At 29.6% G+C, this 72,089-nt stretch overlaps 3 protein-coding genes across 6 annotated transcripts; all 3 read right to left on the bottom strand.

Moving 5' to 3' along the window:
• Nucleotides 1–13,185: 13,185 nt before the first annotated feature.
• On the bottom strand, nucleotides 13,186–35,852 carry LOC135960103 (serine proteinase stubble). 3 transcript variants are annotated; one of them, XM_065511315.1, is made up of 6 exons: nucleotides 25,060–25,296; nucleotides 24,779–24,961; nucleotides 14,707–15,279; nucleotides 14,278–14,455; nucleotides 13,918–14,215; nucleotides 13,186–13,854 (listed from the first exon to the last, which is right to left on the bottom strand). In XM_065511315.1, exons 1-6 carry the CDS (start codon nucleotides 25,280–25,282, stop codon nucleotides 13,558–13,560), a joined length of 1,752 nt encoding a protein of 583 aa, XP_065367387.1. In that variant the 5' UTR covers nucleotides 25,283–25,296; the 3' UTR covers nucleotides 13,186–13,557. The 3 variants fall into 3 exon arrangements, with proteins under 3 accessions (XP_065367387.1, XP_065367386.1, XP_065367385.1); XM_065511314.1 differs by lacking the exons at nucleotides 14,707–15,279; nucleotides 25,060–25,296 and adding an exon at nucleotides 35,751–35,852; XM_065511313.1 differs by lacking the exon at nucleotides 14,707–15,279.
• Nucleotides 35,853–46,734: 10,882 nt separating this feature from the next.
• On the bottom strand, nucleotides 46,735–48,447 carry LOC135961519 (serine proteinase stubble). Its single transcript, XM_065513020.1, has 7 exons — nucleotides 48,363–48,447; nucleotides 48,015–48,295; nucleotides 47,579–47,952; nucleotides 47,355–47,500; nucleotides 47,145–47,252; nucleotides 47,012–47,047; nucleotides 46,735–46,932 (listed from the first exon to the last, which is right to left on the bottom strand). Exons 1-7 carry the CDS (start codon nucleotides 48,445–48,447, stop codon nucleotides 46,802–46,804), a joined length of 1,161 nt encoding a protein of 386 aa, XP_065369092.1. The 3' UTR covers nucleotides 46,735–46,801.
• Nucleotides 48,448–55,953: 7,506 nt separating this feature from the next.
• On the bottom strand, nucleotides 55,954–67,257 carry LOC135961828 (uncharacterized). 2 transcript variants are annotated; one of them, XM_065513448.1, is made up of 7 exons: nucleotides 65,700–67,257; nucleotides 63,445–63,675; nucleotides 62,179–62,290; nucleotides 61,861–62,114; nucleotides 61,647–61,785; nucleotides 56,699–56,853; nucleotides 55,954–56,632 (listed from the first exon to the last, which is right to left on the bottom strand). In XM_065513448.1, the coding sequence occupies exons 1-7, from the start codon at nucleotides 67,228–67,230 to the stop codon at nucleotides 56,517–56,519; spliced, it is 2,538 nt and encodes an 845-aa protein (XP_065369520.1). In that variant the 5' UTR covers nucleotides 67,231–67,257; the 3' UTR covers nucleotides 55,954–56,516. The 2 variants fall into 2 exon arrangements, with proteins under 2 accessions (XP_065369520.1, XP_065369519.1); XM_065513447.1 differs by lacking the exon at nucleotides 63,445–63,675.
• Nucleotides 67,258–72,089: the final 4,832 nt, after the last annotated feature.

Genomic DNA, 72,089 nt, shown 5'->3' with positions numbered 1-72,089 from the left:
TTTTTTTTAAGTCTTTTCCACTAATTAAATTTTTTGTTTGTTTTTATTTATTACGTTTATTTTTTCAACAGGTTTTTATTATATTATTTATACACTTTCTTTCGTTTATTTGAAATGGTTGAAAATCACAAAAAATAAGAAATCAACGTTAACAAGTCTAAAATACCGTTAATAATTCTTAGTAAAAATTTAACGTTTTAATTAATGTTTGTTTGCTTTTTTTTCTTCAACAAAATTTCGTAAAATTTCAATTTATTCGTATTTGTATTTAAATTTTGTTTTTATTCACTTTTCTTTTTTAAACAATACTATGTGTTTAAATTAATTATTTTCTAAAAGACCAACAAAAAAATTTCTTCGATCGCAAAAATTGTTTATAACTGTGTTGTGGTAGCATGTGTGCGTTTGTGTATAAAAATGGTTGCTTTTTTTGTGGGTTTATTGCGACCGCTTTTTGTAAAAGCCTTACCGACAAAGGCAAATGTTTAACAGCAACTGAAGATCCAAAAGTAACAAGCTCTTAACATTAAAACCATTTGGTCTCTGGTCTTGTCTTGTCTGGTATGGTCTGCACTGTTTGTTCACTGTTCAGTCAGTCAGTCATTCATTCATTCAGTCGTCGTTACTTGGTTTGTATTTTGTTGTTGTTGCTGATGGATATGAAATGTATCTGTGGCCAAGTCTGAGGATTAGCCAAAACACAATAAAATAAAAAGAAACGTTTGCGTCTTTTGCTTGCGCTATGTGTTGTGCGCGCATGTGTTTTCTACTGTTTAGTGTAGTGTATGAGCATTAAGCGTCTCAGCGACTGCGTCGCTTGCCTTGACTTTGACTTTAGTGTGTTATTCCGTCAAAAGCCATCTCATCATCAAAAGTTACCAATGCTCATACACAGACATACACTCACTGACAGTGGTTAAACATAATAAAAAATGTTGATACATTTTCAGGTGTTGTAAGAAGAAATACTCTCGTACTAGTAATTAAACATGCTGTATTTAAAATGCATATGAACATTTTTGCAATTGTACTTCAAGAGTGAGAAAGATCAATATACTTTCGGATGCTTTTCAACCTGGCAGTGTTTCAAAGAGAGCCAAACGCAGAGTCTTATTCAGGCTTCGAAAATAAAACTCTGAACTGATCGTTTATTTAATTGCGCCCGTTTTTTCTGAAGATTTCACTTGTTCATAAAGAATCATGCAAAACTAATCAGAATCAACTGTAAATTAGTTTTGGAACCATAATCATAGATCCATCCATGAATTGTCGTCTATCATGATCTTATTGACGTCTTTTGAAACCACAAAATTTAATTATGTTAACATTTATTTAAAACATTTCTTTGAGCTTTGGTTAACTATTACAGTATGCAACGCGAAGAAAGCTCTTGAAAGGTCAGATGTTCATGAAATTTTAAAACTATGCAAGTGGAACAAATTCCCAAATATACATCCAAGTCAAGGTCAGTCATTTGATGAATCAGTTTTCAAATAAAAACGATGGTTTCTAGAACAAAAATCGATTTTGTATGGCCTTTGCAAATCCAGAAAACAAACGTACTACAGAGACCTGGAACAACTATAAAATTCTCAAAAGTCTAAGGTAATCAATGGAACCCTACCTAAGTTTAGTAAAATTATATATCGCTTTTTTAACTAAATAATTAACCTTTTTTGCACAAGAATTAGCTTTGTTCACAAACAGGCTTTTTTCTAAAAAAAAACATTTTCTCACAAAAAATAATAAAAAAAAACTTTTTTGCACCAAAAATAGCTTTTATGCGAATAAGAGCTTTTTAACTAATAAGAAAACTATTGGGTGTATGACTTAAAAATTCGGGATTTACAATAGATGGCTTATCTTTTGAACGCGGTTATTGTTTTTAATAACTTATACTTTTATTCTCACTTATTTATTGAACATTATTTTTTTTGCTTCGAAAATGTCGAATTTTGTACCAACAAAGCGTAATATTTAAAAAAAAGTGCCGCTGAAGAACACCGATTGCTCTCCAAAGCTTATGGTGAATGTGTTCCATCGGTAAAAATTATTGTAAAACTCAACAAGAGCGTGCAAAATCATTGGGAGCTACTCAAACAGCAATTTCAAAACGTTTGAGAACAGCAGGATTCATTAAAAAATAGGGAAATTGGGTAGCATACGAATTGAAGCCAAGAGACCTTTAAAGACGATTTTGTATGTCCGAAATGATGCTTGAATGCTAAAAAAAAAAAAATATCGAATCATTACTTGCGATGAAAAAAGAATACATTACGATAAACCGAAGGGTAACCGATCGTATGGGAAGCCCGGCCAACCAGCCGAATCGATACCTAAGCAAAATATCCATGGCGCTTAGGTAATTCTCTGTATTTGGTGGGCGGTGGTGTCCTCTCTTTTATGAGCTACTGACATCTCAGGGAACCTGTACCGAATGCAACTGATTCGTTTGAAGCGAGCATTGGCCGAAAAACGTACAGACAAGAAACCGTAATATTCCATCATGACAACGCTCGACCACATGTTGCAATACCTATGTTAAAAAGTATTTAGAATGAAGTAATTGGGAATTTTTAACTAACCCGCTTAAGAGTCCATACTGTGCCCCGTCCGACTACTATTTTAACGCCCTCTCTTTAATATGCTTCACTTTGGAACAGAGTATCCGATATTTACTTGATTCGTTCTTGGACTCAAAATCCATGGCTCGGAATCCATATGTTGCCAGAAAGATGGGAGAATTTCATAGCAAAAAATTACCAATACTTTGAATAAGTTTATATTGTACAAATGTTTGAAAATAAAAACTAAACATTTTGAAAAATTCCGATTAAGTCTCCTTTTTTTAAATAAAATATTTTTCACAAGAAAACTTTAAACAAATAACCAAAAAGCTTTTGTCACAAAAAAGAGCTTTCTTAATAACAAGAATGGTTTATTATATAAAGAAGCTTTTTCACAAAATAGGTTTTTCGTGCAAACTGTTTAAAAAACAAAACTAAGAACCTTATTTTAGAACTTGAAACGAAAAACCTTTGAAAAATTGTGTATATTAAATATACAAATTTAATAAATGAACGATTTTTCTCAATATATTTCACCAAAAAGCTTTTAACACAAAAAAGAGCTTTTTTAAGAAGAAATATATTTCTTCATTAAAAATAAATTTAATTTTAACAATAGTAGTCGTTTTTCATATCAAAATTATTTTTTTTTTTTTATATAAAATCACTCTATTATAAATTATTTTTTTTTTTGTAAAAAACCATTCTTTATTAAAAAAACCGCTTTTCAAATAAAAAAATTGTTTTATTGCATAATTATATGTATTCCTTTTACAGCTTTTTTAAAATATATAAATCTTTTTCGTAAACTTTTTTGCCAAAAAAAAATATTTTTTTATAAAATCATGTTGTTATAAATAGAGTTTTTCACAAAAAAGTTATTTTTCTATAAATTTATTAGAACTTTTCACAAAAATTTTACACAATCGAATATAATACTCCTACTAATTTCAAATTATATTAGTAATTGAAGACATATTACAGATAGTCCCAATTAGTAAAATTTGCATAAATGTTTTATAAGTTTTTTTTTCTTCCCTTGAAGCCCACTGTACGTTTAGACCGTAAGCATTATTTATAGTTCTTTTACCAATAAAAAATAAAACATCACCAACATAAAGGAAACAAAAAAAAAAAACCAAGAAAAAAAATCGTATGTGTGTTTATAATTTTTAGTTTTCAATGTGAAGAACGAAAGAACAAGAAAAAAAAGCTTAAACTTTAATGTAAAATCAGACAAAGAAATAAATACAAAAAAAAAAAAGAAAGAAAGACCACAAACAGCCAAATGAAATTATTTATGTTTTTCTGATACCACTACTGGATGGAGCCAGAGCTGCTGATGGCGATGGAGATGATACTCATATGAAGATGATGATAATGAGGATGGAGTATTAAATAAAAAATTTAAAATAAAAAGAATCTACAAACTTAGTAGAAATATATGAAAAAAAAACGAAAAAAGTTTTAAATTATTTTACACACATTTCTTGATTTGAACGTTAAAGAAGATGTTTTACCAGTCAACTAACGCCTGCTAGTGGTCGCATTACATTTGAGGCGATCGCGAGTGAATGTGTTTTTTTAAATGTCTTCTTTATATTAGTGGAGAATGTTTGTGGTAGTTGGGCTTTTTCCCCAACTCTCTGTTTGCTTTTTTTATTATTAAAAATTTCTTGGGCTGAGTTTTGCTTCTTCCTCTTCTTTCACTTCTATGTCGTTTTCTTTACTTCACACTTGTTGCTGCTTCGTTAGTGGTGTGGCTGAGTGTATCTGTGTTTAGTTTATGGCCAACGACTTACGCGCACCACATAACGGTTCTCATTAAGGCCAACACACTCTCCATTTGATTGTGCACACTCACACACAAACAAAGAAACGCACTACAACAACAACAAGTATCAACAAAATTAAAGAAAAATATTATTAAGCCAGGTTAAAGTCAACGACGAAGAAGTCCACAACCAAGAAGCCAAACGGTAGTAGTCACTGAGTGAATGAGTGAGTCAGTCAGACAATAAGTGAGTGGATGGCTGGCTGATGATGTTGGTTAGTTGGATGGTTTGGCTGGTTAGTTGGTTGGTCTTATTCAAATAGTTTTCTTTAGAAAGCCCCGTTTATTTAGCTGATCGGTCAGCTGTTTAACCGCAGAATTTAAGTGTTGGCTGTAGCTTCTGCGCCTGCGCCAATGTTCTCTGCTAACGCCATCATCTACAGAGAGTTGGAGAAAATTCAAATGTTTGGAGCATGAATGTTGACTTGTTTTATTTTATATTTATATTTTTTTTTGGTTTTATTGTATGTGAGTTTCATACTTTCTTTGTGCATTGTTTCTGTTTTCTATCTCTTCGCTTAGAGTCATGTTTAATAATTTTGTTTACATATAAACAAACACTCATACTCACTTACATCAATATATATTAAAATATGTGTAGATGTGTATGTTTTGTGGAAAGCGTGTGCGTTAAGTTGTAGTGTAAATCTATTTATATGGGTGTTTCCATTACATTGGAATAATTTGTTATACCGTACATCACCAAAATGGGAAGGGTGTCTTGCGTTTGAACGTACGTTTTTAACATCCATAATATTATTCTTACACCCTTTTCACCATTTCCAATTGAATCTCAGAAATTTCTAATTATATTTCAGAAAATTCCAATTGAATCTCAGAAATTTCTAATTATATTTCAGAATTTTATATTTCAAAATTTTCTAATTGAATTTCAGAAATTTCCACTTGTATTTCAGATTTTCCAAATGTATTTCAGAAAAGTCTAATAGCAATACCAATTGAAATTTCTGAAAAACAATTGGAAAATTCTGAAATACAATTAGAAACTTTTTAAGTATAAATTAAAAATGGAAATACAATTGGAAAATTCTGAAATACAAATAGAAACTTCTCAAATATAATTAGAATATTCTGAAATATAATTGGAAATTTCTGAAATATAATTGTAAATTTATGAAATATAATTAGAAATTTCTGATATACAATTAGAAACTTCTGAAATACAATTGGAAATGGTGTAGTATGACACCCAAAATATGTATACCGACGAAATATTAGTCATAAATGTCTGATTTGTATAGGTATCCACACATTTCTTCACAAATAAGTTTTTGTGTTAAAAAAATAATACCAATAATTATCCCTTTTGAATTATCATTCACTCAGAATCATAAATTCATAATATCATAATATATTTAAAAAGTACTAGTAGTGGGCAAAAAAGTACCTGTAATTACGTTTTTGTTAGATTCTAACTCATTCAGGATCTTGTGTATTTAATGTTTCTAGGTTCATTATTATAGTAAATTCAAGAAGTACCATTTAATTAACGAAAAAATACCATCATTTCTCACTTTTGGTACCATAATACAATTAAGCCCCCTAAATTGATTCTTTCTTTACTTATAATCATATCTGTCAACTGTTATGTAATTTAATATATCAAAAAAGTACCATTAAAAGAATAATTACCAATTTTTCCCACCTGTTAAGTTTGAAATTTCAAAACACTCCATTTTAGCAAAAATTTGTGTGACAAAGATATGTCTCAAACGATTCAAATCTGTCGCTATGTGCTCAAGAAAAAATGAGTTTAAAAAGTACCAAACTGTTTACCCGAACTTGCACAATCTATATTTTAGCACTCGAGTTCCATGGTCGGGCTTGATCAACTATACTTTTTTACTTGTTTTTCTTTTAATTTTGTGCAATTTTATAAACATACACTTAGATTTATTAAGCATGCGAACAAAATGAATACAAAATATAAAAGAGGGAACTAAAGCGGGCTGAAAACAGAACTTTTCGGATTCTTATCTCCGATTTTAATGAAATTTACCAAAGTTATTATCATTGTCTTTTTGACTCGAAAATCTTTCTTTTTGACTCATAAAAATCCTCAAGAATATGAGTGCTAACTTACATGCTGTTAGTTTTATTAATAAGCAGCAAATACCATTAGATGAAACGCCCATTTGAGGTTTTTACAACCGAAACAATTGAAAAATTCACGATATGGTGTTTTCCGATCTGAGATTAAAAGTGCGAGAGATTGTGGGAGTCATAGGCAAATCACATGGATTGAATGATCACTTGGGTATGAAAAAGTTTGGGATGTTTTCATCATATTATTCCAACTGCCTGAATTGAAAGTAAATCACCAGTTTTCCATTCATTCATTTATGTTATATACGTTCATAAATTTATAATAATCTGTTCAAAGTTTTCATCGAAAATTCACTGAAATAAGTTAGGAGTAATCAAATCAAAACTAGAAATCCTCACAAAGGATATTTGTTCTATTGTTCCCAAGACAATGTTAAAAGTTTAGAATAAATAAGTTTAAAAAACTATTAGGAGATCGTGAAACTAAACTGTATAAAACTAACATTTGTTTGGCAGAAATTTTTAGTAAAATTGTTAATGAATCAGTATTTTCGAGAGTTATTTTTAACTATACTTTAAAATAAAAATTGTAAATATTTGAAATTGTAAAAAATTATTTTTTTTATTTTATATTTAATCAATTTAAATATTATGGCAAACAATTTTATTAAAAAATTAAATTTTTAGTTTCAAATTTTTTTTTTAAATTTATTAGTGAAAAAAATGTTATGACAAACATTTAAAAAAAAAATCGGGTTAAAAAATATTTTTGCCGATTGTAGGTCCGACTTACTATAGCGTTATATACGTCGTTGTAAAGGCCATAGAAATATCTATCAGTAGATATCCATATTGTCTATATTAATAAATTAGTAATCCAGATATAGATCTAAAATCGAGGTTGTCCTGCTTTTTCCTTATATCTCAGCCATTTGTAGGCCGATTTTCTCGATTTTAATTAGCAACCGAACCGGGTCTGTAGTATATACATATATTGATGTATGAATCATGTATTTATATTATTTGGGTGCTACGGAAAGTTGATTTCAACATACAAACGGACAGACGGATATGGATATATCAACTTCGCTCCTAGAAATTACAAACTTGCCACTCACGGTGAAGGTTATAAAAATATGCAGGGGTTCTCATGTAGCAATTCTGTTTGGTTGGAAATACTTATATATACGATCACTTCGTTTTAGCTAAATAACGGTACGCTTAATTTATAACTTCAATACATCATAAATATATTATTTTGAAACTAATTTTAAAATTGTTTTTTTTTTTGGAATTTTTAACTTTAAACAAAAAAATTATAAAAATCGGTTGGAAAATGGCTGAGTTACAGTAGTTTAAATTCATGTTGCTTTCCAAATGAAGCAAAATACTGTCAGCTATTTTTTTCTTCCAAAACTAAAGAACACGGACGCGTTTATATGAAAAAACCGAAAATTCGAAAAACATGTATTTTCCAAAATTAGCATAACTCATTAATTTTTTAAATGCTTGTTATTTACTTACGTGATTTGGAATGCTACTTTAGTACGAGTATGATTTTTCACTAAAATAAGAAAATTCTTTTTACACAATGACATATTTGTAAACATATTTGCATGATCTTGCTAACGTAATTTGGGATATTTGCAAAAAGTTATTACCTTGTGTACATTACATTTTTCTCAGTAATTTCAAATATACTTAATTCTAAATCTTCCATTATAAAAATGTAAAAACAAATCCGAGCCGATATTAATTAGTAACCAATAATGGTTCAGAGTTTTAAAAAAATATGCGAAAAGCACATGTATTTGTTATATTTTTGAAGTTTTTAATAATGTTTTAAATTTCGAATTTAATGTTTAACTAACCTGACTTAAATCATATTGTGTTTAATTGGTAAAAATTCTTAATATACATAAACATTTAAAAAAAGTGATCTTCATTACCATCATTAAATTGTTATTATTGTTAAAATATTCTTTGTTTTTTTTATTTTTAATCTTTTTGTTTTACACATTCACTTTGGTTTCTTTTAGTTAAAAAGGAATTCATTAAGAACACGTTTTATTTTCTTATATTCTTAGTTCATAGTTTCATAAACTGTAATTGAATTAAATTAAAGTAATTGAAACTAGAAACAAGCTGAGCTTGGGTAATGAAATTTTCTTAAAATAACCAAGACACTCATCCATCCATCCATTTATTTATTATCTATTTTTAGAAACCAGCAATCTTATCGCCTGGTTTTAATTTGTTCCTTTTTTCCTTTTTTCTTTTTTTAAAAATTACTTTTTTTTTGCACTTCACACTGACAAATAATAGTTTAAGCTAGAGAAGAGAGAGATGATACAAGTTTCATTCTCTAAGTTTACGAGGCAACATTTAATGTTCTTGATCTTGGCTGGTTGGTTGGTTGTTTTATGTTCTTGGCAGTTGTGTATTTCTTTTAAACTTCTTTTTTCCCGCTGATGATGAACTTGAGACCTTGACACTGAAGATGTTTCTTACCAACTAAAGAATAGAACATAAACAGAAGATGTAAAACAAAAAAAAAGAAAAATAAAGTACCACAACCAAAACAAAGTACATACAAGTAAGTAGTAGATAGATGTTGTATGTTTAGTGGAGGGAAAACAAGTTATAACATGTTCGTTTTGGCCAATTACAGCAAATCATCGCAAGAAGAACAACACTAACCATACACACCAAACCAACACTGAAAACCAACTCGAAAATCAAACCAAGATTGAGGCAACAAAGATTTACCACATTTACCACTCTTTATTTTTATTTGTAATTCTGTTGTTTGTTCTTTCCTTTAGTTTTCTTGTATTTTTCATTTTAAACGTCAGCGATGACTATAAATTTTGTTGAATTAAAAACAAGAAGTATGCAACACACAGTACAAGAACTATTTTTGTATTTACATTCCACAACTACACGCATAAAATCCACTCGCCTCCATTATCATATCTAGTCAAATCGTATCGTATCTATGTGACGTACCGGTAGTTATATCCAAAGTAAAATCTAGATAGAGTAAGTGATTGAGTGAGTGTGTGTTTGGGCAACGTATTTACATGTACGTGCGATAAGATTGTCATTGATGTACGTGAATTGCATTTTAAAGATACACGACACGACGGACAAAACGCATTGCAACAAATTAAATTCTACTCACAACTCTCTACGTATCTAAATATATATGTATGTATGAATATTTTTAGTTGTGTTTACTTTTACTCTGTCTGCAGTTTTCTCTATGAGCACTTCTGTTTGGTATTTTAAAGATTGAGTTGTTTTTAAAGCAGAGAGCTTTTCTTCTGAGTTTCTATTATTTTATGAATGAAAGATCTTTAGCATGTCATCTCTTAAAATGTTGATGTGATTTCTTTTTTAGTTTTTTTTTTTGTTTTTGTCTCGGGTTTTAATTTCTTAAGTCATCATAATATTTAATCCATATTAATGAATATGCTGAATATTTATAAAATGTGATAGTTAGTGTTGTGACGATTGCATGGTTTAAAACCGTTTATTCGTTTCATAAAAGCGTTTAGTGAAGCGGGAAAATTTTATTAATTTAGATAAATTAAAGAAAGTTTTAGTCTAAAAGATCATTGATCCAACATAGCCATTTTTATATATGGTCAAACAAGAATTTTTCATTCCTCATTTTAAAAAAAACGTTTGAAATAAGACCTGTTTGTGATATTTGTATTTTTTCAATACAAATGTTTCAAACTTTTTTCGTTTTGTTTATAGAAATTTGACCCTGAAGATAAAAATGTAAGTCATAACGAATTAGAATCATTCTTTTTCTAAGTCAACTACAGTGCACTCGCGATAATATGAACTAATTAAAACCAGGCCAGTTCACTTTTGCAAGATTGTTCATATTTGCGAATGGCATCTAATTCCCATCAACAGCTAGAGAAGTTCAAAAATTATTAAGCATTTGAATTAGAATTTAGTAGACAGGTAAAATAAGTTAAAAAATGAAAATAAGCTGTTCATATTTTAAAAAGCTTTAAAATATGAACAGCTTAGTTCACTAAGTTCATATTTTAGAGTACCCTATGGAAGTAAAAAGTGTTCATATTTTGGGGTGTTCATATTATCGCTAGTGCACTGTATGTCAATATTGTAACGGATAACATAAACATTTATTTTACCGTTATCTATTGTTGTTGTTGAATAATTGTGTTTATTGAAATCTATATATTGTTCGAATATTATATACCCACCATCAATATGTGGATATACAGTGAGCCTTAAAAGTGAGTAAACACCAAAAATTATTTGATTTTTTTTTTAAATAATGAAAATTCTAAAATCTATCCATCGATACGAATTTAAAAGTTTCGGTTTGTTGGAGATTGAGTTGAAAAATTTAATTCAGTTCTGAAAAAAAGATTTAAGTCGGAATATAATGATTTTTATGATTTTAAAAAAATCAAAAAATTCACTGGTGTATACTCACTTCTGAGGCTGTGTGTACATACATATTTGTCTGATATATGGTTTATATGGGGGCTAGGGTCAATCATCGACCGATCGATCCTCTCAAAAGTTTATAGAAAGATTTAGGTTCAAATAAATCTTGTTTAAGCCCAATTTCATTACGATATTAATTATTATAAGGCCGGGTAACTTATTATAATTTTAAACATAGTTAAAGCAAATCAATGTTTAAATATATTTTTTTATATGGAAAAAATATATTTAAACATTGATTAAGCCTGAACTATGTTGAACATTTATTAATGTTCAATTCTTTACAGTATAATTTAAGAGTACCTACAACTAATTTGTATCACGATTGCCGCATAATCAACATATCTATGACTGCTCAAACTGTATTGCGGGGGGACATTTGTATCGCCAAGTGAAATCATAGACCAATTACTCATTTTCAATACCAAACAAACCTTGGTTTCTCGTTAACTTTTGATTTTAAAGGTCAATTAAATTGTTTAAATATTTGCAGTAAGAAAAATATATTTTGTGTTTTTTCATAGAATTTGTATAAAACTTAAAAAAAAATTGTCTGAATTTTATAGAATAAATATGTTGTGCATTGAAATAAGTAATTTAGGACAGATCGAAATTATTGTTTTCTTAACATATGATTACTAAAATAACATCAAATATCGTTACTAAAATAATCAAAATTAAAAAAAAAATCCTTTTAACCGTTCAAAACGGAAGACAGACAATCTTGATTATTTTCTAAACATGATCATCTGTTGTATGTATTTGGTTGTTGAATATGCTAAAATGTCCAATGAATGTTTTATATGCAACTAAAAGTAGGCTATACTTTTTTAAAATATAATCAAATTTCCCTTAAATTGGTGTGAAAATTAGCTATATATTATAAAATTCCCTATACAGGTAAGCCTCCATTTACGCGGTTGGTTGTACCCAAAAAAAAATTGCGTGTAAATATCAATTTCGCGTAAAACGAGGTTCTAATTTAGAACGAAAAGCTTCTGTGGGGATAATAATTTTTTATTTCGCGGAAAACAATACATCAGTCACATAACATAAAATAAATTGGGATCTAAATTCATCACAGTGTTGCCATTTTAGAATATTATCAATTAGATCTTTTAGGCTGTATTTGAAAATTACAGATTACCATTTTTTTTAGAGCGCAGCTAATCTGTAGAGTGCGTCCGGAAAAGATATTTATTAGGTCTAAACAGAACCAAACTTAATATTCGGCATAATCTGAAACTTATCACAACATTTATAATGTATTTCTAAATCGGAAAAATTCTCATTTGTTCTGCATAATTTTCTGAATTCCATTTAAATCATCATTTAGAGTAAACACTTATTTTGAGGGAATAGTTTTTCTGGATGGGTTTTAAATATCAATTGGTTTGCTAAGATGTACTTTAAAGTCCTTAAGTTTGTAATATGATTTTCTACACTTGTTTCTTGAACAAAATTTCAAATTAATGTTTTGGCCTTCGATTTTTTTTTTAAATCTGTGATCACTGATATTTCCCAATATGACCAAAAATTTTTTAGCAATCTAAAATTGTTCTTAATTCGTTTATACTGAAAATATTAAAGACATTTTTTTTGCTGATATTACCGACCAAATTTTTTCTTACAAAATTCAAAATAGACTTATCAGTACTATTGACATGCTACGAAAATGTCCTGCGGACACTTTACAATATGAGAAATTCAGGGGGTGTCAGGCAGGTTTTTTATGTGAACGCAGATGAAAAAATGTCATCTGAAATTTCCAAAGTTTTTTCCAAACATTTTTTTTAGTTATTTTTCATAAAATAAAAATATCAAAGAGTTAATAGTGAAATAAAAAGTTTTATCGAAAAGGATCGTGTCGATAAATAAGGTAACACATTTTGCTTGATCATGATCTGGTCGATATTGAGATCGAATGGAGAAAAGGCTCAAGAAAATTTCAAACTTATTAAACATTTTTAATTAAGCTACATATGACCAGGATATATGTTTCCAAAGCGTTTACAAAGTTTAATAAAAACCTAACAATTGAGAGGAAATCTGTAGGAGTACAATAGAAGAACTAGCAAATTAACTGGAAATCGAGAAGCAGAATTGAGGTGATAAGTGTTTTTCACTCTGTTTCGAAAAACGTGATTGTAATTAGATTATAGATATTCAATAATGCCTGAGCAATCTTTTCCAGAATACTCTTAATTAAATAAAAACAAATTTTAACTTATTTTGTTTAAATTATTTTTTAAAAATATGTATATAAAATTATTAGAGTAGTGAAAAAAATAAATAATTTGTTAAGCTAAAATCTTACATTTAAAATCCTATAATAATACAATTCAGTACAAAAAAAAGATTAAATAAATTTACAATAAAATTATGAAAAGAAATAGAAACACACAATAAATACTTTTTAAATTAAGGACTCAAATCTCAGAAATTATATAGAAATGAAAATTTTTCTTTAGCTTTAGTCTAAATGGAATTTGTGACTTAAGTACTAACAACCCCGAGTTGTTGATGATATTAATCACTTCAGTTGGAAAAACGGCCAAGGCCAACTGTTGCAGCTGTTACAACGAATGGATACTACGTGCTTTCGTTGTAAATCACTTTATTAATCCAAGGAACGAATTTTTGAATATTTGTATAGACACCAGGCAAATGCTCACGACCACAACCAATGCCCCAGGAAACTAGACCGATCAGAGTTTTACGGCCATCTAGTGAAAGAGTAAGAGGCCCTCCAGAATCACCTTGACAAGAATCACGACCGCCTTCTTTGTAGCCGGCACATAGAAAAACATCATGTATTGTTTCTCGTCTGCCTGCAGCACGGAACCAACGTTGGCAGCGATCGTTGGATAAAACTTCTACATCGACTTCCTGAAAATTCAAACAAATAAATTGAGTATATTTTAGTTTTTTCATCCATTCATTCTAACTAACCTGTAACACAGAAGGCACGGTACTTTGTCCATGTCTCGTTCTACCCCAACCCGCTACAGTGGCCATTTTACCCACTAATTTAGTGGCGGCCGGTGGCAGACAGACAGGTATTATATGCTGCTTATACACCACATTACGATCTAAACGTATCAGCGCTACATCATTTTTAAAATCGGCCGGATTATAATGCGGATGTACTTCTTTACGTTCTATCGCAAACTCCTCATGATTTAAACGTTCCTCTTGGCCCCTGACATCCCATTCACCCAGACGTATTTTCATATTTGAATTGGGAGTGCTTCAAACCAAAATAAATTAAATTTGTATATTAAGTTTATAGTATTTAAATCATTTACTTACGTGGCTACACAGTGAGCCGCCGTAACCACCCATCTATTGGAAATAAGAGCACCACCACAGCTTAGCTTGCGCGATAGGAAACCACTTTTAATCAAGGCCACCTGCCAAGGATGGGAACCAAAACCTGTTGAATGACCGCCCACAATACGATTGGAACGTGTAAAGATTTCACCACAACCTAAAAAGAAATTTCAGAAAGTAATTAATCTTAAGTCTTTAATAAAACATGGAGAAACATTAATAAACAACAGTGAAAATGCAGTGCTAAGCCACAGAAGCTAAAGAGTGCTTGTTGAAAAAGTGTTTGCCAAAAAACCGCAAAAGAATAGAAGAGAATAAAATAAATACTAAGAAGAAACTAAAAGAAAAGTGAAACATAGGAAACCAACAGACAAACATAAAAAGAAACGTTATGTTCATGTTTAATACCCGGTACTGGACGATATGAGTTATCTGGATACTTGGTAGTGCCTCCCCCATAGTCATCGCCAATTTCACCATTATTCAAATCCAGAACATTGCCCACCGCATAGGCGGCATCATTGCCCGCCAAACTATGTGCACTGCTGTCTAAGCCCTGTGGTCTCTGTACCTGCGGTTCTGGTGGTACATCAAAGAAATTATCCAAATGATTGGTTATGCCCGTATGTGGCGCTGCTCCTGACAAATGATTTGTTTCATGATCCCAAGGACCCGGACCATTCGAAAATCCATTACCACTTCCCGGTCTAGTGGTGTGAGGTTTGTAATTTATTAGCGGTGGCTGGGAATGTGGACGATTGGTGGTGTAGTGTGCCGATGCAGATGACGATAATTGATATTGATGATTATTTGTGATGCTGGGATAATTGGATATTGCCGAGTGACTGGTTGAGGTGGCATGCGAACCCAAAGTGTTGCCATGCAGGGGACGATTTAGGGGTTGTATGTAATTTGCACTGCTGTGATGTTTATTATGATTAGCCATATCCGGATAAATGTCATATAAATGTATGATGTCACCTAAAGAAAGTAAAATTTTAAGGTGCATGTTTTTCTTTTACAATTTTGTATGCTGTTTTTGGAGGATTTACAAAAAATAATGTTTTCTTTTTAATTTTTAACTGTTTAAATATTTACATTGTTTACACAGAAAAAATTATATTTCAATTCAAACACTTATGACATATTGAAAATTTGAATAATTGAAATTTGTGCTCAAAAACAAAATTCGTTATTGGTTGAACTTTAAATACAAAAATTATTGAATAGATAATTTTCGTAATTGAAAACAGAAAAAATAACAAAAATGTGTTTTCAATTACGAAAATTATCTATTCAATAATTTTTGTATTTAAAGTTCAACCAATAACGAAAATTTTATATTCAAATATCAAAATTATCAAATTTAAAACTCTAGATTCAATAGAAAATATCAGAAAATTTTGTTTTTGAGCACATGAATACTTGATTCAATTATGAAATAATTTAAACCTGTTCAATATGTGACGAATATTTGAATTGAAACGGTTTAAGAAATAGTTTTGTTTTGTGTATAAAATAGAGTTAACAAGTTATTTTATATTAAATATCAATATGAAATTGCTCACAAAGTTTCGTGAAATACGTAAATTTTGTTCAATACTTCGCACTGCTAATTCTATTTAAATGGTTGGTAACATTTTTTCAGAACTTTAAAGTTGAATGAGACCAAAATTTCTGAATGGCAAAGCCTTATATGAGTTTATCATTTCGTTTGTAATTTCTACAATATAAAGTATATATATTCTGGATCCTTAACTATGTCCGTCTATCCATACGTTGGTTGAAATGGTCCATTCAAATTCAAAATCGAGTATTATAGTTATATAAGTAGTACTGTTTTTAATTAATTGATCGCACTCAAAAGTGATTAGATGATAGGTTGCTGGACTATTAGACTGAGGTCCGACTCCCGTCAAAAACTCTGGGAGTTGTCTGCAGATAATCCAACAGACTTCGTAGTTTGTATTTGTTTCAAAAATAAAAAAATTTCTGAGAATGTTAAAGGCAAATTGATAAAAATAATGCCTTTGGAAGCTCATTCACGAATAATGCTTCTAGATTAGTTTGAATTGACATGGTGAAATGATAGGTGGCCGAATTTTGCGGTTTTTAGTTTTAATAACTCATATGTCATTTTGAAGGGTACATATCTGTCATTTATTCTCACTTAGTTATTGAACATTATAGTAAATTCAAAAAAGTTTTTTTTGCATCGAAAAACGACATATACGGGAAGTTTTGCTTTATTTCATTCATTTGAAAAAAAGTGCCACTGAAGCACACCGAATGCTCACAAAAGCTTATGGTGAATGTGTTTCATCAGTTTTAATGTGCGAGAGATGTTTTTTTTCGGTTCAGAAGTGGTGATTTGGACACGGAAGACAAATATCGCCCAGGCCAGCCGAAAAAGTTTGAAGACCAAGCATTACTTCATGAAGATTAGATTCAAACTCAACAAGAGCTTGCAAAATAATTGGGATTCACCCAAAGGCAGAGAAATTCAGTATCATATGTATTGAAGCTGCTTCCACACTATAAAATGAAATCATTTTGCACTGAATCATTACTTGCGAATACAAATGGATCTATTACGATAACCCGAAGCGTAAGAGATCGTATGAGAAGCCCGGAATCGACACCAAAGCCAAATTTGGTGGGAGCCAAATGGTTCTATCTGTTATGAGCTGCTGAAATCAGGCCAGACCATCAAAAGGCACCTGTACCGAACGCTACTGATACGTTTGAAGCGAGCATTTGCTGAAAAACGCCCAGAATATGCGGCCAGACATGAAACCGTAATATTCCATCAAGACAACGCTCGGCCCCATTATGCAATACCTGTTAAAAACTATTTAGAATGAAGTGGTTGGGAAGTTTTGCCTCATCCGCCTTATAGTCTAGAGTTTTCCCCGTCCGACTACTATTTGTTTCGATCGATACATAAATGCTCTCTCTGGGAAAAGAGTATCCGATATTGGCTTGATTCGCTCTTAGCCTCAAAAGATGAGCAGTTCTTTTGGCTCGGAATCCATATGTTGCCAGAATGATGGGAATAGGTCATGGATAAAAATTGCCAATACTTTGAATAAATAAATAAATTTGTACAAAAGTTTCAAAATAAAGATTAATAATTTGAAAAAAATTCCGCATATTTAAGTGAATCTTAGATCGTTTTTGGTGGAACAAAGTATGAAAATTTTCAAGTGGTTCTTAAAAATTTTAATATTTCCATACTATTTTACAGACAAACAACTCAATTCACGCAATAAACCAGTAATTAATTCATACGATTATTAAAAAAAATCACTCTAATTCGTTAAGCTTTTAAAGTGATCATTCTCAATTGTTAATTTGGGCACATCAGTCACACACACACAGTTACTAAAGTATACGTACGATCGACTTTTTGGACCTTTTTTAAAAAATCTATATATTTAAAAATAGAAGGCCTAACTCATTCATTCATTCACTCACTGATTCACTGACTCATCAGTGAGTGAGTGAATGAATAAGTCAGGCCTTGTATTTTTATATATATAGATTTTTAAGAAAAGGCCCAAAAAGTAAATCGTACGTATAATTTAGTAACTATGTGTATGTATTAATCAAAGCATACAAATAATCGAAGCATTCTTTGTTAAGGGGCCCACATCACCAAAAAGTTGGCTTCAAAATTTAGAACCTTATAATTTTTTAAAGGATGGAGATTGAGTTACAACGCATATAACAATATTACTCCTCCATATCTGCTAAGAAGTTCATTTATACAACTCTAAATGAAAAAGTTAAGGTCAGTTTCATAGGTTCATAAAAGAAAAGTGTTTTTTTACCATATATTCCAAGATATTAATGCTGCGTAATTAACGACAAAACTTTAGTTATTGCAGACATTGCACAGATTCCGTCAACATTTTTATATAGCGAATAAGGGGAGGAAATATTTTAGAATAACGATCAAAAAATCACTAAACATTGTTGTTATGTAAGTTGTTGAAAAAAAAATTGTGCATTTAATCTTACAAAGTCATTGCACAGTTTTTGAATAGTAGTTTCATTTATGTAGTCGGATAAATGTTTCCGGATTTAATTAACTTAAACTTTTGAAAAAGATTATCTTTAAAAGTAATTGCATTCATTCTTAAGACAGCCAAACTGGCCAAAACTACTATTTGATTAAAATTAATATTTTTAGATCTTTTTAAAATAAAATATATAATTTTTTACTTTTTGTCACAATTAATTTTTAAGTGTCATATTAATTACTAATTTCAAGAGTATATAATACTAGGTAGCGCCAAATATATCAGTCTAACTTGTAATTTGCCAATAGTGCTAAAATGCAGTCGAATTTAGGAAATTATTCACAAACTGCTACTATTGTCCTGTTGACATTTAAGCAAGTATATCGATGGCTTAATATAAAAAAGGCGTAACTAATTATTTTTTTTACAATAATATCAATGAAAAAAGGGTTGTATTAAATAACTTCATTAAAATTTAAAACAATTTGATGCCTCTTCTTATTAAAAATTGCATTAAAACTTTTTTTGTGCCTAAAATTTTATGGTTTTTATTAAGTTTATTATTATCGATATGCAAAATATCAGGTACAAATATGATCACGTGGAAAAATCTTTTCAGAGTTGTGAAAATTCCCATTTTGTTTACAAAAAATTATGTAAAATGTTACTAAATTTCAGTAGTACATATAAAATAATCTCATAACCGATTACATATTTTAATTAATATTAAACTTTTTTTTAATTACTTTTGACAATATCAAATTGGTTTAAATGTCACAAAAAATTGGTCATATTATTATTACTACAGCTTTCTTACTTCGTTTTTAAATAAACTTTATTCAAAAATAATTTTCATTTTATAACAATCATATAATTTGCATTATATAATCTACTATACTAAATATCGGCCAGGTAGTGAGTGACCAACAGTTGGTTTGTGGAATTATTTCATTTACACACAATTAAAATGAAATAAAACAAAAGAAAAAACAACTACACACTACATGCCTGCCACATTTATGTATTTGATAACAAGAAATAATAAAAGTTACAAATAAATGATGAGATAACCTTAATTCACACATAAGACAGACAGTTGAAACAAGAAAAATAAATGATACTCAAATTATTATACAATAATCACGGACACGATCTGATGCCGATGACGATCATGTTGATGATGTCAATGACGAAAGCAAAGTAACTGAAATGAAAGCAGTTTTATGGAGCAAAAGGAATGGAATGTCAGACCTTTAATTAGCACTTAAAAAAAATACAGTCAATGGACAGACATTACAACTGAAAATAAAAGATGTTATAATAATTCAACTGGCTGGCTGTTAATTACATTTGTGGCAGTGATAATATTGTTGCTACTGTGTATTTCACTTGGTATAGCTTTTTGGTGCAAGTAAAAGCGTCACCCTCCACTAAGTTTAGTTCCTATTTAAATGTGTATTATTTATTTATTTACTTTTTAAGTTTGTATCCACAAGTGAGAAAATCCCCCGTAAAATAAACAATAAAAAGAAAATAAAGAAAAATGCGAATTCATTTTCAGCTAGGAGGGAGCTGAAACAATGATTATTAAACAAAAACAATGAGTAAAAGAAAACGCATACAAAAATCACACAATACTGAAAAAGAAAGAAAGAAGAAAAAAATAAACATCATGTCTTAAATCATCAAACCCACCAACCAAGCGACCGACCTCAGTGGAAAAAAGAAGAAAAAAAAAAGAGTTTCACTTTTTATTTTTGAACATTACGAGTAGTAAACGCGTTTATCAAGCGAGCTAAAAAATCATGGAAAATTTAAAAAAACAGCATGTCTGTCTGTTTGGTGTTTTTGGTTTTTTAAGTTTTGAAAAAAAAAAAAAATTCCAACTGAAACTGATCATCAACATTAAAGAGATCTACAAAAAATTCCATGTTAACAGATTCGGAACAAATAGTTAGTTTAAAATATACTCAAGTCCTAAATAAAATCACCCAGAATTTCATAACAGTAAAAATGGATCTATTACGATAACCCGAAGCGTAAGAGATCGCACGTGAAACCCGGCCAAGCTTCCGAATCATTAGCAAAGCCAAATATCCATGGCGCTATGATAATGCTCAATATTTGGTGGAAGCAAAAGAGTCCTATCTATTATGAACTGTTGAAATCTGGCCAGATAACTGGTAACCTGTACCGAACGCAACATATTCGCTTGAAGCGACCATCTACCGAAAAAATTCCAGAATATGCGGCCAGACATGAAACCGTAATATTCCATCATGACAACGCTAGGCCACGTGGTTGGGAAATTTTGCCTCACCCGCCTTATATTCCAGACCTAGCCCCTTCGGACAACTATTTATTAGAATTGATGCAGAAAGCTCTCTCTGAGATACGCTTCACTTCACAGAGTATCCGAAATTGGTTTTATTCGTTCTTGGCTTTAAAACATAAGCAGGTCCATATATTTCGAGAAAGATGGGAAAAGGTCACAGTTAATAATGGCTAATACATTGAATAAATTTGTATTGTACAAATGTTTCAAAATAAAAGCCAAAAATTTTAAAAAAATCCCGAATTTTTATGTTATAAACCATAAAATTTATTTAAACTAAAATAAAGATTTATCCAGACAGCAACATTTGTGAAAGAAAGTGAAATGATTTATATTTTCTGTGTATGTTTTAATTTATGTTTGTTAAGTATTATGCGCTTTTTTAGTTTTCTTTAAATATGAAATCAAAATTTTAATATATTCAGTCATCCAGACATGCAAAAAGGTTATTAGAGCACAACGCATCATGTCAAAAAGGTTGGTTTTTGAATAGTTTTTTGGATTTTAAATAAATATGTTTAGGTTTTAATTGAATTGTGTATAAATGAAATATATGTTTCGCTTTTCACTTGTCTTGTTTAAATTTCAAAATTATTTTTTATTAATTTGATGAAAAATATATTAATTTTTGATAAGAATATTGTTTAGGTGTCATTACAGCAGTAGCCGAAAGCAATTGGAAACATTACAACATACATTTACTAATATTAATTGTTGTGTTTGTGCTTTAGAGTTGCTATATGAATGAATGAAACTCTTTCGATAATTTAGAATTCTATCTGCTGCTGAAAAAATTGTTTTGGAATGCTGCTTATGTATAATATCACCCAGCGAAAAAATATAGTTATATATGTTTACTCTAACCATTTCAAAAGTTTTTTAATAATATTATGTTCACTGTAACTATTTACCATAATATGATCAAATTGCCATTAACATGATTGTATCACAATGATTGTAGTAAATAAATATATGATTATTGCAATCATGTTCATGATGAATGATTATATCATAATACGTTCTTCTCAGATTATGATAACCAAAGCCGAGAACAACATAATATGGTAAATGCTTCATCATAAAAATGTGTGTCGCAAATCTGATGATTGATGTAATCATGTGAATCGTAACTTTAACATATTATGCTTACTGCTATCATATAAATAACCACAGTGACCATAATATTTGTAAATTTGTAATGTTGAAATAGTTACAGTAAACATGAACAACTTTATTAATGAATAGGCTTGAAATGCCACTAATATTGTTGAAGATTGATTTTACAATTGTGGACAATGAATCTTACAAAATTTCGAAGATGTGCCTAATTTTTTAAAGTAGTACTGACCCTTGTCATTTTAAATATGGACTATCAGTTTCTTTATTTTCATGTTAAACTTATCAAATATTGCATCGTTAAGGATTGACCCGTAATTACTCAGTAAATCATTTCTGATACATGGTTGTATATACTTTATATAAGTTCATAAACGTAAAACTATTTTCTTTTTAACAATTTCTTTAAGTTATTATAGAGATTCAAAGCGATTTCTGACAATTGCCGTTAAAATCTGAAGTTTATTTAAATAAACATTAGATACCAAGACTTAAGATTAAAAACAATTGACACAAAGTTACAGAACGATAATATACATCTGTTTTTTGTAATTCAACCTTAAAAACTTTATAACTCATACGCCTTAGTTTTGTATTTGTATCACATTTCCATTTAGCTTAGTGAACAAACGTGCTAAGTCCACTTTTTATGTAAATTACGATTTTAATGCAAAACGTTTGAATATGTTGTTAGCTTAAAAAAACTATTCCAGCAAAAATTTTGTAAATTGTGGTAATAGCAACTAGTTACATTATTATAGTTACATTATTATTTTGTAATGACTGCTCGTTATCCAGCACATTTAGTGGAGATTGGGAATGAACTTTGGTATTTAGCACAGCTTTATAGTGTGTTTGACTTATCAACGTTAGTGGTTCAACACCAGACGAAGCCATTAATTATAACCTTCACCATGAGTTTGCCATTCCGTTTGTAATTTCTACACTTTTCAGTTGCGTCCCCACAAAGAATATATTCTGGATTGTTATAGATAGCGGAGTCGATATAGCATGTCATATGTTGCAATCAACATTCCGTAGGCCCCAAATAACTTACATACATTACATACATCGAAATGTCAGCTGTAGACCCGTTTATGTTGCTATATAAATTCCTTAAATTTTTTTATCTATATCTGGATTACTAACTCATTAATATAGGCAATATGGATATCTAATAATAGATATTTGAAAGACCTTTGCAACAACGTATATAACACCATAGTATGTTGGAGCTATAATAGGTCAAAATCGGGAAAAATATTTTTTTAATTCGAATTTTTTTTTCACTAATAAATTAAAATAAATTTGAAAAAAATTATTTTTTTTCTAAAAATATTTAATTTTTTTTAAGTATAACTTGGTGAAGGGTAACAAGATTCGGTACAACCGTTAATTTAACCCTTTAATGCATGATTTTTACTTTTATTTTTCTATAAAGTATGAAATATTTAGTTGATTTTTATTTATTATATTTCCTTTAGCTTTATTTTTATTTAGAATTTCTTTAAATTAAACTTATCGTACTCCATTTGATCTTGCTGAAGGAGAATCTGAATTAGTATTAAGCTTATATTCGTCTAAAATTATGTGGAACTGGAATGTAGACAATTGGCAACAATATGCATTTAAGGGTTAACGATATAATAACTCGTACAGTGAATAAGCAGTTAGACTTTCAAACACAAAAAAACAATCTAGCCTGCCGGTTCGATTCCTACACAAGGCAATTTTTTTCTGTTTCTTAGCTAAATTTGGGGTGAATGTAAGAGAGACGCCTGATTTTTGTCAAATCGCGAACAAAAATAACTAGAGTTTCTTTCAAATAATAAGCAGTTATCACTCAGCTCCAATATTATTTGGTGGCTTAGTAGGTAAGTAGAGTTTTTGCTGGGTTAATTCTTGTTTGCAAAGTTTTTACAAACAAATTTCTATGTTTTTTTAAAATTATGAATAAATTTATAAATATTTCTCTACCTTAATGGTTTTAAAATAATCAACTTTGAATTCATAATTTTGAATAATGGAAAGTTGGTCTATAACCCTTTGGCTATATTATATCCATATTGATACAATACACTTTTTTTGCATTTGCCAATTTCCAAGCAAAATCACCTTTTAGATTTCACAGATTATATATCTTAAAGGTCTTGGGAAGAGTTTTCAATAATTTTCTTGCAGAATTTTTTTAGGTAGTTAAAAATTTGTACATATTTGCATTTACGAAAAACGTGGAAAACATTTTTTTTCAAACTTTTCAAATGTGTGGAAAAGAGTTTATTTTATCAAAAAAAATCAATTTTAGCATTTCTCTTCAGATCGGAAAATTTATATTTTGGAACAACCCATCAGCGCAAAAGTTGTTAAGCCACAATTTGTTTGGTTGCTGTTCTGGTGTTACATACAGTCATTAATGTAGCAAAAATGGTGTAAGTTGAATATACCACTAAATAAATAGTTTAGGGTTAAGTTCAAAATTTAATACTAATTGGAATTTCTAAGACCAATTCATAGCAAAAATTTAAAAAATTTAAATGTTTTAATTAATAATAACTGTTTAAGTCTCCGATAAAAATTTAAATTTCACAGAACTACTTCTGAATTAAGCACAGATTATTATGTCTTCACATTTGGGAAACTCTGTTCCTAACCATAATAAACTTTAGTTATTTATAAACAGTCGTTTATTTGTAATTTAATTTATTTGTAGCTCTTCTTCTAAACATTTGTTATAGTTTCTTTGGTTTAGCTAATGCTTATAGAATTTAGCTAATTTTACGAAATGCTCTACAAAACTGATTGTTTTTTCAATTTATTTTTTATAATGTTGTTGCAAATTTTTGCAGTAGTACTAAAAACAAAAATTGCATAACAATTGTTGAAGCCAAGCGTTTCAATGTAATCAAAAAAAAATTACAAAAAAAAACAAAATTGACGCATAGATAATTTGCAAAATTATTTCTTGGTAAATCGGTTACTAAGTTAACAGTGCACAGCTACTTACTGGTGTTATTAACTTGGGCAGCATTTGAATTGCTTTCCTCATCATTGGAGTCCTTGTCAACACAACAAGACCAAATCATGCCACCCGAACATAAATCCACAGGTTTGCCACCGCCCAATACACAGGATATCGAAAGGCCACATTCAAATTTTTGGCCACGATAGCGGCAGGTTTGAGGGATCACTGAAAATAAAGAGAAAATTTTACAATTAATATTACTTTTTACAAATTAAAGGAGCCAATGTCAAAGATTATAGTTTATAGATAAAACAAAAAAATACTTCTTGCTAGCATTTCCATAACGGAATTTTCGCCATAATAACCCGTGCCACTTCTACGTGACAAGGCATCTAATATTATTAGATCGTGTTCCTGTTGGGCTGTGGGATATGATAAAATCTGTGAGGAATGACTGGAATGCACTAAAAGGCACAAGATTTCAAATGTCCATCGCAGCCAAGTATCTTTTTTGTACCACTGTTGTTTTTTTCTTATAGTAGTCATTTTAATTTATTTATTTTTTTGTTAATTGTATTTTTTGCACTATTTAATTTCTAATTAATTAACTTTTTTCTTAAATACTTGGCATTATTTATAAATAATTGAAATATTTCTTAAATTTTGTAGGTTATTATTTAATATTTTTTAAAAATTCATATTATTTTTTATTTAATTTTTATGTTTTATTACATACATATGTATGTATGTATGTATGTAGGTATATACAATTTTCTTTATAATTAAATTTTTAGTTTTTCTTGTACTGTCATAACTTTTTTATATATTTTTCTTTTAAATAATGCTGGTTTGACACTAATTTTCACGGTTGCTTGAAAGCGAAAGGAAAATTATTTTATAATTTCTTGTAAAAACCAAAAAAAAAAGAAAGCTTTAGGTTTTCCAAAAACAAAAAAAAAAATAATTTTAATTTTGAGTTGCGATTTTTCTTAAAAGCCAATGTTGAGCAGAAGTTAAGTTTTTCACGAACCGCACGTTTTAAAATCCAAATCAGAACTAAACGCATGTAAAGCCAACCATGCTTCAGCTTGCAAGTCTTTTGATTGTTTGAGGAGTTGAGGTTGAGAAAAAACAAAATGATAAAATAAAAGAAATACCATGGAATAACAGTAATGATGACGATAATAATGAGAAAGAAACTAAAGTGAAGTACTAGAGCATACTTCCATGGCAGCAGCAGCACTAGCACCAGCTGGTATTGTATCATTCATTCATACATGCTTTTCACTTTTCAAACCAAAAAAATTAAATTAAAAACAAAAATACTCTCAACCTTTCATTTTATTGTACTAAACTAAATTTGGTTTAAAAATAATTTACTTTGTTGTAGTTTTTGTTTTTCTTCTCTTATTTTATTATTTTCTTTTGATTAAAAAACTAAAACTTAAATTTAATTAACTTAATCGTTTGTTGTGTTTTATTTTGTTTGTGCTTTTGTCTTCTCAACCCATCCATCCATCCATCCCATCCATTTACACATTAACCATCAGCAGAGACAAGTGTAAACACAGCAGTTGCGCATGCGCAAAAGTATAAATTATTTTCAAACTTGCACTGTGGCTTAATTATTAAGGAATTTTTACTTATTCGTTAAGATTATTGGGTAATGTATTGAGTAAATATAACTTGGGATTTCTGGAAAAAAGTATCTCTTTCAAAAAATAATACAAAGTACCTTTTAGTACTTTACAGATTGTTAGTTTTGTAATATTTGTTTCAATACAACATCCATTACAATGAATCTGGCAAAGGTTCGAATGAATTATCTTATTCATTCCTTAAATAATTCATTACATATTAACTCACAGTCTTTTTTCTTTAGTACTTTAAACGTATTGAATTCATTCTTTTATGAATTCATTCGTTATAATAATTACTTAATCATTCAAATTTTCTTTAATTCAAATTCATTACAAAATAGCTTAATAAAGTTTATTGAATGACTTATTTATTCTTCAATTCAAATGTATAACAAAAAGCCTTTACACGATTTTATTTTAATTCACAAAATACTCACTCAAAATATGTTTTTAATTCCGTATGAAATTTCCAGATTATTAATTTTCGATCCAATAAACTAAATAGACATATTTATGCTCCATACTTATCTATATATATAAAAATGAAATGGTCCATGTATGTAATGTCATCACGTGAGAACGGCTGGAGCGATTTTTATTCGATTCGAAATTTTCAGGAGATGGTTTGTAAAGAAAAAAATTCCGGGTAAAACTCGGAAATTCTTTTTTTTTTGAGTCCAGTCAACTGTAATAAAAAAGCCCCTAAAGTATGCAGTACACATTTAGATATTTTATTTGCAAATAAATAAGAACAGGCTGGTGTGCGTGGGTTGGATAAACTTGATGAACTAACATTAGTATATGCTACCGGGCGAAGCCCTGGCGATCAACTAGTAGTTTTAATGATTTTTGACAGACGGAAGAACACATTCGTTTTTATTTATCAGGAGATGCTTGTTACAAAAATTTAAGAAATATTTTTTCAAAAAAAAAAATTTTTCACCAATTCAAAACTGTTTTATTCCATTAGAAAATTTGTTTTAAACTTACATTGGACAAGAGCTTTTTTTCACAAAAATAGTTTATCAATAAGTTTTTTCATAAACAAACATATGCAAAGCATTTTTCAAAAAAAGTTTTTATTAAAAACCAAAAATTTTTCCTTTATCAACAAAAAATATTTTTTCAATTATGAAATGCCTTTTCAATAAAAAGAGTTAAAGAGTAATTTTGATAAACATTTTTTTTATTAAAAATTATTCACAAAGGGCTTCGCCAAAAGAATTTTTGTCATCAAACAAACTTTTTATATAAAGCTTTTTTTAATCAAAAAGAGCTGTTCCCAATTTCTACTTTCATCTAAAAAGCTTATTTTGGCAAAAAAATATGTTTTTTTTAAAAAAAGCTTTTTTTCCTGGTTGTGAGATTAAAGGAATTTTTACACAATCAGAAAAAATATATAGTTGAACATGTTTACTGTAACCATTTCAACATTTTTACAAACTTTTTAACAATATTATAGTCACAGTTTTTATTTATATGATTGTGGTAACTATAATATGATATTTATCTCTGCGTGCATGAAATATGCTTACAAAGCTTTTAGGCAACTTATTTTCAGAGCTTCTTACGCCAATAGGAGAAAGGTTTTCAAGTCTATAAAAATCAAGTAAGAGAGCTATATTCGGCTGTGCCAACTCTTAAAAATACAAATTTTAAATATTTTTTAAAATTTCTTTTTAACATTTTTTTTAATCATTTTTATACACTTCACCTTCGTGAGAAGGGTATATACATATAAGTTTGTCATTCCGTTTGTAATTTCCAAAATATTATTTTACGACCCTATAAAGTATATATATTCTGGATTCTTATACAGTGGTGGCCACCAATTTAAGACAAATACTTGAATATTTTTCATCAACTGAATTTTAAGTGCGATAGAGCCAAAATAAAAGGACCTCTAAGGGTATGAAATTTATTATTAATGTTTCTAGTTTCTGAAAAATGTTTGGAAAAATCGGTAAAACATATATGGACAAAGATATGTGGAAATACGTTGACCCACCTCAGCGAACATCCGCTGTTAATAACATGATATGACCGAAACTAATGGAAATAAAAATACGAAATTTGGTCCGAATATTTTCCGAAATGTTTATTTTAAAAAAAAATGTTGGTCAAGTTGTAGAAAAATCTTATGAGTTTGTGGTGAATATGTATGAATTGATACAGTCGAATAAAACATACTTGTGTGTTAAAACAGTCCTCATGCATACATATTTGTGGAAATATTTGAAAAAATAATTGACAATTACATGGAATTTAGCAAACAATTTTTGTCTTAAATTCCTGGCCACCACTGTATATAGTGGAGTCGTTTAAGCCATGTCCTTCTGTCTGTCTGTTGAAATCAACTTTCCGAAGATCCCAAATAACTTACATACATACACGATTCATACATCAATATCTCCGGAATTCTTCCGGCTTGGTTGATATTTAAAATCGAGAAAATCGGTCCTGAGATAAAGGGAAAAAACCACTGGATTACTAAGTCATTAATATAGCCAATATGGATATCTAATGATAGATATTTCAAAGACCTTTGCAACTACGTATAGAAGACTATAGTAAGTTGGACCTACAATGAGTCCAAATCAGAAAAAATATTTTTTAAATTGAATTTTTTTTAAAAAATAAAATTGAAAAAACAAAAAAAAAAATTAAAATTTAAAAAAAAGTTTTTAAAATTTAAAAAATTTAAAAAAAAAACAATTCGAAAAAATATTTTTTCCAAAAAATGAAAAAACAACTATGGAAAAAAAATTAATTTTGTTTATCTAAAAATATTTAAAATTTTTATTTTGAAGTATAATTTGATGATGGATATATAAGATTCGGCACAGCCGAATATAGCTCTCTTCCTTGTTATTTATAAAATTGATTTTGCTGAACCGATATTGCAGATTTAGGTTAATCTCATTAATTTAGGTTTTGTATTTTGGACGCCAGCATGTTTTACACAGCTAAACAGAAATTGAGGTTAATAAAATGATTTAAATCCGTACAATTTTGGGTTTTATTTAAAACCACATTAAATCTTAAAACCAAAATTTGTATAAAAAATAAATGATTTCTTTGATTAATAACCCATAGTGCACTTTAAACAATTAATCAAACTCTTTGTTTAATTTTTGCTCTTTAAATGTTTAGGTAACTGGATTTACTATTGTTATATTGTTTTCTTTAAAGTTTTTTGTATTTTTTTTTTTTGAAAATTTGCTTTTGTACATTTTCATTTATAAATTCTCTCTAATCCATAGTGCAAACTCTAGTCACTCTTCTTCTCTCATTTGATTGAAATGTTTGTATAACTTTGTTTTTTTTTATTGACTTTTTTGTAGTTTCCATGTTTGTTTTTCTAATTTTTATTGGTCTTCTATATTATTTTTGTTGCTGTTGATTTTTCTTTGGTAATAATGAAAATGTAGCTGGCTTTTTTGAATTTGTCAATGTGTCTGTGAGTGTGTTGTGTGGCTGTTGGAAAAGCTGTTTTCCTGGATTTATGCGGACACCCAGCAATTAATATGTTGAGTTGAGCTGTGTTGATATTTACTTTATTAAGCTCTAAATTTTCATGCCATTGAACTTGTTGTCTACGAAAGAAACACTAAAAAAAGTAGAGATAAAAATACACGATCTGGTTTTAGTTTTTCTCAAAACATGCCTTTGGGGGGAAATTACATTTTAGAGTTTTTTTTTTTGGTTTTTGTTTTGTACATATGATATTGAAATCAATTATTTACCACTAAAATAGACAGGTTGTCCAATCTTAGGGGCTTAAATTATTGGTTTTTAGTTAATAAAAATCATTTTGGGTTTTTTTGTTAACCGCAATTGTAAATTTCAAGCTGGAGGTTAAAAATATCATTTATATTTGTAAAAACACATTTCCTATTTTTGAATAATTGCTGGCAAAGGTTAGAAAAAACAAAAGACTTACGACACATACTTCAGGTAACACAAAGAAATTATAAACTCAAGTTTTAAAATACCTTCATTAATAATGAATTTAATCAGTAAAAATTTAAATTATTATAAAAATAATAAAAGATATTGTCATATTCTCTGCAGTTTAAACATCAAATTAAATTCGTTGCTATTTGCTGGTACCCAAAAATTATTTTCTTTTGTTTCTGTTTTATTAATTTAAAGATTTTAATCAACAATTCAACATTACTTAATGGTTTATTATTTTTTTCTTTTGGAGAAATGTTAAACATTTGCTTAAATGTTGGTTTATAGAAGAACATTATAAATGTCTGCTAAATAAGCAAAAAACCAAAAATGAACATAAAAGTTTTTGTTTTTGGTATAAAATGGTTAATCAGTAATAACAGAATCACTTTAATATGAATAATGTTTTGTATATAAAATACTTTCACTTGAAATTGTGGTTTTTCTTCCGTCTTCCCAAAAGAAATGAATTAACAATCTTAATTGTTTAACACAACCACTATGATGATGTCGCTGGCGACGTTTGAGTTGGGTTGAATGGGATAGAGGCGGTTGGAGGCTTTAATAAAGTGAAGGTGTCATAAGCTGTGCCACTAAATGTAGTAATGCAATGCTTTTTTATTATTTTATTGTATTTTACATTCAGCTTAATGGCAAGATGTAATAAAAACAATTTCTGTGTTGTCTGTTTATTGTCAAATGAAATTGACTTTTGTTAAAAATGTTTTAATTGATTAAGGAAATGTAAGTGGTATTTTATTAAATGGCTTTGAAATTTAATGAATGACATTTTTTAAAAGTTAATTATTATTAGAAATGATTATAACATTTACTCCTAACACTGAATATTGAAAAAGGGGGAATTCAAATTCAAACGTAAATATAACACAGCAAAATTTTTTTGAATTTTGGTAATGGCAACTAATTACCACATACATTATTTTGTAATGAGCACATGATTTTATTTAGTAGAGTAGATACTTATTTGTATATAGGTTGGTAATGAACTTTTGCATTTAGCACTGTTTTCTGATGTGTTTGACTGAAAACGAGATGTTAGTGGTTCAACACCAGTCAAAACCATTAATTTTTTTATATTTTTACGTTAAAACCATTACTAACTTATTATAACTCTACATGGAGCAGTGAATAAGCAACTTTCAAAAACAAAAACCCAATCGTGCATTCCGGTTCAATTCCCACACAAAACTATTTTTTCTGTTTTTTAGCTAACTATTCTTGGGATGAATGTAAATACATTTCTAAGCGAAACACATGATATTGTCAAATCGCAAACAAAAATAACTAGTGTTTCAGTTAAATAATAAGTAGTTATCACTTAGCTCCAATATTACTTGCTCAGTTACTAGGTAAGTAGAGTTTTTACTGCAATATAACTAAGTAAGTTTTTATCTTCTAGAATACTCTAGCAAAACTTAAAAACATCATTATATAATTTGGCACCCTATAGCTCATCCTAAATATAGGATAGGAACAGGTCTTTTAAAACGTTAATTTCGTAATATGTTTACGAAAGCTGATAACATGTTATTACAATCGGAGATGAGATATATATTTGGGATTTCATGTCATGTGAACCAACTTTTGAAATATTGCACCATGGTTTGTCCTGTTGGATAGTAATTAGCTTACTTTTGAGCAAAAAAAAAAAGGTCCATTTTGAAAAAAAAAAAAAATGAAGAAAGAAAGTTTTTGATTTTGCCAAAAACATTTATTTTGGTGGCCAAAACTAAAGCAACTTACATTAGCGATGTTATTTCAAATATAGTGCCCTACAATAAACTTAGACGGGAAATTTTTCTGTTTTAATATTAGCACTTTATGTAAATTAAACTTAAATACAAAAAAAATTTATAATTCATTTTTTTTAAAGAAATTTTTTCAAAATAACGAAGTAAGTATAAAATATGACTGGTCAAAGCTAAAGCAACTTTTGTACTTCTGTCACAAAACTTAAAAACAAAATTAGTAATCGATAGCGTAACCTTTATTTTTAATAACTGCAGCACATCTATGGGGCATTGAATCAATAAGTCTCTCAATTTGGTCTTTTGAAATGTTGTCCCATGCGTCCTGGATACGATTAAAAATGGTGTGTTTGTTCGTCTTAGAATCCCTTTTTATCTTGCGATCTACGATGCTCCAAAGATTTTCAATAGGGTTAAGGTCAGGCGATTGAGCTGGCCACCCTAGGACTCTTACCTTTGATTCACACAACCATTCCTTGACAAGTTTCGAAGCATGTTTCGGGTCATTGTCATGTTGGAAAACCCAAACCAGTGGCATGTTTTCTTCTGCATAAGGCAGCATTACATTTTCCAGCACATTTTTAGAAATAAATCGATCCATTTTCTCAGTTATTTGGTGAATTGGTCCAACTCCAGCGTATGAAAAACAGCCCCACACCATTATGGAGCCTCCACCATGTTTTACTGTACCTTTGCAATATTGAGGCTTAAGGCGTTAATATTTTGGTCTTCTTACAGTGAAATTCTTCATGTCGGAGCCTTTTATATTGAATTTGGATTCATCCGAGAACAATATATTTTTCCACTGGGCTGCACTCCAACCAATATGAAGCTTTGCAAAAGCTAACCTGGCTTTGCGATTTTTTGGAGAAATAAACGGCTTCTTTGATGGTTTCCGAGCACATAAACCTGCTTCTACAGCTCGTCTTCTTACAGTTCTTGTGCTTACATCCAATGATAACTCTCTCACCAATTCAGTTGAAGTGACAAAGGGTTTCTTTTTTATTTCACGAATTAGTATTTTATCAGCACGTTGTGAAGTTTTCCGCGGTCTATCTCCAGAATGTACTGTCACTACTGATCCAGTTGAACGAAATCGACTTATTATTCGTGAAATCACTGATTTGCATATTGAAAACTTTTCGGAAATTTGTTTTTGTGAAAAACCCTATTGATAATCGTTTATAATTTGTTCTTTAAGATAAGTAGAATACTCGTTTTAAGCCATTTTTATAATTAATGTAAAAATGACTCTAATGGAAAACTTGTAATAGTTTTTATTAAGTAAACATTAATAAAAATTAATACTGAGAAGCAGAATAAGACCACAAAGCAAAATATGAAATTTATAACGGTATAAACAATAATTATTTTTGTAAACATTAATGTTACAATAAAGTTGCTTTAGTTTTGACCAGATAATAAATGCTTTAATTTCAGAAATTTTTAAAAAATGGACATGAAGGAGATAAAAATCTATATTTTTTGTTTGGAATATATGAAATAATTGGGGTATTCACATGGTCTGCTATTAGTCATATTGTCATAATGTCATAATATATTATAATAGTTGTTGTTGTGTTTTAAACAAAAAAAAATTTTATTTTATGACAAAACAATAAATATATTTCAAATAGTGTTATTAGTTTAGAACTTTTTTGTTTGAAACACAACAAAAATTTGATTAAACTATCAAAATATATTAGGACATTATGACAATATGACCAAATAGTAGACCGTGTGAATACCCCAAATATAAAATCTATCATATTATGAAGAAGAAAATACTGGTTTCTTCAAAAATGTAAATTTTTAAGCGCTAAAACTGAGCAACTGATTTCGGTTGCTTTAGTTTTGGCTACCAGTGTATATCCCACTCACATACCACAAAGTGACCAAAAAGCTCTTAAAGAATTAGGCGTATTTGAGAAAAGAAAATTAAAAAATATTTTTCAACAAAAAAAAAGTCAAACATTTTATATCTTGTGTTGCAAAACACTTATTTAGATATATATTCCAGACGCATGCCACTCAGCGACAAAAAGCTCTTGAAGGAAAAGACCTAAGTTTTATTTGGAGCAAAAAAAGGGAAAATTAAAAAAAAAAAATTTAAAAAATGTTTGGTTTTGGAAAAAAACGTATGCCTTAATTTTGTAAAATGTAATGAAACGTTTTTTTTGAAAAATTTTGTAATTTTTGAATTATCATATTTTTCAAAATGGATATTTCGTTTCTGTATATAAAATTGGATTTTATAAAACAGAACAATATGTTCGCAAGCGCTTGAAACATCAAAATTAAACGCTAAGAAGTTTTTTCGTTTCAATAAATTTTTCATTGATTTTTCAATTTTCAAAGAAAAAATATTTGAAAATTTTTTCAATTAATTTTATTTTATGGAAAATAAATAAATATTATTTAATTTATTTGGCAGAAAGTTGAAAAAACACCTGTTTGGCCAAAAAATAAAATTTTGACTTCCTCTAACTCAGAGAGTCTGGACCGATTTTGTTGAAAAATAGTGTCAGAATTACTATCCAACAGGACGACTTGGTGATTTCATCCCGATCGGAAGACATCGATTCCAAAAGTTGGTTCACTTGACATGAAATTCCCATATTTATTAAAATTTTATTTGAAAATTTAATTTTATAATTTTTTAATTAATTATTATTTTTTTTCGAATAATTGCTATAACTTTTCATAAAAAAAGTTTTATTTTTACAAAAAAGCTATTCCAAAAAACAGGAATGAAAAACTTTTTACATATATTAAAAGCTTTTTGTTAACAAAAAAGTTATTAAGTAGATACCAAGCTTCTAATTAATTAATACAATTTACCAAAATCACAATTAAGAATTAAAAAAAACTATTCTCGACAAAATAATTATTAAGCTTCTTTCAAAGACTTTAATTTGAATAGAATTCATTCATTGTTGAATGAAAATTCATTTAACATTTGAGTGTTTTTAATTATTTAAAAAATAAATTAAACAAAATTTAAGAAAATCAAAGAAAACTTTATTAATTCATTAAGCATTTAATTATACAATTTAATTTGATTTTGAAAATTTAATTAAGAATTAATTCTTTGAGCCTTTGGTAAAAAATAAGCTTTTATTTTTATATACGGGAGTTACAATAACAAAATATATACAATAAATTTCCACCACTTACTTTTTTGACTTAAATCTTAAATTAAATTAAAATTTACCAACAAATTATTTTATAAAATAGAGCTTTTTTCCCAAAATTTTTTCACCAATTAAAGCTTTTTTCACAAACAAAAGATTTTCACTAAAATTGCCCAAACATTTTGGGAAAAAATTACATTACTGAGTGATTAGGCTTATTTTCCCGAAAAACGCAGTATTTACTGAGTTATTAACGAATTAAGATTTTTCTATTTATTTTGTGTAAAATAACAGTGATTATAGATTGAGCTTATTTTCCCAAAAAATTCAGTATTTACTTTACCAAATTTTTTTCATAGAAATAAACTTTTAATTCATATTTAATAACTATTTAGTATAATTATCTATACAAAAGCTGTCTTCAGTTTAATTCTTATTTGAAAAACATTTACACTTAAATTTATGGTAAATATATTAAAGATACACACACACACATATAATCATTTCTACTTACGATCTAATTCATCAAAAAATTTCGCTTCTTTGGGTAATTCCTTTTCTATAGCCTGTTTCAATTTCGGATCAATGGCCTCATTATACACCGTATTGTAATTAACTGAAGCATTCACAGCATAAGACAGCGATAGCAAAGACAACAACCAAATCGCCAAGAAATTTCTATTTGAAAGAAATTTTCCACAATAAGTTCTAAGCATAATGAGGTTGCTTTTATATTTTTTAGTTAACAATTGCACTTAAACACTTTTGAATGATATGTATAGATATTTACTTAATAAATTTATAAATTCTTGCTTAATATCAATTGAAACATATTTTATTTGCTTTAAACACTGTTTGAATTATTTTGATTATTATGTTATGTATTATTTGCTATTTCGTTTTATTATTATTATTTTGTTGGAAATGTGCGATTTCAAACCACTAAACTATTGATCAATTTCAACCTAATTTGTTGTTGTTATTTTATATTATGGCCGGTATTTTTTCTTTATATTTTAGTTGTTTTTATAGGAATTATTTTGTTTTTTTATTTAAAACTTATCAAATCTATTCACTTTGAATACACAAAATGTTGACAATTTTTTTTATTAAATTGTTAATAATTTTATATTAAATATGCAAAACACAACAATAAAAAACAAATTTCGCGTAATTGTAACTCGCTCGTTAAAGAAAACAGAAGAAAACGGAATGACAAACACAAATTTTCAATGGCTCGTAAGTTTTCGTAATTTTTGTTATTATTGTCACATTTAGTTGTGATCATTTGCTGTTGCACTCCGTTTAATTGATCCGTATGTGTTTTTGCCTCAAAATACCTAATAACACTATAACAGACATTCAAAATCATGGACTCTTTACAGAGCTTCGTCACAAATTTCATATAATCGTCTCTACAAATATATATGAATAAAAATTTGGTTGGTTTGGTTTAAAGCTTGGCTTAATATTACCATCAACCTTAACAAATATTAATATACATACATGTGTGTGCATTTGTGTCTGTGAGCATATGTGCGGTAATAGTCGTACCGTATGTCAGTCTTGTGTACAAACAACAGCAGATCAAGTCAAATAAAATCGAAAGTGAATAATAATAATAAAAAAAAATAAACAAAAACTGATACAAACTCAATCGACAACTAAAATTGAGTAAATTTACTGCTGGTTGCATTAAAGGCAGGCATTGTCGTAATAAGTTATGTGTCTCTCATTTCAAAAAAAAAAATATTATGCGAGGGTGATGTTCAAAGTTTGGCAAAATAATAACATTAACTACTCAATTTTATGTGTATCAAACAAAAAACTAAAATTTTGTGGAAATGAGCGAATTCACTTAATTGTGTCAAAATTCTAAAAGAATCCATTGATATTTATGATCGATATCTTGTTTTGTTGCTATTACATGTGGCTTTGGGAGAACGTAATAAATCTGAACAATTTTTATCGTTTTAGATTTTTTATGATTTTTTTAGAACAAATAAAATTGTTATTTTCATGTAAAAAATATATTTTTTGCTTCAATTTGTTATTATAACTACGAAACTACTGATCCGATTGAAACGCAAGACATGTATGAAAATTTGTGCATAGCATGGGGAAAATGTTTTTAAAATTCAATCAATCGAAAGAAGAACATTAACCATTAAATTTTATGTATATCACACAAAAAACTAAAATTTTGTGAAAATGAGCTAATTCACTTAATTGTGTAAAAATTCGATAGGAATCCATTGATATTTATGATCGATATCTTATTTTGTTGCTATTACATGTGGCTTTGCGATAAAGTAATAAATCTGAAAATTGTTTGCCGCTTTCAATTTTTCATGATTTTTTGAAAACAAAAAAATTTACTATTTTCACGTAAAAAATATATTTTTGGCTTACACTTGTTATTATAACTCCGAAACTACTGAGCTGATTGAAACGCAATATATAAATGGACTAAAGGTTATGTAAATCTCAACTTTTTTAAGTTTGTTCTAATAACATTGGAATAACCTCTTTTGAGTTATCTTTAATTATGTGGAGAAAGGACTAAAAAAATTTATAATTTTACTTGATTTTTTTTTTTTTTAAAAACTTTATAGAATTTAAAATTTGGACCATATTAGTACTTTGTAACACAGACTCATATACTCTGGGTCCTCATAAGATTTAAGACGATCTATGTCCGTCCGTATGTCTGTTAAAAACTCGACAAGGCCCGCACGAAAGGAGCTAGCTGATTGAAATTTTCGACAAATGTCTGTTGATAAGGTTTGTTTGGTATTGAAAAGTTTGAGCAGTCAAAAATATGTTGATTATGCGGCAATCTGGAATTATACTGTACAGTATGTCGCAAATCTGGCAACATATGTCCCTAGTCCCCATACAAGATCCCCCTCAGAAAATGACTTGACCATTCATAATTGTTTTGCAATAATTAATATCGTGATGAAATTGGACATAAACAAGGTTTATATGAACCTAAACTACCAACCTACCAACTTTTGTGAGGATCGGTCCATAATTGACCCTACCCCCACTATATAACCCCTATATCAGAAAAATATTTTATTGTCACATATTGATGGTGGAGATACTTGATTCGGCTAATGCCCGTAACTTCAACAAATAGATATCTGCGGTGTAAAATACCCAGCAGATAAATTTATCTAAAAGGTAACTTGACATTAATTTCAAATCAATATCTACGGGTAAACATTACCAAATATTTTTACTCCATAAGTAACTAAGCCCTGATAGATATATATTTGTTGAAATTACGGGCATAAGTCGAATATAACTTTTCAAACATTTTTAAACCAACCTCGTTAATATTATTACATTAGAGCCACATACTGCTCATGATGCATACAATTTTTTTATTAAGCATACACAAAACAATATTTCAATTTATCCAAAGCGCCTTAGTCTCTATATGTCTCAAATTTACTTTACCCATTGTATGAATGTCTGCAATCATGTCAGATAACTGGCAGTTTATGTCAAGATTCACTCATGCTTTTTTTGTTTTTGTTTTTGGTAACCTGTAATGAGAGAGAGCTTTTCTTGCTTTAGGTTTTTCTATATTGTACATATTTTGTAATTAAATTTAATAAAAATTTCGTTAAGCTCTTTTTTTGGTTACTTCCTATTTAAGATACATTGTCATTGGCTGTAATAGATCATTTATTGAATGCATACAGGGAATTCCATAATCAAATGAAGGTCAGATTGCCGTAGAAATATACAAGGTTTTATTTGTTTATTTACTGCTAATTATATTGGCAAATTAATTTAATTTGATTGGTTCATTCGACAAAATTATTAAGTTTACTTTATGCATTTTGTTTAGGTTTTATAGTCAAGTGCTGTATTAGTTTAATTTCTTTGGACATTTCCATCAAATATTATACAGAGATGGCACTAGAAGGAAGATATCGAATTTGAATAAGTTTCTCTTTCACTCAGAACTGCGTTTTTATACCCACCAACAACAGAATCTGTTTGTAAGATATCACCAAAATATTAGACATAGAACCAAATCGCATAGATATTGTGATTCCTTATAAGATTCTGATGTCCGTCCGTTGAAAGCACGATAGGGCCTCTACGGAAGGACCAATAAATAAAATAGTGAATTTTTTTAGATGTTTCTCCACATAATTTATGAAAACTCCAAAATTTTAACAAAAACAAAACACAAGTAAAATCTACACTCAAAGTATACGCTTGTAAGCACATACAATTTTCTGAAAATAAGCGAATTCACTTAATTGTGAATAAATTCGAAAATAATAAATTTTTCCTGATTTTTTTAAAACAAAAAAATTTCTATTTTCGCGTAAAAAATATATTTTTTGCTTCAATTTGTTATTATAACTCCGAAACTACTGAGCCGATTGAAACGCAATATATAGGTGAAAATTTGTACATATCATGGGGAAAATGTTTTCAAAATTCATTCAATCGAAAGAAGAACATTAACTACTCAATTTTATGTATATCAAACAAAAAATAAAATTTTGTGAAAATGAGCGAATTCACTTAATTGTGAATAAATTCGAAAAAAATCAATCGATTTTTATGATAGATATCTCATTTTGTTGCTATTATACGCGGCTTAGCAACAAAGCAATAAATCTGAACAATTTCTGCCGTTTTCGATTTTTCATGATTTTTTTTCAAACAAAAAAATTTGATATTTTCACGTAAAAAAATATATTTTTTTGCTTCAATTTGTTATAATAACTCCGAAACTACTGAGCCGATTAAAACGTAATATATGAACAGATTAAAGGCTATGTAAATTTTAACTTTTCTAAGTTTACTTCAATACTAACCCTTTTTGAGTTATCATAAATTATGTGAGAAACATCTTAAAAAATTAACAATTTTAGAAAAAAAAAATTTTAAAAAAAACTTCTCCATAGAATTTAAAAGTTGTACCATTTTTGTACTACTGGAACCAAAATACATCAAAATTGTGTAGCGGTTAAAAAAACTTCAAACAATTTTTCGATTTTGTTGCCCTGTGTTATAGATGGCAACCGAACTTCAGTTGCGTTGCCAGAGGGCAACCAAAAATTTCTGATATCTGTAGTATCACTTAGGCAACTGACAATGCAAATGAAATTCTGTTGCCATCCATAATCGACCCATTAATTTTTTACTAATTTCTCAAACGCACTACAATCTCCAAACATTTTATTGCCAACGTAATTTTCAGAAATTTGTATACAAATTATCTACTACTTAAAACCGCATAAGTAATTATTGGCATTGTTTTAAATCACAACACAAAACACTTCAAAATGCAGATGATGAGTCCACAAAAATCTCTCTCTAGTCATCATTCATGAGCCAATTAAGACCAACAAATAAAAACAATTCAAATAATACTTAGAAACTCGTTTGTTATTTGGCCTTGAGATGGTCACCAGCAACCACTTGATTTTTGATTGCACTGTAATCAGCAGCCAAACTACAACAACAACAAACAATTGTCAAATAGTTGACAGTCATAATGTGTTCATTCACCACTTCCACATAGTGTGAATAATCTTTAAAGTGACAAAAACTGTTAAACACAAAAAAAGCCACAAATGGCCGAAAACAAAAACGAAAGAGACCAACCAACAAGTATTGCATAATTTACTATGTAGATATTCAATCGTATGTTTACGTTTAACAATATATTGTTAAACAGGCATATTCATGATTAATGCCGTAAGGTAAATGTTTTAGTAAAATTAGTGCCGAATGACTAATATAGATTTTGTGTAAATACAAAAGAAATGAAGATCAAACAAAAATTTCCGGTGGAACAGAAATTGACATTTTGATTGTTGATGTTGATCATCTAAAACTAGTTTAGAGTGCGTGCAATTAAGTCAAGGTTAAATAGTTGTTAAACCCATTGCTGGCTAGAGTGCATTTTTAAGATAACATAAATATTTATGTTTCGGAAAAACAAAGTTGTGAAATATCTTATATCTTTATCTTGTTTTGTTTATTTTTACAAGAATTTCATTTTATGTCACGTCCTAAATTACGTTTTTCAATCCGTCAGTTAGTTGTCATTTTTGACATTTATACTTGAATAAAAAACTGTTAAAAGCAGTCGTCAGTTTGAGTATCTTGTAAATAAGTATATTTTGTAAAATTGCATAACTTTAAATAAATGGCTGGCAACGCATTGTAACTGTGTTAATATGAGTAGTACCTATGTGTTATCTACTAAAGAAAAAAAAATACTAAAAAATAAACATAAATAAATTATTGTTTTTTATTTTTATTATTACTCGTAAATATTATAATTTCACGTGTGTTTTGTCGTCTTACTTAGTCACTCTCTATCTCATGATTGCGTTACAGTGCTAAAATTGTATTCGGTTTAAGCAAAAGTACAATGAAATATATTTATTTAAGTTGTATTTATGTTCAATCAATTTTAGTTACATGCATATTTGGGTTGGTATTTTTAACCCTTTTAAAGCTTTGGAAAAAATGGAAATATATAAGTTTGTCATTCAGTTTGAAATTTCCACATTTATCATATGCGACCACTATATATTCTATAGTTTTCAACTTCCAAAAAATAGGGTCATAATTTGACTTTTTTCAAATTGAGCCCATTTTTCTCAAAAGAAAGCTTTGGTCTTTTTCTTAAAGAACTTGTTGGTCGTTTAGTGGGATATCTATCAAAATAAATGTTTTGTAATTCAAGACATAAAATTTATTCCGTTTTTTACTTAAATCAAACTTTTTTTCAAATTGGTCCCTTTTTTGTTGATATCCATCTAATAGACAAAAAAGCTCTTTAAGGAAAAGACCTAAGCTTTCTTTCGGCTGTGCCGAATCTTATATACCTTTCACCAAATTATACTTTAAAATAAATTTGTTTAAATATTTTTAGGTAAACAAAATAATTTTTTTTTTCAAAATTTTTTTAATCAATTTTTTTTCGAAATTGTTTTTTAATTTTTTTAAAAAAAGTTTTTTCCAAATTTTTTTTTAATTTAAAAAAAAAAATGTTTTATTTTTTTGAAAAAGACTTTATGACATCTATCTATTTTTAAAAAAAGTTTTATCCAAATTTTTTTTAAAAAAAATTTGATATTTTTTTGAAAAAGACTTTATGACAAAACAATTTTCTGTTAAAAAAAAATTCGGGTTAAAAAATATTTTCCTCGATTTTAACCCATTGTAGGTCCAACTTACCATAGTCTTATATACATCGTTGAAATGGACTTTGAAATATCTATCATTAGATATCCATATTCTCTATATTAATGACTTAGTACATTTCTGGACATTGTTCAGGTTTTTGCTTTATATCTCAGCCATCTGTGGGCCGATTTTAAATATTGTTACGTTTTAATCCTTTCAAAACGTTGGTTTATTTCCTTTAAATAAACCGGATACTTTTGATTGCAAATAAAAGCCGTTTAGTAGTTTGAAAATTGTAACAACTCTTTATTTATTTAAAATGTACAACAACAGAATTAAATAGTCACTCAATGTTTTTTTTTTTTACGTTTATAAATTCGCAGAAATACAGACATACTTTATAATGTACACGAATTCACTTGAAAAGCACAGCACTCAGTTGATGGTTATTCGAAAAGCGTCTCTGATAAAGCCACTAACGACTGCAACCTCTACCACTATTTATTGCACTCTATATTGCTCTTTAACTGTCTAGAGCTTTCTAATACATACGCCATCTGTGGTGTACTTTCTACAATGTTCTTTAACTGAATATTCGAATATACGGTCGCAATGGACAACTGAAAGCTTTTATTCAATGTTAATAATGCCCACTATGTTAAAGTTTGGGCACTGATATTTGAAAGCATTATGCAACTTTAAATCAGCCGTTAAAATCGTTATATTTAAATTCAAGTACAATTTCGTAACAATATCAACCGATATATTGATGTACGTATTATGTATGTAAGTTATTTGGGGGCTAGGGGAAGTTGATTTCAAGGTACAAACGGACAGAAGGATATACATATATACTTCGGTATCTATAACGATGTAGAAATTACAAACTTATGGTGAAGGGTATAAAAAAGTCAACAAAGTTTTAGTTTGTGCAAAAAAAGTCAAAAATTATATTTCTTGAGTTATAAAACATTTATTTTGATAGATATCCCACTAAGCGACCAAAAGGTTCTACTTTTGAGAAAAAAATAGCCCATTTTGTTTTTTAATTTTTTTTCGAAAGATTGAAGAAATAGCTATCTAAACTATTTGGGACACATTTTGCTAAGAATAATAGGTAATATGTTACATGGATGAGAAAAAACCCCTAATGACCTCCTCTAACTAAGAGAGTTTTTGACCTATCTTGTTGAAAAATTGTGCCTGAATTACTATAGGACTAACCTTGGTGCAAATTTCATACCGATCGGAAGACATCGATTTCTAAAGTTGGTTCATTTGACATGAAATCCCCTTTATAAGTATAAATTCATTATAAATTCATTTTGGTCCACGAGATGGCAAATGTTGTGTTATTTACGATAACATTTTTTTCGGGTCATTTTGGAATAAAAACCTCACGAACGAAAATCGATTTTTTAAAGTCATAAATTTCTCAAATTTTTATTACTTTTTTATTTTTTATAGTAAAAATGCGAACTTTTTCCCGATACCGGAAATTTTAAATATAGATTCTAGTCAGGTTGATATATTGAAACTATTTGCATTTTTTGGAAAAAAAAGGAAACAATCAATCCCAAACTTTAACGCGTTTTGCGTGTGAATTTTTTTGACAACCGAGAAAAAGTAATACCAATTTTTTAAATAACATTCAATGGTCTCTTCGACTATGCTAGAGCCATTTTGATATTTGCAAAAAATGTAAAAAAAGATAAAGCCCTAATCTTCATATTTATAGTACATGAATATCAAATTAAAGACCTTTTCAATAATGCTTTAGAAATTAAGACCGACAATGTGTCAATTTTTGGGAAAATATTTTTTAACCCGGTTTTTTTACCAAATCTTTAACTTAAAGTAAACAATGATAAAGCTTATATTATATTATGAATCTTAGTAAACTAAGATTCGCGATTCACAGGGTTTTTATGGTCTACCGATATGCGAAATGCAAGCCATCTGGATTCAGTTTCAAAGATTCTCCAATATTTTTGATTTTCCTCATATACAGTGGTGGCCAGCTAATTAAGAACAAAATTGTTTGCTAAATTCCATGTGATTCTCAATTAATTTTTTAAATATTTCCACAAATATATATGCATAAGGACTGTTTTCACATACAAGTGTGTTTTATTAAACTGTGTCAATTCATACATAAGATTTTTCTACAACTTGACCAAAAAATGTTGGTATTTTTAGTTCCATTAGTTTCGGTCATATCATGTTATTAACAGGGGATGTTCGCTGAGGTGGATCAACGTATTTCCACATATCTTTGTCCATATATATTGTACCGATTTTTCCAAACATTTTTGAGAAACTAGAAATATTAATAATAAATTTCATACCTTAAGTCCTTTTGTTTTGGCTCTATCGCACTTAAAATTCAGTTGATAAAAAAATTCAAGTATTTGTCCTAAATAGCTGGCCGCCACAGTATATTTTTTGACATATGTTATGAGATGTGATAAATATAGAGATGTGAGTAGAAATAGGTGATCATAAAATAACATTCTTTAACGGAAATCTGTGAAAAAAATAAATTGTTGTGTACAAAACTCGAAGTTTGGATGGAAATGTAGGTGATCACAAAATAACACCCCTTTTCTTTTTAAACGTAACTTATTAGAAATATAGCAGACTTTAAGTGTTCACCACCAACAAATATATTTTTGAAGAGAACTATCGATTTTGATGATCCAAATATCATCCTTTTTCAATTTAAACGCAATAAACTTAAAGACGATATAAATATCTCACTAAAAAATAGTGAGTTGATTAGAAAATAATCCCTTTTCCCATTTAAAATGCATATTAACAAAGTTGTAAGGATTGTAGGATTTCACTCAAAAAATCAATTTTTAAAGGGAAATATGGATGATCTCAAATTAATGTAATTTTTCTATTTAAAATTTAAAAATGCCTATTTCGTTATTTTGGGTTTTCATACAAAATTTTATTTGTGATTTATTACATTATTTTTCCACTAAAGAGTGGATTTTTGAAGCGAAATATTGGTGATCAACAAATAACTTCTTCCTTCCATTGAGATGCATATTTAGAAAGTTATAATTGATTTTACGTTTTCAATAAAAAAATCATTTGAACAAAAATATTGATGAGCACAAAATAACACAAATAAATCATTTGAACAAAAATATAGATGATCACAAAATAACAATGTCTTTTTCTTTTTAATCGAATTTATATTGTCATTCAATAGATCGATTTTTGAAGGGAAATTACCTAGATCACTATATTTTGTAAATTTGTGAAAAATCAACAATATACGAACAAAAAAAGGTGTCCTTTCTGTGTTAAAATTTATTTAAGTTTGAATTTTTAAGTTTTTATTTTTGATTAAAAATTAAGTATTTTTAACATTTATCGTATTTACATTTTTTAAATGTATATTTTCTATCCCTAAATTTAAACAAGTAATCAAATACTAAATTATATTTGTTGACCCTTAAAGGGTTAATAAACTGTAACTTTACTGTGTGCTTAACACTTAACGGCAAATAAGAGAAATTTAAAACAATGCGAAAGAGAGAAGAAGATCGTGTGATAAAGTTCAACTACAATAACAACAATACATAACAACCATATTAAATTAAAAACCAAAATATTTAAGTGACCAGGTGATTGTGCTAGTTTCTCAATTTCTACTTCTAAAATTGGCAGACATTTAAGGCCAAATGACATAATTGTTGTTTATTGTTTGTGTTTTGTTTAATTATGTTTGCTTACTTCTTGTTTCTTCTCTTCAAACCGCCATGGCTAGTTTAGTGTTGATTTTTTACACGTACTCTTCAGTAAATATTCGAAATAGGCCTTTTTTAAACAGTTAACACTTTTATTTTTAATTTTTTTTTTTTTGACAATTGTCTTTGATTAAAGCTTTGGTAGCGAGCGATATTTACGAAACTAATTACTGATAATTGCCAGAGAGCAGTAAACAAGGGGATTTGTTGTTGGTATTTTTGTTGAAATTATATTACAAAAGTGTTAAAGGTAAATAAGAGAATTAAAATAAAATGCTGTTGGCAACATTTGCCAGCTCGGTTAGTGTAATAATGAATTTCAAGGTTATTTATTTAATAATTAGCAGAGAACTTCAATTGGGTCATAAACACTAATATGGACGAATTTGTTAACAAAATTTACTATTAAAAAAACACAAATTGCATAAGATTTCGAATTAAATAAAACAATGTAAATAAAAATTTATTTCATTTTTAAACTTTATAATTTGTTAAATTATTTAATGTAACTAAGTTTTGTAAAATAATCTCCAAAAATCTAATACTACAGACATAAATTTACAAACTAAAAGAATAATATTAGGATTTTTGTCTATTAAAAATTGGTTTTAAACATAAACTAAATTGCATTGCGCACTAAAACCTCTTGTATCCATTTGCTAGTCTTTTGGACATTGTGATAAATACCCGGCTGATGATCGACGCCACAACCAAAACCGGCACTGGTAATGCCAACTAAAACAAAACGACCTGTTGAATAAAGAAAATAGGAGAATAAACCAGCAATTATTGCAGCAAATAATAATAATTAAGCTCATGTGCCACTTACCACGTTCTTTAATTATCAGTGGTCCACCAGAATCACCTGTAGCAAAATTAATAAATTCATATAAATTATTTATTATGCAGCCTTAAAGTATGCTTTTAAATGTGTTTTTTGAAATGTACTGTGTGCAACATACCCAAGCAAGCATCTTGATGACCATCTGAGTGCCCGGCACAAAACATTTCATTGAAAAGTTCCACATTGATTTGTTTGCTCTCATGCCATCGTAAACATTCTAAAGAAGCTGTCAAGAGAAATCGATAAAGTTTTAAAATGTTTAATACAAGACAATAATATAAAGAAAATTTCACAAAATGTTCCTTTACAAACAATCAATTTAACTTACTTATTATTGGCACATTAGCAACCTGCAACATATTTGTGCCCGCCTGTCCCAAACTGGCCTCTGTTTTACCCCAGCCAGCCACAGTACCCTTGCGACCAATCAAGCGTATAGGATATACCGGCAGGCATATTGGCAGAATGTGTTCACTGGTATTAAAGAAAAGTAATCAATTAGCAATTGCTTTAAGTTTACAAAAAATAAAAGGCCCACCAAAGGTGCCCCACCTAAATCCCGTTGGTTTGGCCAACTTCAATAGCGCCAAATCATAACGATCCGGCTGAGTCATGCGAAACTCAAACAAAGGATGTATAATCTTTTGTATAACATTATGTTTTTCCACAGGCAATGGCTCTTGGGTATGGCCCAAATTTTGTGTATCCAATTCACCCAAATAAACTGAAATATCCTGAAGACGGGCCTGCTGTACGCAGTGAGCAGCCGTAGCTATCATATTCTTTGACACCAACACACCACCGCATTGGTATTCGGCAATGCGAATGTGAGCCTGCCAAGGATATTCGGCAAAGTGGGCTGGTCTACCGCCAATAATGCGTTTTTGTAGAGTCTGTTGGAAACTGCGTGCTAAGCCGCATTCAGGCTGGAATATTATAAAAGCTTTAATAAATTTCCTAAATTTAATATTTTCTTATAAACTCATACTTTTAATAATAGTTCATTGTCATCTCGTCTTCTTAAAAATACCCTCTTTGGCAGTGATGTTACTTTTTTGTTATATTCCACCAAAGCTGTTTCCACCAAGTTGGCAGCCGGCGATACATCTCCCTCGGCTGCTATGCAACAGGAAAATAACCATTTATTGGTACCACAGCCTCTTGCATGTTTGCCACCCTGTAGCCAGCAGGAAAATGATAATTTACAGGGCCACACACCACCTTGATGAACACACTCCGAGGGTACACCCAATAAAGTATTCAAAATATCTAAGAAATTAAGAAAACCAATGACAAATTATAAAAAAATTACAAATAAATTTCAGGTGTTACTTACTGCCTTTAACAGATTGTGTGGCCAGTGCAATGATCGTTAAATATAATAGACCAAAAATGAGTGTTACAGAATTCCATAAGTACATCGTTGTTTGTATACAAATTGGTGTTATCGTTGCTGCAGCATTTCTTATGCAAATTATTGCTCTCAGGAGACAGGAGACAATAATTTCAACTTATTTTTAATTGATACACAAATATTACAAAGTTTTCTTTAATAAGAATGTAAGAAATATTGTTGCAAAACTTAAGTACTTTAATGTTGGACTTAACATTAATTTTGTTTCTCAAATCACGCTAAATTAGTTTACACGTTCTAATTAATGTTATGTCAAGGCACAGTGGGGTTGATAGTAAATATTGGTAATGGATATGTAGCTGCTGAACAACTGATCTTAAAAAAAAATATATAAAAATTATAGATGTTGAAAAATTATTTAAAGAAAATTATTTTCGGTGGAATTTTATCTAAAATATCTTGAACTTTTTAGTGCCGATTTGGGTGATACTTCAGACATATTCTTGAAAGCGATACTGTGTGTTTAGATTGCAACATTTCGAATATCGCAACAACCTCGATTTCGAGCCCGTACTGTATATGCCCGTACTGTATATATAATTTTAAAGAGTACATATCTGGCAATTATACTCACTTAGTTATTGAACATTAAGTGTAAGCAACAAAGTTTTTTTTTGCTTCAAAATGTCGAATTTTGTGCCAACAAAGCGTCATATGCGGGAAGTTTTGTTTTATTTCATTAATTTGATTGAGCGATTCGTTTGAAGCGATCATTGGCCGAAAAACTTCCAGAATATGCGGCCAGATATGAAACCGTAATATTCCATCATGATAACGCACACGTTGCTATACCTGTTAAAATGTATTTAGAATGTAGTGGTTGGGAATTTTTGCATCACCCGAATAATAGTCCAGACCGTGCCGCTCTCTCTGGAATACGCTATCCGAAATTGCCTTGATTCGTTCTTGGCCTCAAAAGATGAGCAGTTCGCATGGCAAGGAATCCATATATTGCCAGAATGATGGGAAAAGGTTATAGTAAACAATTGTCATTACTTTGAATAAGTTTATTTTGTACAAATGTTTCAAAATAAAAGCTTAAAATTTGAAAAAAAAAAATTCCTCATTGAAAAAGTCCGGAAAATTAAGAACCCTACAATTTGATATTCGTCTATCCAACCTATGTATAAAGATGACACTTTTGACCTGTCATCTTTAACAAAACTCGATCAATTAACACCCCTTGCATTACTTGAGATATCGGTGGATAAAATTTTTTTAAAAAATTGATGAATTTTATACCCTACACCACCATAGTGGGGAGGGTATAATGCGTTTGTGCAGATGTTTAAAGTATACCGATCGACTTAGAATCACTTTCTGAGTCGTTTAAACGATGTCTCTCCGTTTGGCTGGCTTTTTGGCTGTCCATGTAAACCTTGTGCGCATAGTACAGGTCGCAATTTTGAAGATATTTCGATCAAATTTGGTACATAATTTTGGACTGTATCGGTAATAAATGTTTAATTTATATATGTATCTCCAAATAACTTTTATATGTATGTACAAAATTCATGTCACCAAATTTTGTTACGATCGGTTCATAGTTAGTCATAGCTCCCATATAGACCCGCTTCCGAAAATCACTTTAACGGGCATAAATCGCTTAAAAATGTTGGTATACACACAAAATTCAACATGTTTAACTTTCGCATAGACATAAATCACACGACCCAATTTCATGGTGATCAGTCCATAATTGGTCATAGCTCCCATATAAGGCCCACTTCCGAAAATCACTCAAAAATATAAATTATTGAAATTTTAAAAGAAAAATGTTTTTGCTCTTTTACTTAGTGTAGGGTATTACACGGTCTGGCTTGACCAACCATACTTTCATACTTGTTTTGTATCAAGTTTGTATCAGTATCAAAAAAAATAGATTTTTATTAATCTTAATGTCATAAAATATCATACTCAGAAAAAAATGGTAACAGTTATTAAGTAATTGAAAAAATTTGTTTGAAATTTGATTTAAATTTTCAATAATTTTTTAATTGAATATGTTATTCTAATACTCATATCAACAATTTCTTTTAGATATTTATTAACAATTTCAGTTGTTAAAATTCAATAGGAATATTATATTGAAAGTAACAAAAATAAATGTGTCAAGAAAATATAAATTAAAGAAAAATATAAACATTTTGTTGTTTCATAAAAAATATGTTTGCTTTTGCGAATTATAAATTGGTGTATTCCAGATGGTAAGTTGAATCTGTAACTGAAATGCAGGAATAGGCAAAAAATGGACATAGATTTTATATAAAAAACTTTTATGATTCTACTTAACCATAATTTTAGTCCTTGTTATAAGTATTTGTTTACTGGTATTCATAATACAATGAGGTGTTGTGTAATTTTATAGTAGTAGCACAACCATAATATGATTGTGTCCAACAATATTGTGATTCCACCTCAACCGTAATATCGTTATATAAAATCATGATAGCTGTTATTATTTTAGGCTTGTTGCACCATAATATTAAGGTTGAGTCCAACCATATTATGATTCCAGCTCAATCGTCTGTGTCTAGTAAACTAATTTACTAGTTAATTGAGTAAAATCCGGTGACTAGTTTCAGTTTTTTAGACGTTCCACCCCACTGTTCATTGACAATGACACCATTGACTAGAATTTCTTCTAACACATTTTTTATTGGCAACAAATGATCTACTTTTCACACATTACCAGAAGAGCATGCGTGAGTGTTTGTGTTTGTAAATAAATATTTGTTTTTTTTTCATTTTTTTTGTGTGGTCATCAATAGAGCGCGGCTTTAATAGAAATTGATGATACTGTCTGTCATATTAAAGAAAATATGGAAGAAAAAAAAATAATATATACGAGTATTGAAAGAGAAGTGGTACTTATATTACAAGCTGTGTGCTACTCTATTTTAAAAAGTATTTACTTTTCTTTTAATTACACAGTTTAACAAACTGATTTTTTATGCTCTTTTTTTGAAATACAATATAATTGAGAATTTTAAATGATCGATAAAGTAGGTTCTACTAAAAGAATAGCAAATAATTAATTGATTAAGTTTAAGAGCAAATGAAATGTATGTAATCAGCGAAGAAATCGGTAAATGTTGAATCACAGGCTAAATATGGCGAAAAGTATGAAACAAAATCTATTCCCAAAAGTGACATTAAAATAAATCCAATGGAATTAAGAGATTGCACTCAACAATTGAACAATTCGGGCATGAAAACTGAATCATTAGATTGACAACAATTCGGTTCTCACAACGAATCTGTTTGATCTGTGTATATGAATATAAACCGTATTATCAGCTGGCTATTGCAATAATATTTTTCCAATTCTCACTTCACTTGTTTACAGCTGTCATAAGGCTGTCAAGAAGTTATTGATTATTTTATTTTTATTTTGAAAATCACTGTTCTTCTGTGTAAATAACGATCTTAAACCGGAGTTTCTCACGCTATGTGGGAATTTCAAACGCTTTATTTTACAATTTCAATTTTAAACAAAATCATAAAATTTTTATTATTTTTACTAAAATTAATTGTTACAAAACACTCTCAAGTTATTACTTTTAATTTGTTTTTAAATATAAATCCGTTTAACCGTTGTTTTCTTTAAAATTGGCCAATGTTTTCTTTTTATTTTATAAGAATTTTTGAAATTAAATCTAACGTCCATATGCGTTGGCCAACAAAATCTAACTGATGCTTAGAAGAGTAAAAGTATTCATCAACAGCCAGCCAGCCCAGCCAGTCAGCCCGGGCATTGACAAATGAGAACATTGTGGATGTAGGAAAAGCTACAACAGGTTCCAAGAAGTTTTTTAACTTAACATCTAGAGTTTTTATTATTTTGTTTTTAGTTTTTTTTGGTTTGTTTTCTATTTCATAAAAAGCATAAAAAAATTGGTAGTTAAGAATATAATAATCACTTTTTTATGTGTTTTTGAAAATTTTCTTCTTTTATTGTCGCTGTTGCATACAATGAAATACTAGTTTTTATTGAAGATTAAATGTTGTAGCTTTTGTATCTGATTGCATGTTATCTTAATTGTATGAGCGTCCGGCCGTCTTAAAATACATAGTATTCCCTTAACTTCTTTTTAAATAACCTCCAGCTAAACGTTATCTTATTATTAACCCTTTCGGGGTCAAAGGAGGTTGTGTTTGTAACGCATGAAATAATTGTTGGCTAAAAGAAGTAAAATTACTTAAAAGTTCATTAGGTTTGCTCTAAATTTTAATGATGTTTAAAATAAAGCGTTACATATTTAGAGCCGAACTTTCTACGGAATGTGTAGTTTTAAATTACTATATTTAAAACAAAGTTTCTTATATGATATTTATGAGAATCAGTATGGTTAAAATGTGCTTTTGCTGATCTACAATTTAACGAGATTCAATATTTCAATAATAACTTGTTTTCTATAGCAATGTTTTGGTTCATATTTTATTTCATCCAATAAAGGGTTAATATTTTAAAAACTCGATATAAATTCTAACATTTATTAATAAAAAGCAGTTTTGAAATATTATTTGTTAACAATTACATTTTTTTTTTGAAATTTATTTATGTTGATTTATAGTTATATTGGGTGTATAACTTAAAAATGCGGGATTTACTATAGATGGTGTATCTTTTGACCGCGATTTTTGTTTTGAATAACTTATATGTCATTTTGAAATGTACATATCTGTCATTTATTCTCACTTAGTTATTGAACAATATAGTGTAAAATACTATGTTTTTTTTTACTTCGAAAATGTCGAATTTTGTACCAACAAAGCTAAAAAGCTAAAAAAAATATGTTGAATAATTTTTTTTAGTGTAGTTATGATCCAATAAACTCAGAAAAGCCATCAGAAACTAATTTGCAAATTAAGTTTAGGAATCAGGAGCAAAAAGGTGAGAATGCATTTCGACCTTCGAGGGATATGTTAAACAATTTATAACTAAAGTCACCGTTAAATTTAAAAAACAAATATATAATTAATTTTTTAAATAATGCATGCCTTGATGCTAGAGATGCCAAACGGGGAATCCCGTTCCAGAAAATCCTGGGGTTTTCGGGATTTCTTAAACTCCGGGATTTTCGGGATTTTCCAAATCTCGTTTTTCATAAGTAAATAGGGGAATTTGTCACTTTTGTGTGCCTTTTTTATGCATTTTGATATTCTACATGTCCGAATATCGCAAAGTTATGTTCAGCAAAGTTGTTAAGCTCAACTCCTGCTACAACATAGTTAATAAAGGAATGCGGTATTTTTGGTTTTCCTAGAGTGGGGCTCTGGAAAATCAATTCTTCACATTTTTTTGTAAGTTATCTAACAAAACTCAATTTAAATCTTCTTCAAACGAAATTGATTTTATCTCAGATGTAAAAAACTCAAATAACAATAACGAAACCAAGTTATAATGTAGATTTGCAACTTGCAAATGAAATAGATCAATTTATTTCTGAAGGAACAAGAGGAAAATACTTTGTTATAAGTATTTGCAAACGGTTTTGCAAATATGAAAGATGTTTTTCGGCAGCAGCATATGTCGGAAAAGAAATTCGTTCCAGAATGGCAGACGAAACCATAGATGCAATAGTATGCTTTTTAATGTCTAATAAAAATTAATTGCTAAATAAAAAATTTACTTTCAATTGTAAAGACATAATTATGTACGTTTTTTTCTTATTTTTCTTCGACCCGGGGTTTCGGGTCGGGATCCAAATCCAAATCCCCGGGATTTTCAAAAATCAGTCCCGATTAGCATCTCTACTTGAGGCACTCCTGCAGGTTAGAGGGTTAATTTGAAAAAAATTACGCTGAAGCACACTGATTGCTCACCAAAGCTTATGGTGAATGTTTTTCATCGGTTTCATTGTGTGAGAGATGGTTGGTGCGGTTCGGAATTGGTGATCTTGACACGGAAGACAAAGATCGAAAAAAATTTGAACACGAAGAATTGGAGGCATTACTCCATGAAGTTTGTTATAAAACGCAACAAGAGCTTGCAAAGTCATTGGGAGCTACTCAAGCATCAATTTCAAAACATTTGTGAATAGCAATATCCATCCAAATGGAGGGAAATTGGGTACCATACGAATTGAAGCTGAGAGACCTCGAACGATGATTTTGTATATACGAAATGATGATTGAACGCTATTAAAGAAAATAATTTTTGCGCCGAATCATTACTAGCGATGAAAAGTCGATCCATTACGATAACCCGAAGCATACGTTAAGCCGGGCCAACAAGCTAAATCCAAATATCCATAGCGCTAAGGTAATGCTATGTATTTGGGTGGAGCTTTATTTGTTAAAAATAATGAAATCATAGAAATGTTATCATAGATCATTAATTAAGAGTTCGATAATAATAATTTTAGGCAAATTTGAATTATTAAATTTTTTGTGGTTTATTTTATTAAGTTGTTTTGATTAAATTCATTTAAAATCTGGAAAAAAATTCACAGAAGTAAATTAAACACTTCAATAATATTTTTAAGTTCGAAATGTATTAAACAATTGAAATATTTCTGTCAGTGGTATTAGCTTAGCATGTGCATTCGTCACTGTCTCAGTGACGACTAAAGAGAATAAGAATATGTGTGTGGTTAGCTTACTCAATTGTGCTATGAAATGGACATCACATTAAAATAAAGTTACAATTACCGCTAATATACTGTTATACCTAAACTATCGTTATCGAAATAACTGCAATTACCGATATAATCGTAAATATCGTTACCGAAATTCTATTAATCATTTAAATTATGAAGACACAAATTTTTGAATTCAATAATTGAGTTTATTAAAATCTACAAAATTACATATATTAAAAAGGTAGTTCAACTTATTTTTAATTTTTGTTCAGGATGAAATTATTGTTACCGTTAAAATATCGACATCGATATAACAGCAAACCCATTTCAAATCGGTAGCCAATCTGGAAAAGTACTTTTAATTGCATTCAAAATATGAATTTTCTATAGCAGGAATATGAAATACATTTTATTTATTGGTATTTTATTGTTATTATCAAATCCCTTAAATAATTTTTAAAAACCCCAATAAAATTTGCTGCCTCCAACTAAATTTTGTGTTCCCAAAAGTCTTTTAAAATAACCAACTTATTGAAGAAATCGCCAAGTCTGACAAGCCTGGATTCGTGAATAGATAACTGAGCATTTATTAAGTAAATACAAATTATTAAAATAAATAAAAGTCCTACAAGTTAGTCTGTAATAAATATAATAAAAGAACCAGTTCCTTAACTGATTCTCGGTGCTCCAAGTGTGATAATTACGATCATAATATATTGAAGGAAAAACTAGTTCTTGAATCTTGTTATTTTGTGCTTCCACCGAATTAGTTCCGTGGTTGACAATTTAAAGCAAAAATTATTGATTAGAGAACTAGTTTCATGGTTTCAATGATGGGAGGCATCTTAACATAGAAGTCGCTTTCTAGAACAAGTTTTATTTTATATTTTTTATTTTCTCCTACATTTCAATTAAAAATTTCAAAATTTTCTAAAATTTTATTGTATATATTTTATTTACAATTAATTTTTGTTTTGTTTTCTTTATTTCTTTTATATTAAAATTAAAATAAATTACAATTTGAATAAATAAAAAAAATAATAATAAAATTTGTTCTTTTGTGTGTGTTGCTGTTAATTTCTAGTCTTTTTTGAATTTAACAAAAAAAAATTAACAAATTTCAACAAATAAAAATAACATTAATTAGTTAATTAATTAATTGGTTAATAAATACACAATACACTTAAAACTAATACACATGTTTCTTTTTCAAAAATAAAAAAAAAATTTAAATGTAAAATTACAACTACTACAAGTAATGAGATGGAGATAGTGAGGAATAAAAAGGAGAGTGCAAAAGAGGGGAAACTTAAATTATACTTTTCACTCAATAATAGAAAAAGTAGAAATAAAATAGATAACATTCTCCATGAAATAATCACTATTTACAAAAGATTTATTGGAATAGGAGCTGAATTTTATTTTTTGAATTTGTCAAAATATCAGCTTAGTAATGAAGATGATTGTGTGGTTCAATACTCCTAAAGTTTTAAATTGTTCCCGTTAAGCCAACAACATGAGAAATCCAATCGACAGTGTAGGGTACACGATGGTAGATACCAGGTTGGCCACGTGAGGCACATGAGTAGCCAGCTGAGACAACACCTGTTTTAGAAAAATTAAGAGTTAGTAGTTTCTTTTTTTTGTTTGTCAGATATATTTTGTTTATACCTATTAAATACCAACGTCCATTCTTTTCATGCATTAATGGACCACCAGAGTCACCTTGACAAGAATCTTTACCGCCATTACGGTAGCCGGCACACATCATTTCGGGATATATTACAACGTTAATGCCATTCTGTCTATGCCATCTTTCACAGATTCTGTAAGAAATTTAAGTTGGATTAAAAAAAAGTTTATTTTCAATACATTTCAGTCAGTATTTTTCAACGTTTAAGAAAATATTGCTAAACTATAATCCGAATGTACCTGATTCAGATATATGGATTTAAAGAACATTTATTTTAATAATTGAACAAGACATAAATTATTAATATTTGTTTGAGTGTTTTTCATACAAACTTTTAAAGCTATTGAAAACTGAAAATTGCTACATTTAATAAAATTTGTTTACATATCAACAACAAATTATTATAAAAAAATCATCAAAACGCCGAACAAAACTCGTTTACCGATAAATTTTACATTTGATTTAGTTCATGTCCCAATGTCGCGTTCCGGTACCTAATTTATCGTTTGTTATTATAATAAAGTGGCTGAACATTTTAATTCAAATCAAAATTAAACAATAAAACAAGTTACTTCTTGAAATAAACACACTAAACATTTTAATTTGATATTCAAAGTGTGTCCCGTTCGCGATCGTATGTGTATTTGGCATAAATCTAGATCATGACAACATCTTGTATTTTAATAATTTTGTTTGCGTTAATAGATTCCCTAATTACACTATGCAACAAATGGAGACTTTTGGAAAAACACAAGATCATGACAGTATAGGTTCGACTCTACTACCAAAGGGTAGTACAACCCTATACTCAGTTTGCCCATTTTGGTGACCGATTTTTTTTTATGGGCCCCCAAAGTTTCTGAAAATCAGTGGGGCCTCTAAAAAAGGTGTCATCAGGTTTTGGTTAACAGCTAATTCAGACTTTGTGCTACGGCTTAACTTTATATGGCAATAATATAGCTAAGAGTCCGCCAAATAAATTTTGTTAAAATTTGTTTCCAAAAAATAGCTTTTTCGTGCACTTTTGTTGAAAAAATATAGGAAGAAAATTTTTTTTTTTTACTTTTTTTAGAATAACTTCCAGGGACTCCTAATTTTTCAACAACAATATCTCGCAAAGTTGTAGATACGGTAAATTTGAATAACTCTTGTGAACATATCAATGCATTCTGAATGTGTCTAGTCACTCTACATAGCACATAAAGATCACTTTGTACCTTAACAATTTTCGTTTTTCCTATTTTTTGACGCTAAAACAAAGATTTTTTTGTAAAAATAGTATTATCAAGTCCACACTTCTATGTTGTGCTGTATTATTTACTCGGCTGAGGTGTTCGGAATGGGGATCAGTGGGTGGACCTTCAATGTCACACATTTATAAAAAAATTGCCAAAAAGTCATTTATGATTCGAATGAGCTGCAATTTCAAATATAGATAGACCTTGAGAAGGTCTACAAAAAATATGATTTTATCTGTAGTTATCTCTTTTAGTTCAAGACATATTTGGGTTTAATATTTTTTTAAATTTTGCCCGATCTTTTTTTCGTATTTTCAATTTGATGGGCCTACGAAAGGTCGAAATTTGTTTTTTTATATATGACGTATATTTGCGATAAAATTCTAAAGAAAATAAAACAAATCTGATAACAATTATTTCGTCCCTATAAAAAGTTACACGCATCCAAAGTTGAAGCATTTTTTTATATATTTCAACTTTGTATGCGTGTGTTTTTTAAGTTTTTTCCCAAAAAAGTCCCCATATTTTTTCTTTTATAAAAAACTAATTTTCTTCGGGACTATATAAATTTTTTTATGATCTGGTAAGAGAACTTAATGCAAAAACATATAAGGTAAAATTTGACTAACTGAAGCGGACATTGTACCCCCCAGCCCTATCCAAACTTGGGCAATTTTGAAAAAAAAAAAATTAGGTTTGAGTAAAAAATTCTAAAAACGCAAAACACCGAACCTCAAAAGCTCATCACATTTATATAGCCCCATATGTTGTTTATATACATACAGAACGTTTTTACTATCATGCTGTAAATAACGTCAAAGTGGGCTATTTTCTAAAAAAAACTTAGTTTTTGGAACAAATTTTCGCCGTTTTAGGAATTTCGGTGTTTAAAAACAAAGGATGACAACATTAGTGATGCCATTGACTTACGAATATTTAGGTCTATATTACTTCCAAATTTTATTGTGATGTCTGTAATTGTTCAAATTTTACATTAATTCAAAGTTTTTATTTTTCTTGATGGAAAATCACCATTTTAAAATATTATTAGTTTTTAAGGTAAATGACGTCACAAAATTATTCATTTCACTAAAATGTCAATCTTTAAGTCATAAGGTTTCCACCGATATCAAAAACTTATATAAAAAGCTTATATTTACACTTCAGAAGTTCCACAAACATTGCCCACTTTCAAAAATTTTAAAGTTTTTTCATATCTTGCATCAAGCCGGTCTTGCATGATCAAGATTGGATAAAGTTATGCGCCCGGATCATACCGATAATGATTTGCCCATTCTTCATTATTCCAGCACAATAGAGAAGTATACACTCGAACATACATTTTTAACAAAAAATTATTGTTTTAGAGTCAAAAATTAGTAAAAAACTAAAAATTTTAAGCTACAAAGTGATTTTTGACAGCTATTTAGAATACCTAGGTATGTTCGGATTGCTTTGATATGTTCACGAGAGTTATTCAAATTTACCGTAGCTACAACTTTGCGAGATATTGTTATTGAAAAATTAGGAGTCCCTGGAAGTTATTCTAAAAAAAGTAAAAAAAAAAAATTTTCTTCCTATATTTGTTCAACAAAAGTGCACGAAAAAGCTATTTTTTGGAAACAAATTTTAACAAAATTTATTTGGCGGACTCTTAGCTATATTATTGCCATATAAAGTTAAGCCGTAGCACAAAGTCTGAATTAGCTGTTAACCAAAACCTGATGGCACCTTTTTTAGAGGCCCCACTGATTTTCAGAAACTTTGGGGGCCCATAAAAAAAAATCGGTCACCAAAATGGGCAAACTGAGTATAGGGTTTTACTACCCTTTGGTAGTAGAGTCGAATCTATACTGTCATGATCGTGTGTTTTTTTCACTGTTGCACTGTGTTATGAGTATTAAAACTTTAAGATTGTAGACTCTTGCTTAGTTTAGGAGTTATAGGACTTTAAAGTCATTTTATGTATATAATTATAGTAAATATCTCAATGCAAACATTTCAACAACACAACTCTTAATTGATAGCTGCATTATTTTAAATTAAAAAAAAATTCTTTAATAAATTAGAATACATCTGGAGGCTGTCGAAAATTAATTCTATTTTTAGTCACGTTCGGAATACCATATTTATTTGCTAATATTTTGGAAACAACCCATAACATAAATAAAGAGCTACACAAAAACTATATATGAAAACAAATTGTTCAGAATGTCGCGTTTGGGACTGTGGAAATTTCCATATGCTTCTATATTGTTCTGGCTCATAATATTCTCAAGTTGTTTGACCACAGTAGAAACATAATACAAAATTGTCAATATTTTATCTTATATTGGGTGTATGACTTAAAAATGGACGAATTACAATATACGGCGTATCTTTTAAACACGGTTTTTGTTTTTAATAACTTATATGTCATTTTGAAGGGTACATATCTGTCATTTATTTTCACTTAGTTATTGAACATTATAGTGTAAATAACTATGTTTTTTTACTTCGAAAATGTCGAATTTTTTACCAACAAAACTTCATATGCGGAATGTTTTGCTTTACTTCTTTATTTTGAAAAAAGTGCCGCTGAAGAAAACCGATTGCTCACCAAAGCTTATGGTGAATGTGTTTCATCCGTTTCACCGTGCGAGAGTGATTTTGACAAGGAAGACAATGATTGCCCAAGACAGCCAAAAAAGTTTGAATACTAAGAATTGAAGGTATTTACTCCAAGAAGATTGTTGTGAAACTCAACAAGAGCTTCCAAAATATTGGGGAGTTACTCAAGCAGCATTTTAGAAACGTTCATTCAAAAACAGGAAAATTGGGTACCATACGAATTGAAGACATGAAACCGTAATATTCGATCATGATGATATAGCAATGCCTGTTAAAAACTATTTAGAAAAAAATGGTTGGGAAGTTTTATAGTCTAGAACTCGTCCGCCCTATCCAACTACTATTTACTTCGATCAATGCAGAACGCTCTCTCTGGGACAAGCTTAACTTTAGAACAGAATATCCGTAATTGGATGGATTCGTTCTTGCCCTCAAAAGATAAGTTCTTTTAGAGCGGAATCCATATGTTTTTAGAAAGATGGGAAAACTCATGGCTAACAATGGCCAATACTTTGAATAAATTTATATTATACAAATGTTTCAAAAAAAAGCAAACATTTAAAAAAAAATCCGCATTTTTAAGTTATACACCCAATATTTTTGCTCATTTTCTTTCCCTAAGTCCGACGAACATAAACCATTTTGTAAAAAGGTACTAATTGAAAAAGTACTTTTTTACCAAATAAAACTAAAATTGTTAGTACTTTTTTAAAAAACTACTTGTTGAAAGGGTACCTTATTTATATTTTTGGTAAACAATATAGTTTAAATAGTACAATCTTTTTTTTTAATTTAAAACAAAAATTTTAAGTAATTTTTTTGAAAAAAATGTCCAGATAGCCGGATAAAAAAATGCAAAATTACACATGAGACTTTTTACTGCGCAACATCGATATAAAAAATCTGTGAAATTTGTCTATACCTTCGATTTTTTAAATATTTTTTTACAATAATTTAAGTTTTTAAAGATTTATACAATTTATATTTGAAACATCAGTTCTTCGATATTTGTTTATTACTGATTTTCTTAAAGATATCTGCTTTGATGTCCTTTTATACACATAGCATCCCATCTTACCTATTTTCAATAACTGGAACATCCACAGCCTGCAAGGTCTTGGGTCGTAATCTAGATCCAGGATTTAGAGCACCCCAACCCGCAGCCCAGCCAAATTTGCCCAAGAAATCTTCATTCTTTTCGGGCAAACAAATGGGAGCTTTAAGAAAGAGAGAGATAAATACAAATTAATAAACTCCATAAATATGATCAGAAAACAAACAAATACTCTTACCTATGTGAGGCATAAAATGTACCGTTCTTTCCAATGTCAATACCGACACATCAAAACGATCTGCTTGAGGAGTAAATTTGAAATAGGGATGAACATCAATACGTCTAACGCCAAATGTATAAGCTGGCAATGGTTCTACCGCCGAATTTATGACATAATCGCCCAAGGTAACATGGACCTGTCTAGGGGTGGCTCTGGCTACACAATGGCCAGCAGTAACTACATGACGTCGTGAAATCAAAGAGCCGCCACATCTAAATATAAGAATATTGTTGAGCTGTTGTTGTTTAGAGTACATTTTCTGCAAAATAAACTTACCTAGAGGAACCGATACGTATGTACGCCTGCCAGGGGAAAGAACCAAAACCAGCATCATCTCCTCCCACTATACGCCTCTGAGCCGTTTGTTTAGCCAGTGAAATGCCGCAACCTATAAATCATAATGTTTGCCCATGTTTCAACACACCAAATTAATCATGTTTAATCAATTAAACGATCGATCGATCGATCATACAAATTAATCGTTTTTATTTCAAGACATTAATCTTACAAACAAACTTTAGTGCAAAAATAAAAGCTTTCTACTAATAGTAAGTAAATAATTGTAAATAATATAATAAAAAAGCCAAATAAATATTTATATGTTTAAATGTGTTTTGTTTGTAAAGAAAAAAGCTTACGAATAGAAGTAGCAAAGTGTTTTGTTGTTACCAAATAATGCAAGCAGAGAATGTCTTTATTTTTGTGTAAATGTGTATTTATTTGTAAATAAGGTTTTAAACGATTTGAGGCTGATCTTCCGCAGGAACAACAGTTATGTACTAATACGTTTGTTCTAACACACAATTTACAGTTATGGTCACTTTATAACTGATTATCACATGCACCTGTCGAAAGTTTATTTTATTGTTGGTAGTTGCTAAAGGATTTTAAAAGCTTAACAAATTTAAACCACTACGCCTTTTCTACAACCCCCTTAACCGGAACAAATTACAAAATATATATAGTAAAAAATGTGATGATTGTCTAGAAACTACTCTATTTACCAAAGAAAAAAAGGAAGTATTTAACTATAATAAAATTACAAAATTTCTTTAAACTGTTGTGGCAAATACATGCAATTTAGATCATGCAATAGAAATACTAAATTGAAAATACAGCGTGCAAAATACTAAAATATTACTACATATTTTTTTTTTTTAAAAAAAAAATTTAGTATGGAATGCCATGAATAAAAAAGAAGTTATGAAACATGCAATTTTTATTTGTTTATTAACAGCGTACCACTCTTCTACACACCACATAACAAATACCACTCCATCATAATAGTTTTGGTTTTTTTTTTGGTCATTTGGGATTAGCCAGGTTAGGATTGCTGCAAGTGCTTCGAACACATAAATAGTTTTGAAAATTATTTACACCTTTTACACCGCATTTTCAAATAGGTTTTTTGTTTGTTTGATTTTTGTTTGTATGTTCGTGCAGTACATAGTCTTGGTTGATTTTGTTAACATTTTCTTTATTTTTTTTTTAATTTTTTTTGTTTAGTTGCTGTTTGTTGGTTTTTGGTTTTCTAACACTCACTGGGATCATTTTTCACCGGTCCATAGTTCTTTTGCGGAAGATCAGTCAAATCGATTGTGTGTCCCACATATTCAGAGGTACGCAAATTGGCCGATTTAGCTGTCCGATGACAGCAGCCACGCAACAATCCATTACAAGTACCCTGCAGAAGACCGCCAGTCATCCAGCAGCCTACAAAAAATTCACAAGTGCCACCACGATGCTGGCATTCCAATTCGCTTGTGATGTCAGCTGAATGTGAAAAGAGAAAGGAAAGAGAGTGGAAGTGGAAGCATACATATACCAAGATGCAAGCAAGCAGTGCTCTAAGATGATGATCGACCCAATGAATTATTAAAGGTTTCTGAATTAAGGGCTCAACGGCGATTGTAATGAAATTTGGAGGACATGAACTAATTTGGATGTTCTCATTTGAATAGAGCAAGAAATAGTTGTCAGTGTTCCCAAGTAAAATTAAAATAAATGCTTTTTAAAATAAAATTTATTTGTAGTGTATTGAAAACAAAAACTAATTTTGAAATTGTTGATACTCTGTTTTTGTTTCCCATATAAACTTTGATTTGGCGCCTGGATTTAGAAAATAAAGCCGTACATTTATTAAATTTTGTAAATGCTTTAAACAAAATTACAGGGAACATGTTTATACAACAAATATTGTAGCAACATCTTTATACAGCAAACGTTGGAGCATTAACTATGTACATCAAATGTTTCTGCAACATGTTTATAGAAGAAATATTATAGTACGACTTTCTGTTGTTTAGTCAATTTAAGACGTTTAAAGCTTAATTGAAAAAAAAAATAAAATTTAACATTTTCAAAATTGCATCTCAAATATGACATAATTATCTTTCAAATGCATCTTAAATCAATAAAATCCGACATCGGAGAAATTTTTGAAATCCAAATAAATAAAAATTAAAATGTTCAATAGGCTGATCAAACTCGGAAAACCCAAAGTTAATTTGTGTGTAAAGTACCGTGGAATGAATGATATTGAAAAATCATGTTTATATGAAAAATGTTGCAGCAACCTGTTTATATGAAAAATGTTGCAGCAACCTGTTTATATGGAAAATGTTGCAGCAACATGTTTATATGAAAAATGTTGCAGCAACATGATTATGGGAAAAATATTGCAGCAACATGATTATGGGAAAAATATTGCAGCAACATGTTTATGGGAAAAATGTTGCAGCAACATGTTTATAGGAAAAATATTGCAGCAACATGTTTATATGAAAAATGTTGCAGCAACATGTTTATGGGAAAAATGTTGCAGCAACATGTTTATGCGTAAAATGTTCCAGCAACATGTTTATGGGAAAAATGTTATAGGAAAAAAGTTTCAGTAACATGTTTATAGGAAAAATGTTTCAGCAACATGTTTATAGGAAAAATGTTGCAGCAACATGTTTATGGGAAAAATGTTATAGGAAAAAAGTTTCAGTAACATGTTTATAGGAAAAATGTTTCAGCAACATGTTTATGCGTAAAATGTTGCAGCAACATGTTTATGGGAAAAATGTTATAGGAAAAAAGTTTCAGTAACATGTTTATAGGAAAAATGTTTCAGCAACATGTTTATAGGAAAAATGTTGCAGCAACATGTTTATAGGAAAAATGTTGCAGCAACATGTTTATGGGAAAAATGTTATAGGAAACATGTTGCAGCAACATGGTTATAGGAAGAACGTTGTAGCAACATGTTTATAGGAAGAACGTTGTAGCAACATGTTTATAAAAAAAACGTTGTAGCAACATGTTTATAGGATATAGAAAACTATTTATAGGAAACATGTTTATAGGAAAGTTGCATCAACATGTTTTCCGGAAAGATTTTTCTAACAAACATTTGTTGGAGACATCTACAAAAATGTTTGCCTCCATATAAATGAGTTCATCATAATACCCAGATAGACAGCGCCTTCATGACTCTTTTTTCCACTTGATAGTAATTATCAAGATACTAAAATTTATTTCTCTGTCAAATTAAGTCCAGTTCCTCTATCCTCTCCATTTCATTACAATCATATAGACAAATCCCTTTAGCAAAACTTTTTAATGTCAAACTCAATTAATCTTGTACTTATTCCTGTTCTAAAGAAGAAACATAAATGTAACCGCAGTTCTCCTGTCTAATGATTTATAATGTAGATTTCTGATATCCGTGAGTGTTTAATAAGCAGGAGTTAGATTAGTTTTCATAATTACTGTCTCTTAACAATCCTCATTACAAGACTCTTTATACATACCTTTCTCCTTGAACGTACTGGCAGACTGAGCAACTGTAGGTGTGCTGCTGCTGTCCGATGAACTGTCTAAATCCTGTAAACTGAATTCATTACGTACATCCTGGACAGATGCCAACTCGTTAATGCCAAAGTTTTGATCGCGAAAGACAACGTTATCGTTGAAATAGACACCGGTACCAGTGCTGCTGGGACCCGTGGCTCCCACATTATCGTTGACTGGGAAAACCACACGAGGACTTCTAGAGGATTTGTAGGGGAAGTAACGACTTTTGCGGGAACTTGAGGGATCCACAGGACCTATATATTCGTTGAAATTTTTCTGTTGCTGGGTATAGGGACGAGCCAATGTACCAGTTCTAAATTCGGTATCACCAAAATAGATGCCTCTTTGTGGCCTTTGGGGAATGGCTGTTATGGGTCCATTAATGTCGCCAAATTTGGTGACCTCATCACGGTATTGTTTTCCCTGGGCTATGGCTGAATTAAGAGTATGGGGTATTGAACTAGAGCCTAAACTGGAAAAGTCATATGAATAGGAAGTGGGTGAAACATCTTGTTCAAACATCAATTGTCTGGTTAGACGCTTGTCTTTGTCATCATCACTGAAGGGTCTTTCAAAGCCGGTAGATTCTGTAAAGATGGGATTATCTTCACGATAGGCTTGGGGCTGGAAGGGATTTGAGGGACTTAAACTGTAGCTAGGGAACGAAAAACCAACACGCCGGCTGCTATTCTCCTCACCATGATCATAACGATCAGTGGATGTTAGAGGACTAGGTGCTCCAGTATCACTGCGTTCAGTTTTATCGGCAAAATTAGCCATATCTTCAGCAATCTCCGGTAAAACAGGTTCCAACTCACTGGCTGGAGGCTTTAAGCCATTTAAGGAGCCATTATTTTTAGGTTTCAATTGCAAGAGATAATTATTAGAATTATCCTGTTGCAGGGGTATATACATATAATTACGTTTACGTCCTACACGGCTAATGTTAACGGCCGTAGAAGGTACTACTTGTTTGGGCACGGTAATGAGCGGTGAGGCGGGCAATTCTACGGCAGGGGCAGGAATAATTTCCACCTCAGCCGAGTCGGCACGCCTATTAGCCGCCTGCACAGGAACTGAACGATTTGGTATTAAAGATCTGCCATTGCGGTAGGAGCCAAACGTCTGCACCGCCGAACCATCTGAACGTATTAGTAAATTGGGGAAATTGGCCACATCCGTTTTGGAGAAGCTTTGGTATGGTGCATATAAATTACGTGCGGTATTCAGCTGTCCAGCTGACCGTGCACTCTGTGAAGTCTGCTCCAACCAAGGTGGTTGATTCGCCGAACTGCCATAAGGTTGCGTTGAAGTTTGCTGTAAAGGAGTGGTAGGCGTGGCCGAATGCTGTTGCGTTGTGGCCAATGAAGGCGTATGCGTGTGTAGGTACAGAGCACTGTTATCGATGAGCTGGGCTTGTGTTAAGACCAGCAAACTGCTGATACCTGTTATGAGAGACCAAAGACTGCATTGTTTGGTTGCTTTCATTTTACATGGAGGTTTAAAGAATTACTTGAGGTTGGTTGGTAATTGCGATTATTAGATTCACAGGATTTCAGAGAAATTATAGCAAGTGTTGGAGTGAGGTTTAAGATGGAAGTAACGTGAAGTGAAGGTGGTGGTGTGATCGTTTTGAATGTAAATTATTTTGCTGTCGTAATATTTAAAAGAGTTTCGTTCATTGAACTATTTGTTTGATTTTTTGTTGGTTGGTTGGTTGGTTGGTTGCTTGCTTGGCTGTTTGATTTTAATCGATAAATGTTGTTTTCCTGTGCAACAGTTTATTTGTTGTCGTTGTTGTTGCACTGTTTTAGCAAAGATCAGTTTATGTGTACCTGCCACGGATATCTCGTGTCTCTGCTGCGCTGCTTTTGTATTAGTTGCTGCAGTGGCAATAAAAGTTGCTGGGTATTTTTTCAATAGTTGCTGCTTAAGTGTGCAACAATATTATTTTTGTATCTTGTTTAAGGAACTGCATTCACATATACAAATACACATTCCCGTGATCACGGGATGAGCTTTATATAAAATTACACTAGTTGTTGATGTTTTTATTATTATTATTTTCAGTTGTTTATGTTTAATTTAAAGCGTTTAACTATTTTCTAGAGCTGGCAGCGGTTATTGGTCTTTTTTGTTTTTGCTTTCAGTCGCTGTTAGCCGCTTTATAATAAATAAACTTGTGCTACTGCTTCACTTGCTGTTGCAAATTGCAATTATTAGACGGGGAGGTTGTTTATGTTGTTACTACGTTTCGTTTATGTTGCTGCAATTGCTGATGTTGGTATTGCTGCTGCTGCTGCTGTTGATTTTGCTATTACGTGAACATGTAAACAGTCGTGTGTTAATAGAGACGCCACATCTCATCAAATTGTGTTTATTTTTCACAAAAAAAATACGAAAAAAACAGCACACACAGGTATCGATAATTGACTTCCTTAATGCCTGCAGTCAATATCACTAGTGGCCCCTGCAAGAGAGATGGATGAATAAAAAAGAAGAAGAAATAAATTAGTGATCATAATTTTTGTGTTGTTTTTTGTATTTATTTATTATTTCGCAATCAGGAAATTTTGTTTTTCAACGCGTTTCATGAGAGGTGAACAAACAGATAATAATCAAACGTATTACAACGATGTTGCATGGCTTAATGTTGTTGTGTTGTTGCTGTTAAATATTGGTGTGTTGTGGACATTCCTGTATAACTACCTGATTACTGGATACATTGTTTGTTGTACGGTCATGCAAGTGACCGAATTAATGGTTGTCAACAAAATGCGAAAGAAAGAGGAAGGATTACTTAACATAACTACCAATTTAATCTGTAGACATGAGACATTTAATGAGTTGCTATTTTAACAGCTTTTGAGGATCCATCCACATTGCTAAAAATTAATGTTGGTATTTTTCTTTTTAAACAATTTATTTTAAAACAAAAAATACAATAAATAAATGAAATAGGCAGAAATCAAATTTGTATTCCTTACTGTTATAGGGAGGAAACAAAATTTTGAGACAAGTCATCGGTCCATACACCTTCCAAATTTAGTAAAACTTTGTAAACAGATTGCACAGGTCAACAGCAAATAAAAGGCTTGAATAACCACTATAAATATTTGAATTATCATGGCTATCTTAGCACAAAAATTTGTCAATTCTATGAACAGATTTTTTTTTAAATTTCTAAATAAAATTAAAAATTTGTTTAGACGTTTCTCATCATAATTAATTATAACTTAAAAAGGGTTAGTCCGATATTATTGATATAAACTTAGTAAAGTTGAGATTTAAATAACCTTTAATCAGTTTATATATATTATGTTTAATCGGCTCAATAGTTTCGGAGTTATAATAACAAATTTAAGCAAAAAATTTATTTTTTACATGAAAATAGCAAATTTTTTTGTTTTTAAAATCATGAAAATATAAAACGGCAGAAATTTTTCATATTTATTACTTTCTCACAAAGCCATATGTAATAGTAAGAAAATAAGATATCGATCATAAATATCAATTGATTCTTTATGAATTTATTCACAATTAAGTGAACTCGCTCATTTTCACAAAATTTTAGTTTTTGTTTGATATACATACAATTGAGTAGTTAATATTGTTCTTTTGATTGATTGAATTTTGAAAACATTTTCCCCATGATATGTATAAATTTTCACATATATATTGCGTTTCAATCGGCTCACTATTTTGGGAGTTATAATAACAAATTGAAGCAAAAAATATATTTTTTACGTGAAAATAGTATTTTTTTTTGTTTTAAAAAAATCATAAAAAATCGAAAACGGCTGAAATTGTTCAGATTTATTTTTTTATTGCAAAGACACATGTAATAGGAACAAAATGAGATATAGGCCATAAAAATGTATGGATTCTTTTCGTATTTACACTAAATTTTATGTATATCAAACAAATAACTGAAAATTTGTGAAAATAAGTGAATTCACTTAATTGTGAATAAATTCGAAAAGAATCAATCGATTTTTATGATCAATATCTCATTTTTTTGCTATTACATGTGGCTTTACGATAAAGTAATAAATCTGAAAAATTTCTGCAGTTTTAGATTTTTCATGATTTTTTTTAATAAAAAAAATTTGCTATTTTCACATAAAAAATATATTTATACCCTACACCACCATAGTGGGGAGGCTATATTGGGTTAGTGCTTATAATTGTAACATGCCTAAATATTATCCCAACACCCACCTTAAAGTATACCAATCACTTTCTGAGTCGATTTAGCGATGTTCGTTCGTCTGTCTGTCCGTCCGTCCATTTAAACCTTGTAATCAAACTACAGGTGGCAATTTGAAAGGTAATTCGACAAAATTTGGTAATAGCTCTTCTAATGCCCCAAGGACGAAGCTTATTGAATTTGGATAGAATCGGTCCATTATTTCTCCTAGCCCCCATACGATTGCCCTATCTGAAAATAGTTAAGCTCTCATAAATTCCTCAGTTATAAAGATATCCAAACCAAATTCAGCAAAAATAAGTCTTATATAAGTCAAACTCGCCTCACCAAATTTTGTAATGATCGGTCCACAATTAGTCATAGCTACCATATAGACCCACTTCCGAAAATCACTTTAATTAGCATAAATCTCTTCAAAATATTGGTATTCTTATAAAACTAAACACAAATTATTTATATATATACAAAAGTCATGTCACTAAATTGTATAACGATCGGTCCATAATTAGTCATAGCTCCCATATAATGCCCACTTCCGAAAATTGTTTTAATGAGTGTAGATATCTTAAAAAAGTTGGTATTCAAACAAAATTCAACACAAATAGCTTTTATATACAAAGAAGTCATGCCACCTAATTTTATGGCGATTGGTCCATATAACCAATATAAATGGTGTAGGGTATCATATGGTCGGCCTTGACCGACTATACTTTCTTACTTGTTTTTGCTTCAATTTGTTATTATAACTCTGAAACTACTGAGCCAATTGAGACGCAATATATAAACGGATTGAAGTTTAAATAAATCTCAACTTTTCTAAATTTATTTCAATAACATCGGACTAAGCCTTTTTATGTTATCATTAATTATGTGGAGAAACATCTAAAAAAATTTATAATTTAAATTAAAAATTTAAAAAAACCTCTTCCTAGAATTTAAAATTTGGACCATATTTGTACTGCTGGAACTACAATACATCAAAATTGTGTAGTGGTTTAAAAAGCCTTTACAATTTTTTCGTTTTTGTTGCCCTGTGTTATTTATGGTCATTATAAATTTGCTTGGTTTGTCTTTTGTCGTGGCTCAAAGTTCAAGTTTTATATAAGGATGCTTTAAAATAGCTTAATATAAATTATATATAACTTTTTCATCACTTATCAAATAACATGTTTAAGTTACCATTTGTAGTAATTAATTAAAAGTTTATTTTTAACATTGAATTTTACCTCAACTTTAGAAATACATATTTAGCTAGCCCTTTCCCTTTTTATAGAAAACGTTTAGGTTATCTTACAGCCATTGTTTCAATGGCTGTTTTCTATATAATTTTTACTACAATTTGTCACTGAAAAATACATATATGTATGTTTGTAATGTACATCTCGTCATCTTTTGTACGATTTTCACTTTCATAATGAGTTCAGCACACTTTAAGAGGATGTTGTAATAAAAATCATTTAACCGCAAACAAATCACACTTACTCCACTCACAACACTCACATTAAACTAAATATATGAAAGAAAAACTCACACAAAAACTAAAATAGAAAAACCCATCTTCTCGACCACGTGAAATGGAAAATAAAATTTCATGTTGTTGTTAAACATTTCCTCTATGCGGGAGTCACGTCCACAAACTAACAAAAATACAAACCAAAAAAAAAAAAATAATGTGAATGATCATTTCAGCGTTAAGCAAAAAGTTTTAAACTTGATTTTCCACTAAACTGCATTTTCATATAAACAATAAGCTGGTGTGTGTGTGTGTTTGTTAACCAAAGACAAAAAAAAAGAAAAACAGGCGTGTAGTTAGTAAAACTTTCCAATCATCTACTCTGTATGCAATTTGTTGTTGCTCATTGCATGTGTATGTAAGAGAGCGTGTGTGTGTTTGTGTGAGGAGAAAACCGGAAGTTAAGCAAAATGTTAACAACAATAATAAAACTGACCTTGAGAGTGGTTAAGGAAAAATAAACAAAAACAAGTAAGAAGTAATAAATAAATTAAATAAATTGCATTGCATTGGCAATTTGGAAATTTGCAATTTTTTAAACACATCACATTTAATAGTAATAATAAAAAAAAATTTGAAATAAATCAAAGCAATTAAAAAATTGTAAGTGATTGGTAGTTGATT

The sequence above is a fragment of the Calliphora vicina genome, chromosome 5 (assembly GCF_958450345.1).
Source record: "Calliphora vicina chromosome 5, idCalVici1.1, whole genome shotgun sequence".
Classification (NCBI taxonomy): domain Eukaryota; kingdom Metazoa; phylum Arthropoda; class Insecta; order Diptera; family Calliphoridae; genus Calliphora; species Calliphora vicina.
The sequence above is the reverse complement of the archived record's forward strand: the minus strand, read 5'-3'. Positions and strand labels throughout refer to the sequence as shown.

Coding starts and splice junctions, on each gene's coding strand:
- LOC135960103 (XM_065511315.1), bottom strand. CDS start 25,282: ATGACTACTATAAGAAAAAAACAACAGTGGTACAAAAAAGATACTTGG. Junction 15,280..24,778: donor TGCCCAAGTTAATAACACCA/GTAAGTAGCTGT, acceptor TACTTTCTTTAG/GTGACATCATACATTTATAT. Junction 14,456..14,706: donor CTCATATCGTCCAGTACCGG/GTATTAAACATG, acceptor ATTTCTTTTTAG/GTTGTGGTGAAATCTTTACA.
- LOC135961519 (XM_065513020.1), bottom strand. CDS start 48,447: ATGTACTTATGGAATTCTGTAACACTCATTTTTGGTCTATTATATTTA. Junction 47,953..48,014: donor ACAATGAACTATTATTAAAA/GTATGAGTTTAT, acceptor ATAATATTCCAG/CCTGAATGCGGCTTAGCACG. Junction 47,253..47,354: donor TGCTAATGTGCCAATAATAA/GTAAGTTAAATT, acceptor TTCTCTTGACAG/CTTCTTTAGAATGTTTACGA.
- LOC135961828 (XM_065513448.1), bottom strand. CDS start 67,230: ATGAAAGCAACCAAACAATGCAGTCTTTGGTCTCTCATAACAGGTATC. Junction 63,676..65,699: donor CAGTACGTTCAAGGAGAAAG/GTATGTATAAAG, acceptor TTTCACATTCAG/CTGACATCACAAGCGAATTG. Junction 62,291..63,444: donor ACCGGTGAAAAATGATCCCA/GTGAGTGTTAGA, acceptor TATGATTTATAG/GTTGCGGCATTTCACTGGCT.